Source organism: Metopolophium dirhodum, chromosome 4 (genome assembly GCF_019925205.1).
Source record: "Metopolophium dirhodum isolate CAU chromosome 4, ASM1992520v1, whole genome shotgun sequence".
NCBI classification, from domain to species: Eukaryota; Metazoa; Arthropoda; class Insecta; order Hemiptera; family Aphididae; genus Metopolophium; species Metopolophium dirhodum.
In genome coordinates, this window is record NC_083563.1 from 5,895,511 (window position 1) to 5,967,599 (window position 72,089).

General features: G+C 30.0%; 9 protein-coding genes across 10 annotated transcripts in view; 7 read left to right on the plus strand and 2 right to left on the minus strand.

Annotated features, from left to right (window-relative positions):
- The first annotated feature begins 2,806 nt into the window (after nucleotides 1–2,806).
- LOC132942760 (52 kDa repressor of the inhibitor of the protein kinase-like) lies at nucleotides 2,807–4,520 on the plus strand. Its single transcript, XM_061011398.1, has 6 exons — nucleotides 2,807–3,171; nucleotides 3,249–3,390; nucleotides 3,466–3,624; nucleotides 3,698–3,893; nucleotides 3,975–4,306; nucleotides 4,407–4,520. The coding sequence occupies exons 2-6, from the start codon at nucleotides 3,352–3,354 to the stop codon at nucleotides 4,518–4,520; spliced, it is 840 nt and encodes a 279-aa protein (XP_060867381.1). The 5' UTR covers nucleotides 2,807–3,171; nucleotides 3,249–3,351.
- Nucleotides 4,521–11,334: 6,814 nt separating this feature from the next.
- Nucleotides 11,335–13,048, plus strand: LOC132942762 (52 kDa repressor of the inhibitor of the protein kinase-like). Its single transcript, XM_061011399.1, has 6 exons — nucleotides 11,335–11,699; nucleotides 11,777–11,918; nucleotides 11,994–12,152; nucleotides 12,226–12,421; nucleotides 12,503–12,834; nucleotides 12,935–13,048. The coding sequence occupies exons 2-6, from the start codon at nucleotides 11,880–11,882 to the stop codon at nucleotides 13,046–13,048; spliced, it is 840 nt and encodes a 279-aa protein (XP_060867382.1). The 5' UTR covers nucleotides 11,335–11,699; nucleotides 11,777–11,879.
- Nucleotides 13,049–19,869: 6,821 nt separating this feature from the next.
- Nucleotides 19,870–21,583, plus strand: LOC132942763 (52 kDa repressor of the inhibitor of the protein kinase-like). Its single transcript, XM_061011400.1, has 6 exons — nucleotides 19,870–20,234; nucleotides 20,312–20,453; nucleotides 20,529–20,687; nucleotides 20,761–20,956; nucleotides 21,038–21,369; nucleotides 21,470–21,583. The coding sequence occupies exons 2-6, from the start codon at nucleotides 20,415–20,417 to the stop codon at nucleotides 21,581–21,583; spliced, it is 840 nt and encodes a 279-aa protein (XP_060867383.1). The 5' UTR covers nucleotides 19,870–20,234; nucleotides 20,312–20,414.
- A 6,814-nt stretch (nucleotides 21,584–28,397) lies between these two features.
- LOC132942764 (52 kDa repressor of the inhibitor of the protein kinase-like) lies at nucleotides 28,398–30,111 on the plus strand. The gene is made up of 6 exons (XM_061011401.1): nucleotides 28,398–28,762; nucleotides 28,840–28,981; nucleotides 29,057–29,215; nucleotides 29,289–29,484; nucleotides 29,566–29,897; nucleotides 29,998–30,111. Exons 2-6 carry the CDS (start codon nucleotides 28,943–28,945, stop codon nucleotides 30,109–30,111), a joined length of 840 nt encoding a protein of 279 aa, XP_060867384.1. The 5' UTR covers nucleotides 28,398–28,762; nucleotides 28,840–28,942.
- Nucleotides 30,112–36,932: 6,821 nt separating this feature from the next.
- LOC132942765 (52 kDa repressor of the inhibitor of the protein kinase-like) lies at nucleotides 36,933–38,646 on the plus strand. The gene is made up of 6 exons (XM_061011403.1): nucleotides 36,933–37,297; nucleotides 37,375–37,516; nucleotides 37,592–37,750; nucleotides 37,824–38,019; nucleotides 38,101–38,432; nucleotides 38,533–38,646. Exons 2-6 carry the CDS (start codon nucleotides 37,478–37,480, stop codon nucleotides 38,644–38,646), a joined length of 840 nt encoding a protein of 279 aa, XP_060867386.1. The 5' UTR covers nucleotides 36,933–37,297; nucleotides 37,375–37,477.
- A 1,231-nt stretch (nucleotides 38,647–39,877) lies between these two features.
- Nucleotides 39,878–52,491, minus strand: LOC132943366 (DNA polymerase theta-like). 2 transcript variants are annotated; one of them, XM_061012333.1, is made up of 26 exons: nucleotides 52,154–52,491; nucleotides 51,519–51,630; nucleotides 51,278–51,393; nucleotides 51,078–51,202; nucleotides 50,890–51,018; nucleotides 50,608–50,812; nucleotides 50,400–50,532; nucleotides 50,170–50,325; nucleotides 49,408–49,620; nucleotides 49,119–49,340; nucleotides 48,846–49,054; nucleotides 48,609–48,779; nucleotides 47,711–47,861; nucleotides 47,409–47,652; nucleotides 47,227–47,353; nucleotides 45,428–46,341; nucleotides 44,631–44,941; nucleotides 44,370–44,560; nucleotides 44,120–44,252; nucleotides 43,855–44,036; nucleotides 43,702–43,794; nucleotides 43,470–43,641; nucleotides 41,740–41,891; nucleotides 41,398–41,662; nucleotides 41,158–41,315; nucleotides 39,878–41,055 (listed from the first exon to the last, which is right to left on the minus strand). In XM_061012333.1, the coding sequence occupies exons 1-26, from the start codon at nucleotides 52,208–52,210 to the stop codon at nucleotides 40,930–40,932; spliced, it is 5,067 nt and encodes a 1,688-aa protein (XP_060868316.1). In that variant the 5' UTR covers nucleotides 52,211–52,491; the 3' UTR covers nucleotides 39,878–40,929. The 2 variants fall into 2 exon arrangements, 1 of the variants encoding a protein (XP_060868316.1); XR_009664341.1 differs by lacking the exons at nucleotides 39,878–41,055; nucleotides 41,158–41,315; nucleotides 41,398–41,662; nucleotides 41,740–41,891 and having other exon boundaries at nucleotides 43,627–43,641; nucleotides 43,702–43,808.
- A 6,018-nt stretch (nucleotides 52,492–58,509) lies between these two features.
- LOC132942916 (heat shock 70 kDa protein cognate 4-like) lies at nucleotides 58,510–62,389 on the plus strand. Its single transcript, XM_061011630.1, has 4 exons — nucleotides 58,510–58,668; nucleotides 59,845–60,121; nucleotides 60,453–60,601; nucleotides 60,668–62,389. The coding sequence occupies exons 2-4, from the start codon at nucleotides 59,914–59,916 to the stop codon at nucleotides 62,273–62,275; spliced, it is 1,965 nt and encodes a 654-aa protein (XP_060867613.1). The 5' UTR covers nucleotides 58,510–58,668; nucleotides 59,845–59,913; the 3' UTR covers nucleotides 62,276–62,389.
- A 3,880-nt stretch (nucleotides 62,390–66,269) lies between these two features.
- On the plus strand, nucleotides 66,270–69,251 carry LOC132943415 (serine/threonine-protein kinase ICK-like). The gene is made up of 4 exons (XM_061012400.1): nucleotides 66,270–66,671; nucleotides 67,502–67,556; nucleotides 67,636–67,803; nucleotides 68,606–69,251. The coding sequence occupies exons 1-4, from the start codon at nucleotides 66,571–66,573 to the stop codon at nucleotides 68,990–68,992; spliced, it is 711 nt and encodes a 236-aa protein (XP_060868383.1). The 5' UTR covers nucleotides 66,270–66,570; the 3' UTR covers nucleotides 68,993–69,251.
- A 1,964-nt stretch (nucleotides 69,252–71,215) lies between these two features.
- Nucleotides 71,216–72,089, minus strand: part of LOC132942768 (uncharacterized) — a 5,292-nt gene continuing 4,418 nt past the window's right edge. The window contains exon 1 of the mRNA XM_061011407.1: nucleotides 71,216–72,089. This exon is cut by the window's right edge and continues 4,418 nt beyond it. Coding sequence (XP_060867390.1) covers nucleotides 71,216–72,089 — 874 coding nt within the window.

The window sequence follows — 72,089 nt, forward strand, 5'->3', positions numbered from 1 at the left end:
TAAAATGTGTGTTCATATAATTTCTTAAATACCTATTTTTTCCGTGTAATGTCTTATTGTTTATTTTAATTGATCTAATGTGTTAAGACTCTAAGTTTAAGTATACAAGTAATGTACAACTTGAAATTGTTTTCTGCCACATATTTAAAATGGCCTAAGCGGCAACATTTGCTCGAAATGTGGCACCGCTTTCGCCATATACTGTAGTACGCACCCCCACATGATATGTATAATAATAATTAATAATATTATATAATGGAAGTCACGTTCTCGAAATGCTCCGACGTCCAGTCTCGACCAACGGCGACGCCGCAGCGGATCTATAATGATATAAAGACGAAAACTCACGAGGACCATATATTATGGCGTCGTCAAACGATAGTTTCGGAATGATGGTTCGAGCACCCGACCGTCCAAACCGTATGTCTATTTCAAGTACCTAACTGTAGGTTATACCTGGTATACCTGCTACCTGCTGTACCTATGTATTAATATTAATATAATTCTACGACGACGACGCATTGGTACCTACATTATTCGATTTCGCGCGGTATTTTATGCGTTTCACGCTCGCTAATAAAATATGCGTCTACGACACTTGGATAGCATAACATTATACGGGTTCGTGGCATCGAATATTTATTTTAAGTCTAAAAGGTAAATTTAAGCCGCAAATGAAAACAAATTTACTTTAAACATCGGCTCAATCGGCGAAATCCGTAACGTGTGTGTGTTCCCGGTTCCGCACTTCCGCGCCGTCGACGTGGGTATACGATACTGAACTGAACTGAAAATATTGTAATTTATTACAAATAAAACCGTACGGAACAAAATAATATGTTTTTTGTTTGTGTCCGTTTTGCCTATTAAAATTTTCAAACCGTCAATCCACTCTGCCATCTGCAACGATTTTGACAATTGCCATAGAATATAATATATTATTATGATGGATATTATATTACGTCAGTATAATATGAATCCACGGATATAAATGTATTATAACTTTATATAATATCAAAGAAGTCCGTGTTTACAATTTGTTCGTTGAAATGTAATAATATGACGATAACCAAAATAGCTTATAATTTTTAGTTTAATATTATAATAATAATATAAGATATTATTTCAATTATCATTAAGATGGTGTACCTTTGGATATTTGGATATTAGAAGCACGTACAAGCATATTTTTATAAAAACAAATTATTTTTCTATGAATCATTAAATAATAATAATATGTTATGATAAATAAATATAATTTCGGCTTTTTAAAATTTTAGCATAAAGCCATAAGGTATACAGTGAATACATCAAATTTACAGTAGCCAGTAGATACCGACTATACCAACTTACTTTAGTGTCTATACTCTATAGTAACTAGTTTGCAAAATTCCTAGTCAAACATTTTCTCCAAATATACTGCCGAGAACGAAATTAATAATTATTATTTAATATATTTATTAGTTAATTACCTGCAATCAGGTAAATTTACAGGTCAACAATATGTAGATATTACATATGACAATAAAATCTTGTTGTTTTTCAAACTCATAGGTATCATAGGTAGGTATATAATATATATTTAGAATTTTATTATTTTTTTGTGTTAAGCTTAAGATGACGCCTCACCCGCATATGTGGTCTATTATATTTTGATTTTAAAGCGAATTATGAGTATTTTAAAATTAAAAACGCAATAAAAATTAGTAAGGATTAGGTATGTTAGGTACCAAGCCTCTGCCCCCGTTTCCAGCAAAGTCTACACGCCGATAACTATGATTATATATTAGGTATATACCTACCCAGTGGATTATCCAGTACCCCCGAAAATTGTTAAATAATAACAACATTTTCATTAATAAAATTTATCAAAAATTAATATTTAACCCCTCCCCACGAAAAAAATGCTGGATAGTACGCCACTGTACCTACTATATACCTATATCATTGGTTCCTGCTGCACACGCACACACGATATAGGGTACTCAATGGTCGAAATGGCTCAAGATAAGTGAAGCTAGGGATGCCTTACAATTCAGATTTCCTGATATCATCATAACATTCTTCTATTCTTCATCTAACAAAAAAGTAGAGGGATGCCATCCCTCCATCCCCCCCACACTTCGAGCACTGGGGGTACTGAAATATTTATCGCTATAGAATATTCTAATAAACCGAATGTTATAAATTATAATATTACTTACCTATGTCTTACACTAAAGATTATCAACACGTCGTAGTAATTTATTTGTCTGTGCCATAAGACTATCCGAATGTAAATATTCGTATATTCACCATATTATTCAGGAGATATCATAAAATATTTAATATAGGTACCTACCTACCTACCTACCTACAGTGGCGTAGTTATGGGGGGTGATGATGGGGATAGATCCCCCCCCCAGAGCCTTTTTTTTTTTAAATGTTTAATGTATTGACATATAAAATATATATTATAATAATATAATATAATATATTATAATTACGGATTTAATCCACCATGTCCTTATCTTGGCTCTCAAATTATATATTTCGCCTATCATATTATCATTCATGATACATTCATACCATGAACTAAGATAATCTATCTTAGTTCATGATTCATACAATCATAGTACGTGAAACGCAACACCATAGATTAACCAAGTGTTTTTCCTACAAATACAAATTTCTATTTATAGACATCTGTGGTTTTTTCGATACGTAATAATTGTGATGATAAACTGATAACCACTGACGCAAAACGACCGTTGTTTGATGTGACGAGTGACGACGTCTTTTACTACACACGTAATATTATAGTTAATAGTTTTACATAGTTTTCTAATTGTTGACGCCTCTGTGACTGTTTATGTTAAAATTTATATTTCCATAACTGGTGCAGTGATGCTACACGCCTACACATTTAGTATTTTAGTATGAATATCACTAATGAGCATGAGATTAACAAAAGAAAGAATACTATTCTTTCTTTTTTTGTAAAAAAATCAAAAGCTGACGAAGTAAACGAAGATGAGGTAAGATCAGTGTTACATTTAAAAATTAACTTTTAGTAATATTATTTATATAAGTTATAATTATATCAATTTGTTCTATTTAATTGAATCCACTGAGTTAACTTCAATTGAGGATAGTGATGGTCGTGGTCTCCCATCTCAAGTTCCAATTCATGTAAGTTTAGTTATTAATTTATTATACATTTTATAATATGCTTATAGCTTATTGCCTTATGTGTATTTATATAAAAGATTGAAGAACCCTTGAACATACAGCAATATCACAAAAATGATGTAGGTTTATTCATACAAAGAAATTCAATTTACTACAGATGCAAATTTACTACTTAAAGCTATGGATTCTGAGTTTATAGTGTCAGTCTATGTTGTTAAGGTATTTTTTTTTTTTATAAATATTGAAATTAAAACAAGTATCTATAGGTAAAAATGTAATTTCTTATGTATTTAGCTGTTGTTTTCATTTGGTCTTCCTTTATGTAAGCAATTACAAAAAGAAAGGATTGATTTAAAGGAAGCAGTTGACCTGACAAAAGACATTGTTTCAGAATTGAAATCTATGAGAAGCGAATATGATAACGAGTTCAACAAAATATTCCTACAAGCAAAGGTTAAAAAAATTACACAAATATATGTTAAGTATATACTAGTTATTTATATAAACATTTAAAAAAAAAAAATAGGCAATGGCTGTTAAAATGGATATTGAGTTGACAGTCAAACGGTTAAATAAAAGACAAACAAATCGAGCAAATCCATTGTCTGATCAAAAAATGGATGCGGAAACTTACTACAAAATAACTGTTTTTATACCATATGTTGATTATTTCATAACTGAATTGGAAAATAGATTTTTGGCACACTCAGACATTTTCAAAGGTAGTTTAATAATATAATATTATATAGTAATATTAACAAATATTATTTATTAGTGTATTTGAAATTGTTTTACATTTTTAGGGTTTGAGAGTTTATTTTCTTCCAATGTAATTTTGACTGAAGTTGAAGAAACTTCATTTAAGAAATTGGTTGAATTTTACCAACCAGATGTGGAAAACTTAGATATTTTACTGGTTGAGCTAAAGTTGTGGAGGCACAAACTAAGCAGATCATCTTATACTGTATCAAAATCAGCTCTTCAAGCGCTTATTGAATGTGATGCTAATCTATTTCCTAATATATTTATATTAATCAAAATTTTATGTACATTGTCTGTATCCACTACAACACCTGAGCGGATGTTTTCATCCCTAAAAAGAATAAAAACATATTTAAGAAATACCATGTCTGAAGTAAGACTAAAAATCATTAACTTTTTATTCATTGTCATAAAACGATTGTCATTACATTTTCATAATAATTAATTAATAATCCTTATTTGTTATTAAACAGGATCGATTGAATGGATTAACTATGTTGGCTGTCCACAAAAACGTACACATTGACACAGAGGAGATAATAAACGAGTTAGCCAAAAAACCTAGGATATTGGATTTTATTTTATAAATTATAAAATTTATGGAAATAAAATTTTTGTATTAATGTAACTGTGTATAGAATTATGTTTAAAAAAAAAACCTGTTAGGGAGGTGTGGGGGGCTTTGGCCTCCACTTTACGTTTATTCAATTAATTAAATATCCCCCCCCCAGAACCAAATCATAACTATGCCACTGCCTACCTGTCTATAGACTCGTCTCATTGAAATGGAAAGCGTGTTGTTTGATTATTATTGTTTGTTTTCATTAATTTGGGGGCAACTGCAATGATAATATTATTATCATCATTCATCAGTCATCATTCACTAGAGACGTATCATTATTTTCACGGCTCGGGGCTTATTCTCTCTCCTCCCTTTATTATTATAAATGTCAATCACGATTAATATTGTATAGGTACCTACAATGCCATATCGCCATGTTAGGTACTATATTAGGTATAAAGTGAAATAGACAAACTGAAAAAAAAAAATTCAACTTATGGAAAAGTAAACATATTTTATTAAAAACGAATTTAATCACAGCCACGGTCTTGTAAGACCATGATCTCAGCCCTCAGGTTACAAAGATCTAATCGGTGCATAAGAACAAGATAAAAAAGGTTTTCCAACAAGTTTACAATATTTGTTAACAATTATAAACGCAAAATAAATGTACCGCTCAGGGCGATCGCATCCAAGCCCTCTAAATACTTCTCCATTCCCATTTCTCAGCGTATAATACGAGTAGTTACTTACTTATGCATACAGCCTTACAAGTTACAGGATGATTTTCCATTCGTCTTAAAAACAACGCTGTGATATAGTCGCGTTATACAGCCACACAGGGTGATACACTAAGCATGATCACTCGCATTATTTCGTTCAATTTATTTTTTATTCAAATACTGATATTCGGATTTTTTAAATATACTTAAACACCGTATTTCCAAATTCTTGAGACTTTTGTACTAGGTACTTAAAAAGTGCCCTATGATACACATACTTCTGTAACCTAAAATATAAGAAGACCCTCTTTTCACCATAAATTATTCAGTGCATATTATATTATTTAATGTTGACATAGGTAGGTTACATAATTCAAAATTTTAACAAGTAGGTACCTAGCCAGTAGGTACTTTCCAACTTTTTCAGTTATTTAATTGTTTATAGCTTATAATATTAAGTAATAAGGATAATAGCCTTTATAAATGGTTTTGCAAAAATATAAAATACTTGTTATATTGAATCTAGTAGGTATTTACACATTTATACTTGGATCATTTTTACAAATTATAAATGTTGTTATTACGTCTTATATTTGCAAATCTTTTTGCGTTCTCTTCTTACTAATGTAAATTTTAGATTCTGAGCGGTACGATGAGTGTATTGATTTTACAATGATGTGAGTATTTTTTTTTGTTTTTTTTATTTTTTTATTTATTTTTTTATTTTTTTATTTATTTTTTTATTTTTGTGTCTGTCATCACCTTTTAGGACAGTAAAAGTGCTTGGATTTTCTTCAACAGTAGGAAAGTGAATCTAGTTGGTACTTTGAGGGGTCAAAAATAAAAATTTCTTAATAGTTTTCAAACGTCACGTGAAAAACAAAAGAAAAATTAAGGAATAACGGGAATTTTTACGTAAAATCTATTTTCAAGAAAATTGGTTTTTGGTGAAACTCTAAAACAAATGACCGTAGGTACATGAAATTTTGACTGAACGTTTATATTAGCATTTTCTATACACCATAACATTTTCCAAATATTTTGACTTATTTTGAGCTGTTTACGGACATTTTCAGTTTCCATTTTTTTAGTTTTTTTTCTATAAACATATTTTCTAAAAAAGCTTGAAAATTTAATAGAAGGCTCCTAGGTTATTGTTTCAAAGGCAGATGAAAAAAATTAAAAATCCTTAATCACAGTTTTTATTTATAAGCATTTAAAGTTCAAATATTGACAAAAAACGGAAAAATCGCGATAATTAGCAAATTATTTTGAGTTGAGAATTCATAAAAAATTTTCTTTTTAAATCTAAGATTTGAAAATGTAATACAAGATTATCCATAAATTTGTTTACCTTTATTAAAAAAAAAATGTCTACAAGAAAGTAAAATTAAATTTTTATGAGCGTTTGAAATTCATATTTTTACAACATTTGATATTCACTCGATATCTCATGTAACGATTTTCTTATTTTGTAATTAAAAAACGTATGACTGTAGATACTTGAAAATTTCACTGAATGTTTGTATTAGCATTTTCTATACACGGTAAAATTTTGAAAATAATTTGACTCTTTTTGAGCTGTTTACGGACATTGTCAGTTTTCAATTTTTTTAGTTTTTTTTTCTATAAATATCAATAAAATTTTATTTGTTGGGTAAAAAAAGTGTAAACATTTAATATAAAGCTCCTGATATATCGATCTAATAGCAGTTGAAAAATATTAAAAATACATAGGTACAATTTTTTTTTATAAGCATTTAAAGTTCAAATGTTGACAACATTTATCAAATTTATAATTTATTAATTATTTTGTAGTTAAAAATGTATAAAATGTTTAAATTTTATGGCTAAGGATTGAAAATTTAAAACAAGGCTCCACGTAAATAAGTTATAATATATAAATTACTTTATTCACAATAATACCATCAAATATACTTGGTAATATCATAGGCTGACTGACCGTTTTCGCTCAGAATCGTTTTTCTTATACAATGATATTATCTCATTGAATTCAAATTTAACACCATCCATTACAGTGACCCACTTGTAACCTACTGTACAGCAGAGCGACATCCACTTATCCAAATTTTTTAATTTGACAGTCATTTTTTTTAGAGCATTTTAGGATTTTTGAAGGATTTTTAAAGTTTTTAAATCCAGAATTAGAATTTGAAATTGTATTTAAATATTTTTACATGGTTTTTCATATAAATTGAACAAACTATAATTATATAGATACAGGTAAATAAATATATAATCTAAACCTACCTATATAAATAAAAAATAATAGGGTATGATGGAAATTATTGTTTTTCCAGATTTTTTTTAGTGTGTTATTAAAAATTTTTAGTGCATAAAAGCATTTATTTAGGGCATTAAAATCCCAGGCCTTAGTATTGTGTAATTTACAAAAACAATAATTACTAACAAGTAACAAAATTAACAGTCTTAATTTATTTTGTGTTTATACTAAGAAGGTACCTTTTGGTAACTTTTAGGTGGTTAAAAATCAGAAGTTGTAAGTTATAAGTCGTTATCGGTTTTATCTGTAATAATAGTTACCTAACCATTGACCATTGTCCATTATTAATTATCATTTTAATATGTATTATACGTGTTATACACTTAAATGTTTTAACGTATACCACTATTTAAATTGAAAAGTCGTTATAAAACTAAGGTCGTTATTATGAGTGGATATACGGCGGTTACCCTGTAACCAACTTAAGGTGGTATTGCATAGCAAGTCGAGGGATATTTTCGATTTTTTTGTCCGAGCGCAGCGCAGCGAGCGAGTATAACGATTGTGAATCAACGGAAAAACTAAGAAAAGTGGTGGTAGTGAATAAACGGAAAAGGTCCGCTTGGGCTAGTACAGTAGTACCTACCTACATAATACAACTAGGTAACCTATTTGTTTTATAGTAGTGCAAAATAATGTTATTATTATTATTATTTTGAATGAAAATTATTTATTTCGTAATGATAAGTTATTTTTTATTGAAGTCAATGTATTAATAATAAAAATACTTCTCTTTTAAACAACCGTTGTCTTCATAATCAAAAATATTTTAACGAAAGCACCACCTAACCACAAAATAGATACAAAATATAAAATCGACAATATTATCATTCCTAGAACAATTAAAACTATCACACAAATACACAATGATCTTACTCATGCGTATATAGGACCTATTACCTATATATATTTAACTAGCTGCCCATATATATTCGAAATGGGAATTTTCACGTTTCTTATTCATTTACCTAATTATTGTCGTATCTTACAACTTAAGCTAAATATCTAAAATGTGTGTTCATATAATTTCTTAAATACCTATTTTTTCCGTGTAATGTCTTATTGTTTATTTTAATTGATCTAATGTGTTAAGACTCTAAGTTTAAGTATACAAGTAATGTACAACTTGAAATTGTTTTCTGCCACATATTTAAAATGGCCTAAGCGGCAACATTTGCTCGAAATGTGGCACCGCTTTCGCCATATACTGTAGTACGCACCCCCACATGATATGTATAATAATAATTAATAATATTATATAATGGAAGTCACGTTCTCGAAATGCTCCGACGTCCAGTCTCGACCAACGGCGACGCCGCAGCGGATCTATAATGATATAAAGACGAAAACTCACGAGGACCATATATTATGGCGTCGTCAAACGATAGTTTCGGAATGATGGTTCGAGCACCCGACCGTCCAAACCGTATGTCTATTTCAAGTACCTAACTGTAGGTTATACCTGGTATACCTGCTACCTGCTGTACCTATGTATTAATATTAATATAATTCTACGACGACGACGCATTGGTACCTACATTATTCGATTTCGCGCGGTATTTTATGCGTTTCACGCTCGCTAATAAAATATGCGTCTACGACACTTGGATAGCATAACATTATACGGGTTCGTGGCATCGAATATTTATTTTAAGTCTAAAAGGTAAATTTAAGCCGCAAATGAAAACAAATTTACTTTAAACATCGGCTCAATCGGCGAAATCCGTAACGTGTGTGTGTTCCCGGTTCCGCACTTCCGCGCCGTCGACGTGGGTATACGATACTGAACTGAACTGAAAATATTGTAATTTATTACAAATAAAACCGTACGGAACAAAATAATATGTTTTTTGTTTGTGTCCGTTTTGCCTATTAAAATTTTCAAACCGTCAATCCACTCTGCCATCTGCAACGATTTTGACAATTGCCATAGAATATAATATATTATTATGATGGATATTATATTACGTCAGTATAATATGAATCCACGGATATAAATGTATTATAACTTTATATAATATCAAAGAAGTCCGTGTTTACAATTTGTTCGTTGAAATGTAATAATATGACGATAACCAAAATAGCTTATAATTTTTAGTTTAATATTATAATAATAATATAAGATATTATTTCAATTATCATTAAGATGGTGTACCTTTGGATATTTGGATATTAGAAGCACGTACAAGCATATTTTTATAAAAACAAATTATTTTTCTATGAATCATTAAATAATAATAATATGTTATGATAAATAAATATAATTTCGGCTTTTTAAAATTTTAGCATAAAGCCATAAGGTATACAGTGAATACATCAAATTTACAGTAGCCAGTAGATACCGACTATACCAACTTACTTTAGTGTCTATACTCTATAGTAACTAGTTTGCAAAATTCCTAGTCAAACATTTTCTCCAAATATACTGCCGAGAACGAAATTAATAATTATTATTTAATATATTTATTAGTTAATTACCTGCAATCAGGTAAATTTACAGGTCAACAATATGTAGATATTACATATGACAATAAAATCTTGTTGTTTTTCAAACTCATAGGTATCATAGGTAGGTATATAATATATATTTAGAATTTTATTATTTTTTTGTGTTAAGCTTAAGATGACGCCTCACCCGCATATGTGGTCTATTATATTTTGATTTTAAAGCGAATTATGAGTATTTTAAAATTAAAAACGCAATAAAAATTAGTAAGGATTAGGTATGTTAGGTACCAAGCCTCTGCCCCCGTTTCCAGCAAAGTCTACACGCCGATAACTATGATTATATATTAGGTATATACCTACCCAGTGGATTATCCAGTACCCCCGAAAATTGTTAAATAATAACAACATTTTCATTAATAAAATTTATCAAAAATTAATATTTAACCCCTCCCCACGAAAAAAATGCTGGATAGTACGCCACTGTACCTACTATATACCTATATCATTGGTTCCTGCTGCACACGCACACACGATATAGGGTACTCAATGGTCGAAATGGCTCAAGATAAGTGAAGCTAGGGATGCCTTACAATTCAGATTTCCTGATATCATCATAACATTCTTCTATTCTTCATCTAACAAAAAAGTAGAGGGATGCCATCCCTCCATCCCCCCCACACTTCGAGCACTGGGGGTACTGAAATATTTATCGCTATAGAATATTCTAATAAACCGAATGTTATAAATTATAATATTACTTACCTATGTCTTACACTAAAGATTATCAACACGTCGTAGTAATTTATTTGTCTGTGCCATAAGACTATCCGAATGTAAATATTCGTATATTCACCATATTATTCAGGAGATATCATAAAATATTTAATATAGGTACCTACCTACCTACCTACCTACAGTGGCGTAGTTATGGGGGGTGATGATGGGGATAGATCCCCCCCCCAGAGCCTTTTTTTTTTTAAATGTTTAATGTATTGACATATAAAATATATATTATAATAATATAATATAATATATTATAATTACGGATTTAATCCACCATGTCCTTATCTTGGCTCTCAAATTATATATTTCGCCTATCATATTATCATTCATGATACATTCATACCATGAACTAAGATAATCTATCTTAGTTCATGATTCATACAATCATAGTACGTGAAACGCAACACCATAGATTAACCAAGTGTTTTTCCTACAAATACAAATTTCTATTTATAGACATCTGTGGTTTTTTCGATACGTAATAATTGTGATGATAAACTGATAACCACTGACGCAAAACGACCGTTGTTTGATGTGACGAGTGACGACGTCTTTTACTACACACGTAATATTATAGTTAATAGTTTTACATAGTTTTCTAATTGTTGACGCCTCTGTGACTGTTTATGTTAAAATTTATATTTCCATAACTGGTGCAGTGATGCTACACGCCTACACATTTAGTATTTTAGTATGAATATCACTAATGAGCATGAGATTAACAAAAGAAAGAATACTATTCTTTCTTTTTTTGTAAAAAAATCAAAAGCTGACGAAGTAAACGAAGATGAGGTAAGATCAGTGTTACATTTAAAAATTAACTTTTAGTAATATTATTTATATAAGTTATAATTATATCAATTTGTTCTATTTAATTGAATCCACTGAGTTAACTTCAATTGAGGATAGTGATGGTCGTGGTCTCCCATCTCAAGTTCCAATTCATGTAAGTTTAGTTATTAATTTATTATACATTTTATAATATGCTTATAGCTTATTGCCTTATGTGTATTTATATAAAAGATTGAAGAACCCTTGAACATACAGCAATATCACAAAAATGATGTAGGTTTATTCATACAAAGAAATTCAATTTACTACAGATGCAAATTTACTACTTAAAGCTATGGATTCTGAGTTTATAGTGTCAGTCTATGTTGTTAAGGTATTTTTTTTTTTTATAAATATTGAAATTAAAACAAGTATCTATAGGTAAAAATGTAATTTCTTATGTATTTAGCTGTTGTTTTCATTTGGTCTTCCTTTATGTAAGCAATTACAAAAAGAAAGGATTGATTTAAAGGAAGCAGTTGACCTGACAAAAGACATTGTTTCAGAATTGAAATCTATGAGAAGCGAATATGATAACGAGTTCAACAAAATATTCCTACAAGCAAAGGTTAAAAAAATTACACAAATATATGTTAAGTATATACTAGTTATTTATATAAACATTTAAAAAAAAAAAATAGGCAATGGCTGTTAAAATGGATATTGAGTTGACAGTCAAACGGTTAAATAAAAGACAAACAAATCGAGCAAATCCATTGTCTGATCAAAAAATGGATGCGGAAACTTACTACAAAATAACTGTTTTTATACCATATGTTGATTATTTCATAACTGAATTGGAAAATAGATTTTTGGCACACTCAGACATTTTCAAAGGTAGTTTAATAATATAATATTATATAGTAATATTAACAAATATTATTTATTAGTGTATTTGAAATTGTTTTACATTTTTAGGGTTTGAGAGTTTATTTTCTTCCAATGTAATTTTGACTGAAGTTGAAGAAACTTCATTTAAGAAATTGGTTGAATTTTACCAACCAGATGTGGAAAACTTAGATATTTTACTGGTTGAGCTAAAGTTGTGGAGGCACAAACTAAGCAGATCATCTTATACTGTATCAAAATCAGCTCTTCAAGCGCTTATTGAATGTGATGCTAATCTATTTCCTAATATATTTATATTAATCAAAATTTTATGTACATTGTCTGTATCCACTACAACACCTGAGCGGATGTTTTCATCCCTAAAAAGAATAAAAACATATTTAAGAAATACCATGTCTGAAGTAAGACTAAAAATCATTAACTTTTTATTCATTGTCATAAAACGATTGTCATTACATTTTCATAATAATTAATTAATAATCCTTATTTGTTATTAAACAGGATCGATTGAATGGATTAACTATGTTGGCTGTCCACAAAAACGTACACATTGACACAGAGGAGATAATAAACGAGTTAGCCAAAAAACCTAGGATATTGGATTTTATTTTATAAATTATAAAATTTATGGAAATAAAATTTTTGTATTAATGTAACTGTGTATAGAATTATGTTTAAAAAAAAAACCTGTTAGGGAGGTGTGGGGGGCTTTGGCCTCCACTTTACGTTTATTCAATTAATTAAATATCCCCCCCCCAGAACCAAATCATAACTATGCCACTGCCTACCTGTCTATAGACTCGTCTCATTGAAATGGAAAGCGTGTTGTTTGATTATTATTGTTTGTTTTCATTAATTTGGGGGCAACTGCAATGATAATATTATTATCATCATTCATCAGTCATCATTCACTAGAGACGTATCATTATTTTCACGGCTCGGGGCTTATTCTCTCTCCTCCCTTTATTATTATAAATGTCAATCACGATTAATATTGTATAGGTACCTACAATGCCATATCGCCATGTTAGGTACTATATTAGGTATAAAGTGAAATAGACAAACTGAAAAAAAAAAATTCAACTTATGGAAAAGTAAACATATTTTATTAAAAACGAATTTAATCACAGCCACGGTCTTGTAAGACCATGATCTCAGCCCTCAGGTTACAAAGATCTAATCGGTGCATAAGAACAAGATAAAAAAGGTTTTCCAACAAGTTTACAATATTTGTTAACAATTATAAACGCAAAATAAATGTACCGCTCAGGGCGATCGCATCCAAGCCCTCTAAATACTTCTCCATTCCCATTTCTCAGCGTATAATACGAGTAGTTACTTACTTATGCATACAGCCTTACAAGTTACAGGATGATTTTCCATTCGTCTTAAAAACAACGCTGTGATATAGTCGCGTTATACAGCCACACAGGGTGATACACTAAGCATGATCACTCGCATTATTTCGTTCAATTTATTTTTTATTCAAATACTGATATTCGGATTTTTTAAATATACTTAAACACCGTATTTCCAAATTCTTGAGACTTTTGTACTAGGTACTTAAAAAGTGCCCTATGATACACATACTTCTGTAACCTAAAATATAAGAAGACCCTCTTTTCACCATAAATTATTCAGTGCATATTATATTATTTAATGTTGACATAGGTAGGTTACATAATTCAAAATTTTAACAAGTAGGTACCTAGCCAGTAGGTACTTTCCAACTTTTTCAGTTATTTAATTGTTTATAGCTTATAATATTAAGTAATAAGGATAATAGCCTTTATAAATGGTTTTGCAAAAATATAAAATACTTGTTATATTGAATCTAGTAGGTATTTACACATTTATACTTGGATCATTTTTACAAATTATAAATGTTGTTATTACGTCTTATATTTGCAAATCTTTTTGCGTTCTCTTCTTACTAATGTAAATTTTAGATTCTGAGCGGTACGATGAGTGTATTGATTTTACAATGATGTGAGTATTTTTTTTTGTTTTTTTTATTTTTTTATTTATTTTTTTATTTTTTTATTTATTTTTTTATTTTTGTGTCTGTCATCACCTTTTAGGACAGTAAAAGTGCTTGGATTTTCTTCAACAGTAGGAAAGTGAATCTAGTTGGTACTTTGAGGGGTCAAAAATAAAAATTTCTTAATAGTTTTCAAACGTCACGTGAAAAACAAAAGAAAAATTAAGGAATAACGGGAATTTTTACGTAAAATCTATTTTCAAGAAAATTGGTTTTTGGTGAAACTCTAAAACAAATGACCGTAGGTACATGAAATTTTGACTGAACGTTTATATTAGCATTTTCTATACACCATAACATTTTCCAAATATTTTGACTTATTTTGAGCTGTTTACGGACATTTTCAGTTTCCATTTTTTTAGTTTTTTTTCTATAAACATATTTTCTAAAAAAGCTTGAAAATTTAATAGAAGGCTCCTAGGTTATTGTTTCAAAGGCAGATGAAAAAAATTAAAAATCCTTAATCACAGTTTTTATTTATAAGCATTTAAAGTTCAAATATTGACAAAAAACGGAAAAATCGCGATAATTAGCAAATTATTTTGAGTTGAGAATTCATAAAAAATTTTCTTTTTAAATCTAAGATTTGAAAATGTAATACAAGATTATCCATAAATTTGTTTACCTTTATTAAAAAAAAAATGTCTACAAGAAAGTAAAATTAAATTTTTATGAGCGTTTGAAATTCATATTTTTACAACATTTGATATTCACTCGATATCTCATGTAACGATTTTCTTATTTTGTAATTAAAAAACGTATGACTGTAGATACTTGAAAATTTCACTGAATGTTTGTATTAGCATTTTCTATACACGGTAAAATTTTGAAAATAATTTGACTCTTTTTGAGCTGTTTACGGACATTGTCAGTTTTCAATTTTTTTAGTTTTTTTTTCTATAAATATCAATAAAATTTTATTTGTTGGGTAAAAAAAGTGTAAACATTTAATATAAAGCTCCTGATATATCGATCTAATAGCAGTTGAAAAATATTAAAAATACATAGGTACAATTTTTTTTTATAAGCATTTAAAGTTCAAATGTTGACAACATTTATCAAATTTATAATTTATTAATTATTTTGTAGTTAAAAATGTATAAAATGTTTAAATTTTATGGCTAAGGATTGAAAATTTAAAACAAGGCTCCACGTAAATAAGTTATAATATATAAATTACTTTATTCACAATAATACCATCAAATATACTTGGTAATATCATAGGCTGACTGACCGTTTTCGCTCAGAATCGTTTTTCTTATACAATGATATTATCTCATTGAATTCAAATTTAACACCATCCATTACAGTGACCCACTTGTAACCTACTGTACAGCAGAGCGACATCCACTTATCCAAATTTTTTAATTTGACAGTCATTTTTTTTAGAGCATTTTAGGATTTTTGAAGGATTTTTAAAGTTTTTAAATCCAGAATTAGAATTTGAAACTGTATTTAAATATTTTTACATGCTTGCTTTTACATGGTTTTTCATATAAATTGAACAAACTATAATTATATAGATACAGGTAAATAAATATATAATCTAAACCTACCTATATAAAAAATAATAGGGTATGATGGAAATTATTGTTTTTCCAGATTTTTTTTAGTGTGTTATTCAAAATTTTTAGTGCATAAAAGCATTTATTTAGGGCATTGAAATCCCAGGCCTTAGTATTGTGTAATTTACAAAAACAATAATTATTAACAAGTAACAAAATTAACAGTTTTAATTTATTTTGTGTTTATACTAAGAAGGTACCTTTTGGTAACTTTTAGGCGGTTAAAAATCAGAAGTTGTAAGTTATAAGTTGTTATCGGTTTTATCTGTAATAATAGTTACCTAACCATTGACCATTGTCCATTATTAATTATCATTTTAATACGTATTATACGTGTTATACACTTTAACGTTTTAACGTATACCACTATTTAAATTGAAAAGTCGTTATAAAATTAAGGTCGTTATTATGAGTGGTATACGGCGGTTACCCTGTAACCAACTTAAGGTGGTGTTGCATAGCAAGTCGAGGGATATTTTCGATTTTTTTGTCCGAGCGCAGCGCAGCGACCGAGTATAACGATTGTGAATCAACGGAAAAACTAAGAAAAGTGGTGGTAGTGAATAAACGGAAAAGGTCCGCTTGGGCTAGTACAGTAGTACCTACCTACATAATACAACTAGGTAACCTATTTGTTTTATAGTAGTGCAAAATAATGTTATTATTATTATTATTTTGAATGAAAATTATTTATTTCGTAATGATAAGTTATTTTTTATTGAAGTCAATGTATTAATAATAAAAATACTTCTCTTTTAAACAACCGTTGTCTTCATAATCAAAAATATTTTAACGAAAGCACCACCTAACCACAAAATAGATACAAAATATAAAATCGACAATATTATCATTCCTAGAACAATTAAAACTATCACACAAATACACAATGATCTTACTCATGCGTATATAGGACCTATTACCTATATATATTTAACTAGCTGCCCATATATATTCGAAATGGGAATTTTCACGTTTCTTATTCATTTACCTAATTATTGTCGTATCTTACAACTTAAGCTAAATATCTAAAATGTGTGTTCATATAATTTCTTAAATACCTATTTTTTCCGTGTAATGTCTTATTGTTTATTTTAATTGATCTAATGTGTTAAGACTCTAAGTTTAGGTATACAAGTAATGTACAACTTGAAATTGTTTTCTGCCACATATTTAAAATGGCCTAAGCAGCAACATTTGCTCGAAATGTGGCACCGCTTTCGCCATATACTGTGTTACGCACCCACATGATATGTATAATAATAATTAATAATATTATATAATGGAAGTCACGTTCTCGAAATGCTCCGACGTCCAGTCTCGACCAACGGCGACGCCGCAGCGGATCTATAATGATATAAAGACGAAAACTCACGAGGACCATATATTATGGCGTCGTCAAACGATAGTTTCGGAATGATGGTTCGAGCACCCGACCGTCCAAACCGTATGTCTATTTCAAGTACCTAACTGTAGGTTATACCTGGTATACCTGCTACCTGCTGTACCTATGTATTAATATTAATATAATTCTACGACGACGACGCATTGGTACCTACATTATTCGATTTCGCGCGGTATTTTATGCGTTTCACGCTCGCTAATAAAATATGCGTCTACGACACTTGGATAGCATAACATTATACGGGTTCGTGGCATCGAATATTTATTTTAAGTCTAAAAGGTAAATTTAAGCCGCAAATGAAAACAAATTTACTTTAAACATCGGCTCAATCGGCGAAATCCGTAACGTGTGTGTGTTCCCGGTTCCGCACTTCCGCGCCGTCGACGTGGGTATACGATACTGAACTGAACTGAAAATATTGTAATTTATTACAAATAAAACCGTACGGAACAAAATAATATGTTTTTTGTTTGTGTCCGTTTTGCCTATTAAAATTTTCAAACCGTCAATCCACTCTGCCATCTGCAACGATTTTGACAATTGCCATAGAATATAATATATTATTATGATGGATATTATATTACGTCAGTATAATATGAATCCACGGATATAAATGTATTATAACTTTATATAATATCAAAGAAGTCCGTGTTTACAATTTGTTCGTTGAAATGTAATAATATGACGATAACCAAAATAGCTTATAATTTTTAGTTTAATATTATAATAATAATATAAGATATTATTTCAATTATCATTAAGATGGTGTACCTTTGGATATTTGGATATTAGAAGCACGTACAAGCATATTTTTATAAAAACAAATTATTTTTCTATGAATCATTAAATAATAATAATATGTTATGATAAATAAATATAATTTCGGCTTTTTAAAATTTTAGCATAAAGCCATAAGGTATACAGTGAATACATCAAATTTACAGTAGCCAGTAGATACCGACTATACCAACTTACTTTAGTGTCTATACTCTATAGTAACTAGTTTGCAAAATTCCTAGTCAAACATTTTCTCCAAATATACTGCCGAGAACGAAATTAATAATTATTATTTAATATATTTATTAGTTAATTACCTGCAATCAGGTAAATTTACAGGTCAACAATATGTAGATATTACATATGACAATAAAATCTTGTTGTTTTTCAAACTCATAGGTATCATAGGTAGGTATATAATATATATTTAGAATTTTATTATTTTTTTGTGTTAAGCTTAAGATGACGCCTCACCCGCATATGTGGTCTATTATATTTTGATTTTAAAGCGAATTATGAGTATTTTAAAATTAAAAACGCAATAAAAATTAGTAAGGATTAGGTATGTTAGGTACCAAGCCTCTGCCCCCGTTTCCAGCAAAGTCTACACGCCGATAACTATGATTATATATTAGGTATATACCTACCCAGTGGATTATCCAGTACCCCCGAAAATTGTTAAATAATAACAACATTTTCATTAATAAAATTTATCAAAAATTAATATTTAACCCCTCCCCACGAAAAAAATGCTGGATAGTACGCCACTGTACCTACTATATACCTATATCATTGGTTCCTGCTGCACACGCACACACGATATAGGGTACTCAATGGTCGAAATGGCTCAAGATAAGTGAAGCTAGGGATGCCTTACAATTCAGATTTCCTGATATCATCATAACATTCTTCTATTCTTCATCTAACAAAAAAGTAGAGGGATGCCATCCCTCCATCCCCCCCACACTTCGAGCACTGGGGGTACTGAAATATTTATCGCTATAGAATATTCTAATAAACCGAATGTTATAAATTATAATATTACTTACCTATGTCTTACACTAAAGATTATCAACACGTCGTAGTAATTTATTTGTCTGTGCCATAAGACTATCCGAATGTAAATATTCGTATATTCACCATATTATTCAGGAGATATCATAAAATATTTAATATAGGTACCTACCTACCTACCTACCTACAGTGGCGTAGTTATGGGGGGTGATGATGGGGATAGATCCCCCCCCCAGAGCCTTTTTTTTTTTAAATGTTTAATGTATTGACATATAAAATATATATTATAATAATATAATATAATATATTATAATTACGGATTTAATCCACCATGTCCTTATCTTGGCTCTCAAATTATATATTTCGCCTATCATATTATCATTCATGATACATTCATACCATGAACTAAGATAATCTATCTTAGTTCATGATTCATACAATCATAGTACGTGAAACGCAACACCATAGATTAACCAAGTGTTTTTCCTACAAATACAAATTTCTATTTATAGACATCTGTGGTTTTTTCGATACGTAATAATTGTGATGATAAACTGATAACCACTGACGCAAAACGACCGTTGTTTGATGTGACGAGTGACGACGTCTTTTACTACACACGTAATATTATAGTTAATAGTTTTACATAGTTTTCTAATTGTTGACGCCTCTGTGACTGTTTATGTTAAAATTTATATTTCCATAACTGGTGCAGTGATGCTACACGCCTACACATTTAGTATTTTAGTATGAATATCACTAATGAGCATGAGATTAACAAAAGAAAGAATACTATTCTTTCTTTTTTTGTAAAAAAATCAAAAGCTGACGAAGTAAACGAAGATGAGGTAAGATCAGTGTTACATTTAAAAATTAACTTTTAGTAATATTATTTATATAAGTTATAATTATATCAATTTGTTCTATTTAATTGAATCCACTGAGTTAACTTCAATTGAGGATAGTGATGGTCGTGGTCTCCCATCTCAAGTTCCAATTCATGTAAGTTTAGTTATTAATTTATTATACATTTTATAATATGCTTATAGCTTATTGCCTTATGTGTATTTATATAAAAGATTGAAGAACCCTTGAACATACAGCAATATCACAAAAATGATGTAGGTTTATTCATACAAAGAAATTCAATTTACTACAGATGCAAATTTACTACTTAAAGCTATGGATTCTGAGTTTATAGTGTCAGTCTATGTTGTTAAGGTATTTTTTTTTTTTATAAATATTGAAATTAAAACAAGTATCTATAGGTAAAAATGTAATTTCTTATGTATTTAGCTGTTGTTTTCATTTGGTCTTCCTTTATGTAAGCAATTACAAAAAGAAAGGATTGATTTAAAGGAAGCAGTTGACCTGACAAAAGACATTGTTTCAGAATTGAAATCTATGAGAAGCGAATATGATAACGAGTTCAACAAAATATTCCTACAAGCAAAGGTTAAAAAAATTACACAAATATATGTTAAGTATATACTAGTTATTTATATAAACATTTAAAAAAAAAAAATAGGCAATGGCTGTTAAAATGGATATTGAGTTGACAGTCAAACGGTTAAATAAAAGACAAACAAATCGAGCAAATCCATTGTCTGATCAAAAAATGGATGCGGAAACTTACTACAAAATAACTGTTTTTATACCATATGTTGATTATTTCATAACTGAATTGGAAAATAGATTTTTGGCACACTCAGACATTTTCAAAGGTAGTTTAATAATATAATATTATATAGTAATATTAACAAATATTATTTATTAGTGTATTTGAAATTGTTTTACATTTTTAGGGTTTGAGAGTTTATTTTCTTCCAATGTAATTTTGACTGAAGTTGAAGAAACTTCATTTAAGAAATTGGTTGAATTTTACCAACCAGATGTGGAAAACTTAGATATTTTACTGGTTGAGCTAAAGTTGTGGAGGCACAAACTAAGCAGATCATCTTATACTGTATCAAAATCAGCTCTTCAAGCGCTTATTGAATGTGATGCTAATCTATTTCCTAATATATTTATATTAATCAAAATTTTATGTACATTGTCTGTATCCACTACAACACCTGAGCGGATGTTTTCATCCCTAAAAAGAATAAAAACATATTTAAGAAATACCATGTCTGAAGTAAGACTAAAAATCATTAACTTTTTATTCATTGTCATAAAACGATTGTCATTACATTTTCATAATAATTAATTAATAATCCTTATTTGTTATTAAACAGGATCGATTGAATGGATTAACTATGTTGGCTGTCCACAAAAACGTACACATTGACACAGAGGAGATAATAAACGAGTTAGCCAAAAAACCTAGGATATTGGATTTTATTTTATAAATTATAAAATTTATGGAAATAAAATTTTTGTATTAATGTAACTGTGTATAGAATTATGTTTAAAAAAAAAACCTGTTAGGGAGGTGTGGGGGGCTTTGGCCTCCACTTTACGTTTATTCAATTAATTAAATATCCCCCCCCCAGAACCAAATCATAACTATGCCACTGCCTACCTGTCTATAGACTCGTCTCATTGAAATGGAAAGCGTGTTGTTTGATTATTATTGTTTGTTTTCATTAATTTGGGGGCAACTGCAATGATAATATTATTATCATCATTCATCAGTCATCATTCACTAGAGACGTATCATTATTTTCACGGCTCGGGGCTTATTCTCTCTCCTCCCTTTATTATTATAAATGTCAATCACGATTAATATTGTATAGGTACCTACAATGCCATATCGCCATGTTAGGTACTATATTAGGTATAAAGTGAAATAGACAAACTGAAAAAAAAAAATTCAACTTATGGAAAAGTAAACATATTTTATTAAAAACGAATTTAATCACAGCCACGGTCTTGTAAGACCATGATCTCAGCCCTCAGGTTACAAAGATCTAATCGGTGCATAAGAACAAGATAAAAAAGGTTTTCCAACAAGTTTACAATATTTGTTAACAATTATAAACGCAAAATAAATGTACCGCTCAGGGCGATCGCATCCAAGCCCTCTAAATACTTCTCCATTCCCATTTCTCAGCGTATAATACGAGTAGTTACTTACTTATGCATACAGCCTTACAAGTTACAGGATGATTTTCCATTCGTCTTAAAAACAACGCTGTGATATAGTCGCGTTATACAGCCACACAGGGTGATACACTAAGCATGATCACTCGCATTATTTCGTTCAATTTATTTTTTATTCAAATACTGATATTCGGATTTTTTAAATATACTTAAACACCGTATTTCCAAATTCTTGAGACTTTTGTACTAGGTACTTAAAAAGTGCCCTATGATACACATACTTCTGTAACCTAAAATATAAGAAGACCCTCTTTTCACCATAAATTATTCAGTGCATATTATATTATTTAATGTTGACATAGGTAGGTTACATAATTCAAAATTTTAACAAGTAGGTACCTAGCCAGTAGGTACTTTCCAACTTTTTCAGTTATTTAATTGTTTATAGCTTATAATATTAAGTAATAAGGATAATAGCCTTTATAAATGGTTTTGCAAAAATATAAAATACTTGTTATATTGAATCTAGTAGGTATTTACACATTTATACTTGGATCATTTTTACAAATTATAAATGTTGTTATTACGTCTTATATTTGCAAATCTTTTTGCGTTCTCTTCTTACTAATGTAAATTTTAGATTCTGAGCGGTACGATGAGTGTATTGATTTTACAATGATGTGAGTATTTTTTTTTGTTTTTTTTATTTTTTTATTTATTTTTTTATTTTTTTATTTATTTTTTTATTTTTGTGTCTGTCATCACCTTTTAGGACAGTAAAAGTGCTTGGATTTTCTTCAACAGTAGGAAAGTGAATCTAGTTGGTACTTTGAGGGGTCAAAAATAAAAATTTCTTAATAGTTTTCAAACGTCACGTGAAAAACAAAAGAAAAATTAAGGAATAACGGGAATTTTTACGTAAAATCTATTTTCAAGAAAATTGGTTTTTGGTGAAACTCTAAAACAAATGACCGTAGGTACATGAAATTTTGACTGAACGTTTATATTAGCATTTTCTATACACCATAACATTTTCCAAATATTTTGACTTATTTTGAGCTGTTTACGGACATTTTCAGTTTCCATTTTTTTAGTTTTTTTTCTATAAACATATTTTCTAAAAAAGCTTGAAAATTTAATAGAAGGCTCCTAGGTTATTGTTTCAAAGGCAGATGAAAAAAATTAAAAATCCTTAATCACAGTTTTTATTTATAAGCATTTAAAGTTCAAATATTGACAAAAAACGGAAAAATCGCGATAATTAGCAAATTATTTTGAGTTGAGAATTCATAAAAAATTTTCTTTTTAAATCTAAGATTTGAAAATGTAATACAAGATTATCCATAAATTTGTTTACCTTTATTAAAAAAAAAATGTCTACAAGAAAGTAAAATTAAATTTTTATGAGCGTTTGAAATTCATATTTTTACAACATTTGATATTCACTCGATATCTCATGTAACGATTTTCTTATTTTGTAATTAAAAAACGTATGACTGTAGATACTTGAAAATTTCACTGAATGTTTGTATTAGCATTTTCTATACACGGTAAAATTTTGAAAATAATTTGACTCTTTTTGAGCTGTTTACGGACATTGTCAGTTTTCAATTTTTTTAGTTTTTTTTTCTATAAATATCAATAAAATTTTATTTGTTGGGTAAAAAAAGTGTAAACATTTAATATAAAGCTCCTGATATATCGATCTAATAGCAGTTGAAAAATATTAAAAATACATAGGTACAATTTTTTTTTATAAGCATTTAAAGTTCAAATGTTGACAACATTTATCAAATTTATAATTTATTAATTATTTTGTAGTTAAAAATGTATAAAATGTTTAAATTTTATGGCTAAGGATTGAAAATTTAAAACAAGGCTCCACGTAAATAAGTTATAATATATAAATTACTTTATTCACAATAATACCATCAAATATACTTGGTAATATCATAGGCTGACTGACCGTTTTCGCTCAGAATCGTTTTTCTTATACAATGATATTATCTCATTGAATTCAAATTTAACACCATCCATTACAGTGACCCACTTGTAACCTACTGTACAGCAGAGCGACATCCACTTATCCAAATTTTTTAATTTGACAGTCATTTTTTTTAGAGCATTTTAGGATTTTTGAAGGATTTTTAAAGTTTTTAAATCCAGAATTAGAATTTGAAATTGTATTTAAATATTTTTACATGGTTTTTCATATAAATTGAACAAACTATAATTATATAGATACAGGTAAATAAATATATAATCTAAACCTACCTATATAAATAAAAAATAATAGGGTATGATGGAAATTATTGTTTTTCCAGATTTTTTTTAGTGTGTTATTAAAAATTTTTAGTGCATAAAAGCATTTATTTAGGGCATTAAAATCCCAGGCCTTAGTATTGTGTAATTTACAAAAACAATAATTACTAACAAGTAACAAAATTAACAGTCTTAATTTATTTTGTGTTTATACTAAGAAGGTACCTTTTGGTAACTTTTAGGTGGTTAAAAATCAGAAGTTGTAAGTTATAAGTCGTTATCGGTTTTATCTGTAATAATAGTTACCTAACCATTGACCATTGTCCATTATTAATTATCATTTTAATATGTATTATACGTGTTATACACTTAAATGTTTTAACGTATACCACTATTTAAATTGAAAAGTCGTTATAAAACTAAGGTCGTTATTATGAGTGGATATACGGCGGTTACCCTGTAACCAACTTAAGGTGGTATTGCATAGCAAGTCGAGGGATATTTTCGATTTTTTTGTCCGAGCGCAGCGCAGCGAGCGAGTATAACGATTGTGAATCAACGGAAAAACTAAGAAAAGTGGTGGTAGTGAATAAACGGAAAAGGTCCGCTTGGGCTAGTACAGTAGTACCTACCTACATAATACAACTAGGTAACCTATTTGTTTTATAGTAGTGCAAAATAATGTTATTATTATTATTATTTTGAATGAAAATTATTTATTTCGTAATGATAAGTTATTTTTTATTGAAGTCAATGTATTAATAATAAAAATACTTCTCTTTTAAACAACCGTTGTCTTCATAATCAAAAATATTTTAACGAAAGCACCACCTAACCACAAAATAGATACAAAATATAAAATCGACAATATTATCATTCCTAGAACAATTAAAACTATCACACAAATACACAATGATCTTACTCATGCGTATATAGGACCTATTACCTATATATATTTAACTAGCTGCCCATATATATTCGAAATGGGAATTTTCACGTTTCTTATTCATTTACCTAATTATTGTCGTATCTTACAACTTAAGCTAAATATCTAAAATGTGTGTTCATATAATTTCTTAAATACCTATTTTTTCCGTGTAATGTCTTATTGTTTATTTTAATTGATCTAATGTGTTAAGACTCTAAGTTTAAGTATACAAGTAATGTACAACTTGAAATTGTTTTCTGCCACATATTTAAAATGGCCTAAGCGGCAACATTTGCTCGAAATGTGGCACCGCTTTCGCCATATACTGTAGTACGCACCCCCACATGATATGTATAATAATAATTAATAATATTATATAATGGAAGTCACGTTCTCGAAATGCTCCGACGTCCAGTCTCGACCAACGGCGACGCCGCAGCGGATCTATAATGATATAAAGACGAAAACTCACGAGGACCATATATTATGGCGTCGTCAAACGATAGTTTCGGAATGATGGTTCGAGCACCCGACCGTCCAAACCGTATGTCTATTTCAAGTACCTAACTGTAGGTTATACCTGGTATACCTGCTACCTGCTGTACCTATGTATTAATATTAATATAATTCTACGACGACGACGCATTGGTACCTACATTATTCGATTTCGCGCGGTATTTTATGCGTTTCACGCTCGCTAATAAAATATGCGTCTACGACACTTGGATAGCATAACATTATACGGGTTCGTGGCATCGAATATTTATTTTAAGTCTAAAAGGTAAATTTAAGCCGCAAATGAAAACAAATTTACTTTAAACATCGGCTCAATCGGCGAAATCCGTAACGTGTGTGTGTTCCCGGTTCCGCACTTCCGCGCCGTCGACGTGGGTATACGATACTGAACTGAACTGAAAATATTGTAATTTATTACAAATAAAACCGTACGGAACAAAATAATATGTTTTTTGTTTGTGTCCGTTTTGCCTATTAAAATTTTCAAACCGTCAATCCACTCTGCCATCTGCAACGATTTTGACAATTGCCATAGAATATAATATATTATTATGATGGATATTATATTACGTCAGTATAATATGAATCCACGGATATAAATGTATTATAACTTTATATAATATCAAAGAAGTCCGTGTTTACAATTTGTTCGTTGAAATGTAATAATATGACGATAACCAAAATAGCTTATAATTTTTAGTTTAATATTATAATAATAATATAAGATATTATTTCAATTATCATTAAGATGGTGTACCTTTGGATATTTGGATATTAGAAGCACGTACAAGCATATTTTTATAAAAACAAATTATTTTTCTATGAATCATTAAATAATAATAATATGTTATGATAAATAAATATAATTTCGGCTTTTTAAAATTTTAGCATAAAGCCATAAGGTATACAGTGAATACATCAAATTTACAGTAGCCAGTAGATACCGACTATACCAACTTACTTTAGTGTCTATACTCTATAGTAACTAGTTTGCAAAATTCCTAGTCAAACATTTTCTCCAAATATACTGCCGAGAACGAAATTAATAATTATTATTTAATATATTTATTAGTTAATTACCTGCAATCAGGTAAATTTACAGGTCAACAATATGTAGATATTACATATGACAATAAAATCTTGTTGTTTTTCAAACTCATAGGTATCATAGGTAGGTATATAATATATATTTAGAATTTTATTATTTTTTTGTGTTAAGCTTAAGATGACGCCTCACCCGCATATGTGGTCTATTATATTTTGATTTTAAAGCGAATTATGAGTATTTTAAAATTAAAAACGCAATAAAAATTAGTAAGGATTAGGTATGTTAGGTACCAAGCCTCTGCCCCCGTTTCCAGCAAAGTCTACACGCCGATAACTATGATTATATATTAGGTATATACCTACCCAGTGGATTATCCAGTACCCCCGAAAATTGTTAAATAATAACAACATTTTCATTAATAAAATTTATCAAAAATTAATATTTAACCCCTCCCCACGAAAAAAATGCTGGATAGTACGCCACTGTACCTACTATATACCTATATCATTGGTTCCTGCTGCACACGCACACACGATATAGGGTACTCAATGGTCGAAATGGCTCAAGATAAGTGAAGCTAGGGATGCCTTACAATTCAGATTTCCTGATATCATCATAACATTCTTCTATTCTTCATCTAACAAAAAAGTAGAGGGATGCCATCCCTCCATCCCCCCCACACTTCGAGCACTGGGGGTACTGAAATATTTATCGCTATAGAATATTCTAATAAACCGAATGTTATAAATTATAATATTACTTACCTATGTCTTACACTAAAGATTATCAACACGTCGTAGTAATTTATTTGTCTGTGCCATAAGACTATCCGAATGTAAATATTCGTATATTCACCATATTATTCAGGAGATATCATAAAATATTTAATATAGGTACCTACCTACCTACCTACCTACAGTGGCGTAGTTATGGGGGGTGATGATGGGGATAGATCCCCCCCCCAGAGCCTTTTTTTTTTTAAATGTTTAATGTATTGACATATAAAATATATATTATAATAATATAATATAATATATTATAATTACGGATTTAATCCACCATGTCCTTATCTTGGCTCTCAAATTATATATTTCGCCTATCATATTATCATTCATGATACATTCATACCATGAACTAAGATAATCTATCTTAGTTCATGATTCATACAATCATAGTACGTGAAACGCAACACCATAGATTAACCAAGTGTTTTTCCTACAAATACAAATTTCTATTTATAGACATCTGTGGTTTTTTCGATACGTAATAATTGTGATGATAAACTGATAACCACTGACGCAAAACGACCGTTGTTTGATGTGACGAGTGACGACGTCTTTTACTACACACGTAATATTATAGTTAATAGTTTTACATAGTTTTCTAATTGTTGACGCCTCTGTGACTGTTTATGTTAAAATTTATATTTCCATAACTGGTGCAGTGATGCTACACGCCTACACATTTAGTATTTTAGTATGAATATCACTAATGAGCATGAGATTAACAAAAGAAAGAATACTATTCTTTCTTTTTTTGTAAAAAAATCAAAAGCTGACGAAGTAAACGAAGATGAGGTAAGATCAGTGTTACATTTAAAAATTAACTTTTAGTAATATTATTTATATAAGTTATAATTATATCAATTTGTTCTATTTAATTGAATCCACTGAGTTAACTTCAATTGAGGATAGTGATGGTCGTGGTCTCCCATCTCAAGTTCCAATTCATGTAAGTTTAGTTATTAATTTATTATACATTTTATAATATGCTTATAGCTTATTGCCTTATGTGTATTTATATAAAAGATTGAAGAACCCTTGAACATACAGCAATATCACAAAAATGATGTAGGTTTATTCATACAAAGAAATTCAATTTACTACAGATGCAAATTTACTACTTAAAGCTATGGATTCTGAGTTTATAGTGTCAGTCTATGTTGTTAAGGTATTTTTTTTTTTTATAAATATTGAAATTAAAACAAGTATCTATAGGTAAAAATGTAATTTCTTATGTATTTAGCTGTTGTTTTCATTTGGTCTTCCTTTATGTAAGCAATTACAAAAAGAAAGGATTGATTTAAAGGAAGCAGTTGACCTGACAAAAGACATTGTTTCAGAATTGAAATCTATGAGAAGCGAATATGATAACGAGTTCAACAAAATATTCCTACAAGCAAAGGTTAAAAAAATTACACAAATATATGTTAAGTATATACTAGTTATTTATATAAACATTTAAAAAAAAAAAATAGGCAATGGCTGTTAAAATGGATATTGAGTTGACAGTCAAACGGTTAAATAAAAGACAAACAAATCGAGCAAATCCATTGTCTGATCAAAAAATGGATGCGGAAACTTACTACAAAATAACTGTTTTTATACCATATGTTGATTATTTCATAACTGAATTGGAAAATAGATTTTTGGCACACTCAGACATTTTCAAAGGTAGTTTAATAATATAATATTATATAGTAATATTAACAAATATTATTTATTAGTGTATTTGAAATTGTTTTACATTTTTAGGGTTTGAGAGTTTATTTTCTTCCAATGTAATTTTGACTGAAGTTGAAGAAACTTCATTTAAGAAATTGGTTGAATTTTACCAACCAGATGTGGAAAACTTAGATATTTTACTGGTTGAGCTAAAGTTGTGGAGGCACAAACTAAGCAGATCATCTTATACTGTATCAAAATCAGCTCTTCAAGCGCTTATTGAATGTGATGCTAATCTATTTCCTAATATATTTATATTAATCAAAATTTTATGTACATTGTCTGTATCCACTACAACACCTGAGCGGATGTTTTCATCCCTAAAAAGAATAAAAACATATTTAAGAAATACCATGTCTGAAGTAAGACTAAAAATCATTAACTTTTTATTCATTGTCATAAAACGATTGTCATTACATTTTCATAATAATTAATTAATAATCCTTATTTGTTATTAAACAGGATCGATTGAATGGATTAACTATGTTGGCTGTCCACAAAAACGTACACATTGACACAGAGGAGATAATAAACGAGTTAGCCAAAAAACCTAGGATATTGGATTTTATTTTATAAATTATAAAATTTATGGAAATAAAATTTTTGTATTAATGTAACTGTGTATAGAATTATGTTTAAAAAAAAAACCTGTTAGGGAGGTGTGGGGGGCTTTGGCCTCCACTTTACGTTTATTCAATTAATTAAATATCCCCCCCCCAGAACCAAATCATAACTATGCCACTGCCTACCTGTCTATAGACTCGTCTCATTGAAATGGAAAGCGTGTTGTTTGATTATTATTGTTTGTTTTCATTAATTTGGGGGCAACTGCAATGATAATATTATTATCATCATTCATCAGTCATCATTCACTAGAGACGTATCATTATTTTCACGGCTCGGGGCTTATTCTCTCTCCTCCCTTTATTATTATAAATGTCAATCACGATTAATATTGTATAGGTACCTACAATGCCATATCGCCATGTTAGGTACTATATTAGGTATAAAGTGAAATAGACAAACTGAAAAAAAAAAATTCAACTTATGGAAAAGTAAACATATTTTATTAAAAACGAATTTAATCACAGCCACGGTCTTGTAAGACCATGATCTCAGCCCTCAGGTTACAAAGATCTAATCGGTGCATAAGAACAAGATAAAAAAGGTTTTCCAACAAGTTTACAATATTTGTTAACAATTATAAACGCAAAATAAATGTACCGCTCAGGGCGATCGCATCCAAGCCCTCTAAATACTTCTCCATTCCCATTTCTCAGCGTATAATACGAGTAGTTACTTACTTATGCATACAGCCTTACAAGTTACAGGATGATTTTCCATTCGTCTTAAAAACAACGCTGTGATATAGTCGCGTTATACAGCCACACAGGGTGATACACTAAGCATGATCACTCGCATTATTTCGTTCAATTTATTTTTTATTCAAATACTGATATTCGGATTTTTTAAATATACTTAAACACCGTATTTCCAAATTCTTGAGACTTTTGTACTAGGTACTTAAAAAGTGCCCTATGATACACATACTTCTGTAACCTAAAATATAAGAAGACCCTCTTTTCACCATAAATTATTCAGTGCATATTATATTATTTAATGTTGACATAGGTAGGTTACATAATTCAAAATTTTAACAAGTAGGTACCTAGCCAGTAGGTACTTTCCAACTTTTTCAGTTATTTAATTGTTTATAGCTTATAATATTAAGTAATAAGGATAATAGCCTTTATAAATGGTTTTGCAAAAATATAAAATACTTGTTATATTGAATCTAGTAGGTATTTACACATTTATACTTGGATCATTTTTACAAATTATAAATGTTGTTATTACGTCTTATATTTGCAAATCTTTTTGCGTTCTCTTCTTACTAATGTAAATTTTAGATTCTGAGCGGTACGATGAGTGTATTGATTTTACAATGATGTGAGTATTTTTTTTTGTTTTTTTTATTTTTTTATTTATTTTTTTATTTTTTTATTTATTTTTTTATTTTTGTGTCTGTCATCACCTTTTAGGACAGTAAAAGTGCTTGGATTTTCTTCAACAGTAGGAAAGTGAATCTAGTTGGTACTTTGAGGGGTCAAAAATAAAAATTTCTTAATAGTTTTCAAACGTCACGTGAAAAACAAAAGAAAAATTAAGGAATAACGGGAATTTTTACGTAAAATCTATTTTCAAGAAAATTGGTTTTTGGTGAAACTCTAAAACAAATGACCGTAGGTACATGAAATTTTGACTGAACGTTTATATTAGCATTTTCTATACACCATAACATTTTCCAAATATTTTGACTTATTTTGAGCTGTTTACGGACATTTTCAGTTTCCATTTTTTTAGTTTTTTTTCTATAAACATATTTTCTAAAAAAGCTTGAAAATTTAATAGAAGGCTCCTAGGTTATTGTTTCAAAGGCAGATGAAAAAAATTAAAAATCCTTAATCACAGTTTTTATTTATAAGCATTTAAAGTTCAAATATTGACAAAAAACGGAAAAATCGCGATAATTAGCAAATTATTTTGAGTTGAGAATTCATAAAAAATTTTCTTTTTAAATCTAAGATTTGAAAATGTAATACAAGATTATCCATAAATTTGTTTACCTTTATTAAAAAAAAAATGTCTACAAGAAAGTAAAATTAAATTTTTATGAGCGTTTGAAATTCATATTTTTACAACATTTGATATTCACTCGATATCTCATGTAACGATTTTCTTATTTTGTAATTAAAAAACGTATGACTGTAGATACTTGAAAATTTCACTGAATGTTTGTATTAGCATTTTCTATACACGGTAAAATTTTGAAAATAATTTGACTCTTTTTGAGCTGTTTACGGACATTGTCAGTTTTCAATTTTTTTAGTTTTTTTTTCTATAAATATCAATAAAATTTTATTTGTTGGGTAAAAAAAGTGTAAACATTTAATATAAAGCTCCTGATATATCGATCTAATAGCAGTTGAAAAATATTAAAAATACATAGGTACAATTTTTTTTTATAAGCATTTAAAGTTCAAATGTTGACAACATTTATCAAATTTATAATTTATTAATTATTTTGTAGTTAAAAATGTATAAAATGTTTAAATTTTATGGCTAAGGATTGAAAATTTAAAACAAGGCTCCACGTAAATAAGTTATAATATATAAATTACTTTATTCACAATAATACCATCAAATATACTTGGTAATATCATAGGCTGACTGACCGTTTTCGCTCAGAATCGTTTTTCTTATACAATGATATTATCTCATTGAATTCAAATTTAACACCATCCATTACAGTGACCCACTTGTAACCTACTGTACAGCAGAGCGACATCCACTTATCCAAATTTTTTAATTTGACAGTCATTTTTTTTAGAGCATTTTAGGATTTTTGAAGGATTTTTAAAGTTTTTAAATCCAGAATTAGAATTTGAAACTGTATTTAAATATTTTTACATGCTTGCTTTTACATGGTTTTTCATATAAATTGAACAAACTATAATTATATAGATACAGGTAAATAAATATATAATCTAAACCTACCTATATAAAAAATAATAGGGTATGATGGAAATTATTGTTTTTCCAGATTTTTTTTAGTGTGTTATTCAAAATTTTTAGTGCATAAAAGCATTTATTTAGGGCATTGAAATCCCAGGCCTTAGTATTGTGTAATTTACAAAAACAATAATTATTAACAAGTAACAAAATTAACAGTTTTAATTTATTTTGTGTTTATACTAAGAAGGTACCTTTTGGTAACTTTTAGGCGGTTAAAAATCAGAAGTTGTAAGTTATAAGTTGTTATCGGTTTTATCTGTAATAATAGTTACCTAACCATTGACCATTGTCCATTATTAATTATCATTTTAATACGTATTATACGTGTTATACACTTTAACGTTTTAACGTATACCACTATTTAAATTGAAAAGTCGTTATAAAATTAAGGTCGTTATTATGAGTGGTATACGGCGGTTACCCTGTAACCAACTTAAGGTGGTGTTGCATAGCAAGTCGAGGGATATTTTCGATTTTTTTGTCCGAGCGCAGCGCAGCGACCGAGTATAACGATTGTGAATCAACGGAAAAACTAAGAAAAGTGGTGGTAGTGAATAAACGGAAAAGGTCCGCTTGGGCTAGTACAGTAGTACCTACCTACATAATACAACTAGGTAACCTATTTGTTTTATAGTAGTGCAAAATAATGTTATTATTATTATTATTTTGAATGAAAATTATTTATTTCGTAATGATAAGTTATTTTTTATTGAAGTCAATGTATTAATAATAAAAATACTTCTCTTTTAAACAACCGTTGTCTTCATAATCAAAAATATTTTAACGAAAGCACCACCTAACCACAAAATAGATACAAAATATAAAATCGACAATATTATCATTCCTAGAACAATTAAAACTATCACACAAATACACAATGATCTTACTCATGCGTATATAGGACCTATTACCTATATATATTTAACTAGCTGCCCATATATATTCGAAATGGGAATTTTCACGTTTCTTATTCATTTACCTAATTATTGTCGTATCTTACAACTTAAGCTAAATATCTAAAATGTGTGTTCATATAATTTCTTAAATACCTATTTTTTCCGTGTAATGTCTTATTGTTTATTTTAATTGATCTAATGTGTTAAGACTCTAAGTTTAGGTATACAAGTAATGTACAACTTGAAATTGTTTTCTGCCACATATTTAAAATGGCCTAAGCAGCAACATTTGCTCGAAATGTGGCACCGCTTTCGCCATATACTGTGTTACGCACCCACATGATATGTATAATAATAATTAATAATATTATATAATGGAAGTCACGTTCTCGAAATGCTCCGACGTCCAGTCTCGACCAACGGCGACGCCGCAGCGGATCTATAATGATATAAAGACGAAAACTCACGAGGACCATATATTATGGCGTCGTCAAACGATAGTTTCGGAATGATGGTTCGAGCACCCGACCGTCCAAACCGTATGTCTATTTCAAGTACCTAACTGTAGGTTATACCTGGTATACCTGCTACCTGCTGTACCTATGTATTAATATTAATATAATTCTACGACGACGACGCATTGGTACCTACATTATTCGATTTCGCGCGGTATTTTATGCGTTTCACGCTCGCTAATAAAATATGCGTCTACGACACTTGGATAGCATAACATTATACGGGTTCGTGGCATCGAATATTTATTTTAAGTCTAAAAGGTAAATTTAAGCCGCAAATGAAAACAAATTTACTTTAAACATCGGCTCAATCGGCGAAATCCGTAACGTGTGTGTGTTCCCGGTTCCGCACTTCCGCGCCGTCGACGTGGGTATACGATACTGAACTGAACTGAAAATATTGTAATTTATTACAAATAAAACCGTACGGAACAAAATAATATGTTTTTTGTTTGTGTCCGTTTTGCCTATTAAAATTTTCAAACCGTCAATCCACTCTGCCATCTGCAACGATTTTGACAATTGCCATAGAATATAATATATTATTATGATGGATATTATATTACGTCAGTATAATATGAATCCACGGATATAAATGTATTATAACTTTATATAATATCAAAGAAGTCCGTGTTTACAATTTGTTCGTTGAAATGTAATAATATGACGATAACCAAAATAGCTTATAATTTTTAGTTTAATATTATAATAATAATATAAGATATTATTTCAATTATCATTAAGATGGTGTACCTTTGGATATTTGGATATTAGAAGCACGTACAAGCATATTTTTATAAAAACAAATTATTTTTCTATGAATCATTAAATAATAATAATATGTTATGATAAATAAATATAATTTCGGCTTTTTAAAATTTTAGCATAAAGCCATAAGGTATACAGTGAATACATCAAATTTACAGTAGCCAGTAGATACCGACTATACCAACTTACTTTAGTGTCTATACTCTATAGTAACTAGTTTGCAAAATTCCTAGTCAAACATTTTCTCCAAATATACTGCCGAGAACGAAATTAATAATTATTATTTAATATATTTATTAGTTAATTACCTGCAATCAGGTAAATTTACAGGTCAACAATATGTAGATATTACATATGACAATAAAATCTTGTTGTTTTTCAAACTCATAGGTATCATAGGTAGGTATATAATATATATTTAGAATTTTATTATTTTTTTGTGTTAAGCTTAAGATGACGCCTCACCCGCATATGTGGTCTATTATATTTTGATTTTAAAGCGAATTATGAGTATTTTAAAATTAAAAACGCAATAAAAATTAGTAAGGATTAGGTATGTTAGGTACCAAGCCTCTGCCCCCGTTTCCAGCAAAGTCTACACGCCGATAACTATGATTATATATTAGGTATATACCTACCCAGTGGATTATCCAGTACCCCCGAAAATTGTTAAATAATAACAACATTTTCATTAATAAAATTTATCAAAAATTAATATTTAACCCCTCCCCACGAAAAAAATGCTGGATAGTACGCCACTGTACCTACTATATACCTATATCATTGGTTCCTGCTGCACACGCACACACGATATAGGGTACTCAATGGTCGAAATGGCTCAAGATAAGTGAAGCTAGGGATGCCTTACAATTCAGATTTCCTGATATCATCATAACATTCTTCTATTCTTCATCTAACAAAAAAGTAGAGGGATGCCATCCCTCCATCCCCCCCACACTTCGAGCACTGGGGGTACTGAAATATTTATCGCTATAGAATATTCTAATAAACCGAATGTTATAAATTATAATATTACTTACCTATGTCTTACACTAAAGATTATCAACACGTCGTAGTAATTTATTTGTCTGTGCCATAAGACTATCCGAATGTAAATATTCGTATATTCACCATATTATTCAGGAGATATCATAAAATATTTAATATAGGTACCTACCTACCTACCTACCTACAGTGGCGTAGTTATGGGGGGTGATGATGGGGATAGATCCCCCCCCCAGAGCCTTTTTTTTTTTAAATGTTTAATGTATTGACATATAAAATATATATTATAATAATATAATATAATATATTATAATTACGGATTTAATCCACCATGTCCTTATCTTGGCTCTCAAATTATATATTTCGCCTATCATATTATCATTCATGATACATTCATACCATGAACTAAGATAATCTATCTTAGTTCATGATTCATACAATCATAGTACGTGAAACGCAACACCATAGATTAACCAAGTGTTTTTCCTACAAATACAAATTTCTATTTATAGACATCTGTGGTTTTTTCGATACGTAATAATTGTGATGATAAACTGATAACCACTGACGCAAAACGACCGTTGTTTGATGTGACGAGTGACGACGTCTTTTACTACACACGTAATATTATAGTTAATAGTTTTACATAGTTTTCTAATTGTTGACGCCTCTGTGACTGTTTATGTTAAAATTTATATTTCCATAACTGGTGCAGTGATGCTACACGCCTACACATTTAGTATTTTAGTATGAATATCACTAATGAGCATGAGATTAACAAAAGAAAGAATACTATTCTTTCTTTTTTTGTAAAAAAATCAAAAGCTGACGAAGTAAACGAAGATGAGGTAAGATCAGTGTTACATTTAAAAATTAACTTTTAGTAATATTATTTATATAAGTTATAATTATATCAATTTGTTCTATTTAATTGAATCCACTGAGTTAACTTCAATTGAGGATAGTGATGGTCGTGGTCTCCCATCTCAAGTTCCAATTCATGTAAGTTTAGTTATTAATTTATTATACATTTTATAATATGCTTATAGCTTATTGCCTTATGTGTATTTATATAAAAGATTGAAGAACCCTTGAACATACAGCAATATCACAAAAATGATGTAGGTTTATTCATACAAAGAAATTCAATTTACTACAGATGCAAATTTACTACTTAAAGCTATGGATTCTGAGTTTATAGTGTCAGTCTATGTTGTTAAGGTATTTTTTTTTTTTATAAATATTGAAATTAAAACAAGTATCTATAGGTAAAAATGTAATTTCTTATGTATTTAGCTGTTGTTTTCATTTGGTCTTCCTTTATGTAAGCAATTACAAAAAGAAAGGATTGATTTAAAGGAAGCAGTTGACCTGACAAAAGACATTGTTTCAGAATTGAAATCTATGAGAAGCGAATATGATAACGAGTTCAACAAAATATTCCTACAAGCAAAGGTTAAAAAAATTACACAAATATATGTTAAGTATATACTAGTTATTTATATAAACATTTAAAAAAAAAAAATAGGCAATGGCTGTTAAAATGGATATTGAGTTGACAGTCAAACGGTTAAATAAAAGACAAACAAATCGAGCAAATCCATTGTCTGATCAAAAAATGGATGCGGAAACTTACTACAAAATAACTGTTTTTATACCATATGTTGATTATTTCATAACTGAATTGGAAAATAGATTTTTGGCACACTCAGACATTTTCAAAGGTAGTTTAATAATATAATATTATATAGTAATATTAACAAATATTATTTATTAGTGTATTTGAAATTGTTTTACATTTTTAGGGTTTGAGAGTTTATTTTCTTCCAATGTAATTTTGACTGAAGTTGAAGAAACTTCATTTAAGAAATTGGTTGAATTTTACCAACCAGATGTGGAAAACTTAGATATTTTACTGGTTGAGCTAAAGTTGTGGAGGCACAAACTAAGCAGATCATCTTATACTGTATCAAAATCAGCTCTTCAAGCGCTTATTGAATGTGATGCTAATCTATTTCCTAATATATTTATATTAATCAAAATTTTATGTACATTGTCTGTATCCACTACAACACCTGAGCGGATGTTTTCATCCCTAAAAAGAATAAAAACATATTTAAGAAATACCATGTCTGAAGTAAGACTAAAAATCATTAACTTTTTATTCATTGTCATAAAACGATTGTCATTACATTTTCATAATAATTAATTAATAATCCTTATTTGTTATTAAACAGGATCGATTGAATGGATTAACTATGTTGGCTGTCCACAAAAACGTACACATTGACACAGAGGAGATAATAAACGAGTTAGCCAAAAAACCTAGGATATTGGATTTTATTTTATAAATTATAAAATTTATGGAAATAAAATTTTTGTATTAATGTAACTGTGTATAGAATTATGTTTAAAAAAAAAACCTGTTAGGGAGGTGTGGGGGGCTTTGGCCTCCACTTTACGTTTATTCAATTAATTAAATATCCCCCCCCCCAGAACCAAATCATAACTATGCCACTGCCTACCTGTCTATAGACTCGTCTCATTGAAATGGAAAGCGTGTTGTTTGATTATTATTGTTTGTTTTCATTAATTTGGGGGCAACTGCAATGATAATATTATTATCATCATTCATCAGTCATCATTCACTAGAGACGTATCATTATTTTCACGGCTCGGGGCTTATTCTCTCTCCTCCCTTTATTATTATAAATGTCAATCACGATTAATATTGTATAGGTACCTACAATGCCATATCGCCATGTTAGGTACTATATTAGGTATAAAGTGAAATAGACAAACTGAAAAAAAAAAATTCAACTTATGGAAAAGTAAACATATTTTATTAAAAACGAATTTAATCACAGCCACGGTCTTGTAAGACCATGATCTCAGCCCTCAGGTTACAAAGATCTAATCGGTGCATAAGAACAAGATAAAAAAGGTTTTCCAACAAGTTTACAATATTTGTTAACAATTATAAACGCAAAATAAATGTACCGCTCAGGGCGATCGCATCCAAGCCCTCTAAATACTTCTCCATTCCCATTTCTCAGCGTATAATACGAGTAGTTACTTACTTATGCATACAGCCTTACAAGTTACAGGATGATTTTCCATTCGTCTTAAAAACAACGCTGTGATATAGTCGCGTTATACAGCCACACAGGGTGATACACTAAGCATGATCACTCGCATTATTTCGTTCAATTTATTTTTTATTCAAATACTGATATTCGGATTTTTTAAATATACTTAAACACCGTATTTCCAAATTCTTGAGACTTTTGTACTAGGTACTTAAAAAGTGCCCTATGATACACATACTTCTGTAACCTAAAATATAAGAAGACCCTCTTTTCACCATAAATTATTCAGTGCATATTATATTATTTAATGTTGACATAGGTAGGTTACATAATTCAAAATTTTAACAAGTAGGTACCTAGCCAGTAGGTACTTTCCAACTTTTTCAGTTATTTAATTGTTTATAGCTTATAATATTAAGTAATAAGGATAATAGCCTTTATAAATGGTTTTGCAAAAATATAAAATACTTGTTATATTGAATCTAGTAGGTATTTACACATTTATACTTGGATCATTTTTACAAATTATAAATGTTGTTATTACGTCTTATATTTGCAAATCTTTTTGCGTTCTCTTCTTACTAATGTAAATTTTAGATTCTGAGCGGTACGATGAGTGTATTGATTTTACAATGATGTGAGTATTTTTATTTGTATCTGCAGTGTACAATAATAAGTAGTCGAAATAATGCTTCGATTTTCAACTTCAGTATCTTGTTCAATGGTACATTGGGGAGGTCAACATTTAAAATTACCAGTAGTTTTCAAAAGCACCGGGAAAACCAAATAAAAAATTAAGGAAAATAGGGAATAACCTAACCTAACCTAACCTAACCCGAAATCGAAAAAAATATTTTTGGTTTCAAGCCCTGGTCGGAACCAACGCTGTAGTCAGCTCGGCTACTCCGTCCTCCCAAAAAAATATTGTTAAATTAAAATACTAATAATAATTTAATAAAATAAAATCTATACACAATATTTAATATTCTAAAATAAGTATTACATAAGTTATATACTTTACATCCCGATTAAAATATTAAAAAATATTTTAAAAACCCTATGAATATTATCATTTAAATAAAATTGTATTAAAAATAATACACAGATAATACAATCTTTCAAAAGAATAAGATTTTTTAAAGACTAGTTAACATTAACACACAATAATGATTTTGGCTAATTCAATAATATAAAAATCAATTGTAACTAAATATTTGATAAAAAAAATTGTTTTTAAATATAAAAATAAATATTATTTAATAATAATTAAATCAGTCCAACTAAAAAGTGTTTCGATGATTTAAAAGCATGCAAAATATGACACTAATTTAAACATAAATTACACAGTGAAAGTAATAAAAATGATAAAATAACTAAAATAAGTTAACAAAATCAATGTGTTAAAAAAAATTATTTCCGAGATAATTAAATTTTTAGACTAATAGACATAATATATATTTATTTTTTTTTATCGAATAAAAACAAATAAATAAATATTTGTGTTAGTTAAAATAGTTGACAATAATAAACTGTAAAATGAGATCATTATTTTAAATCACCCCATGAAGAACCCTTTCTCAATTTTACTGGCAAAGGTACGCATAAATTAACTGCAGTTTCCATTGTTTTAATAATTGTTGAACAAGCTTCATCAAGAATTGTATTTTCAACCTGAAAACGTTACAGAATAGTTCAATAACTTAATAGTTGAATACATTTATAAAACAAGAGAAGTATTATTAATACAATGTGAAATGTGAATATAATACTAACATCAAAAATTAGTTCATCGTGCAAATGCATAACTAAATGTACACGTGTATTGAGAACACCTTGGTTGATAATTTTATCAACTTTAATCATTGCCATTTTTGTAACGTCGGCAGCACTTCCTTGAATAATTGTATTAATTGCTTGACGTTCCACTTGAGCTAATAATAACGTATCATAACAATAATGATAAAATATATTTTATTATTTTGCAAATACAAGACTAAAAGAATAAAAACATACATTTGATCTTTGATACTTCACTGTTTATATCTGGGAAATGTCTGATTCGTCCACTCAATGTCTTCACCAACCCCATTGACCTGCACTGTAATACACATTCATTAAAATATTTGTTGACACCAGGAAATGTTCTTTTGAATTCTGATATTAGTTTATGAGCTTCATCTTGTGTAATATTCAAAGTTTCACTTAGAGTTACTGCACCCATGCCGTACAACATACCATAGCAAACTTGTTTGGTTTTTTGCCTAAGTTCATCACATACCTGAACACACAAAATAAGAATATATATATAACACGTAACATATAATGTAAGAAATACAAATATACATTTACACAAACCTCAATCTCTGGTATATTATGCCATTTAGAAGATAAATTTATAAAAACATCACCGGGAGATGTGAGAGCTGATAACAATATTGAGTCTTTAGATAAATGAGCGAGTACGCGTAGTTCAATTTGACAAAAATCTACGGATACCAAAGTTTGATCTATAACATTTAAATTCCAAAATTAATTTTGTTGTTTTAATATTTTTAATATGTGCAACATTAATTACGATTTGTATAGATTAATATATAAATTAATTAATGACAAATGGAAACAGCATTTTCACTAATTTTCACAACTTTTTTTTCAACACTGTATATTATCTAGTGGTAGTTTTGGGCCAAACATTTAATTTTCAACAAAACCAATAATAATGTGAAGAAATTTATTATATGAGTTAAAAAAAAAAATAAATAGATATAATAATATATCTTGCGATTAATTATGTACTGCAGTGGGGATCATAAGCATGCGCACAGGGGGGGCCGAAGGAGCCGTGGCCCACCCTGCGACACCTACCGAAATTTGTATACATAGTAATACATGATCTAAACATCACGATTTTTGATTTTTTAAATCATAAAACATTAAATAGGTAGGTGAAAAATAACATTAATAGTTGATACCCAATGATAATTTTATATAATAATAAATTAAATGTCTTTAAAAATAAAATTGATAACATATTACCATTACAGATTGCGGAATTGTATTTAAGACTGTGTTGACAATTAAAATATTTCTTATTTAATTTTTGAAAAATATGTATCTGTTTTTTATCATATGAATGATTTATGCCTTAAATAGTGGGTGATTATGAGTAGGTAAATTAAAGTATGTAACATTTTAATTGTTTCTTTCATTGGAGTTCAGGTTTCTTAATCTTTATTGACTTAGCATGTCTGTGCACGCCTATGGTGGGGATTAACCAATTTTTCTTAAGGCATGCCAAGAATTTTAAAGTTTCCTCTAAGACTTTAGTTTATAGAACTAAATTGATATTTGTAATGTACTAATGTATAATGTTAACTTAGTGTTCGTGCAATAAATATGGTAATATTTAATATTATTTCTATTACTAAACGATGTAGGTAACAAAGAGGATACGGCGATACATGTCCATGTCTGATTATCAACGTATTTAATTAACAATAAGCAATAGGAAATGAAGAAATATCCATTTATATTTTATTTTACACGTATTAAATTTTTGGATAAATGTATAAATTAATTATTTTTTAATTTTACAATTTTTATTTAATACTTTTGCGGTCGGTGGTTGAGCACTCCTGATGACCTGATATCATTAATTTTTATAAGATATTTTATAAAAAAAAACATAACTAACAAGATAGTTCATTAGACTAAAATTGGAATATAGATTATTGTATTGTATAATAATTGGTTACTGTTCACTATTAATAATATTGAAATAATTTATTGTATCCTTAATAAAAACATATCAAAATAAGTATAAACTAAATGAGTCAGGAACCTAATAAATAAATTATTAGAAAATCTCAAAAACAACATAATATAATCAATTTTCCAATTATACCAAATTTGTTATGCACACAACATAATTAGCAGCTACCATTAATACAAAGCATAGGTTGAGCAAAAAAGTTGATAATTTTAATCGTGCTACGCTTGTTGTGTGAGTTTCTATGTGAAAGTTACTTATTAACAATTTATAATAAAAATAATTAATATCCAATAATAATATCAATGAAACTGACCTGACTTTGGCACAAACGCTGATCTCAAACTTAGAATATCATTCTCAATGACATAGTCTTTAGGTATATTTTGTAAATTGGGTTCATGCATACTTATTCTACCTGTATTCGAATATGTATTGCTGTCACAATGAACACGATCATTCTGTATTGTTAAATACATATTGATATGCTACAAAATGAAAAATTAATAAGTAACTGCTTTCAAAATATTTAAGTTTACTATACTTACAGTGTTTCTAAGACAGCTTAATTTTCGCCAATTTTTGACCAATTCAACCAGTATATGTGAAGAACTATCAGTTAACTTCAATTTTTTTTTTACCTAGTCAATAAAATCTAAATATTGAAATCTATTGTTAAAGAAAATAACTTTTACACTTACTTTGGCCCATTCTAATGTGGATTGCATGTTAAACCTGGTTCCAGATTGTTCAAAACCTTGTTCAGAAATGTTGGCCATTAGCTTATTTACTGTATCATTTAACTCTACCAAATGTTCTTTGTTTAGACCAAAACCATACAGTTCCATTTTTGCCAAAATAATTTGTATAGGCATCTCTATATCTAATAGTTAATTAATAAATAATTATTATTGCAAAAATAAAAAATATTTTCTGATGTGAACTTCTTGATGTAAATAATTTTACCTTTGAATGTTTTGTAAATATATATTTGTTTAAGTTGCTGTCTTAAAGTTGACATTAATTTAAGAGTGATAAATGCATTAAAAACTGCATCATTAGTTTGTATTTTTCCTTGAAAGTTTAAATTCCATTGAACCTAACAGAATTTTTTGATTAATAGAATTCAATTATGAATATATTTATAGATAAACAGAACAATTTTAATTAATAAAAATAATAAATAGTATATGAATATATAGTGTATACAAATTACCAAGTTATTTAATGAATTTTTTGGTTGACCGTTTATTAGCCAATCAGCTACAAAAGGGTCTCTGAATTTGCAAACAGGTTTAATATTGCAACATTGAGAGATAATTTTGTAATTTAATTTAGCATCAGTTATGTTGACAGTTAAATTTTTATTGGACAACAGCTTTTTCAATAGACTTACACCAGATGGACCTATTATAAAAAAAAAATAAAGGCATTTTTATGGTTAAATAAGATTATTTAACAATAAAAAGAAACATACCAGTCTTATTGAAATCTACATAATGTACAACAGTTTGTTTGTACCACGTAATAGCAAATGCTTTTAATACTTGGTTATTAAATTTGAATAATTTTGTATTTTTATTATTTTCTAAACTTCGTCTTACAATTCTAGCACCAATTTTCTGTTCTATGTTAATTTCTGTACATACATTCAAAGCTAATGATATTTCTTTTCTGCGCTTAATATCTGGAAAGTAATCTCGGGCAAACAAATCAATATTTTCCACAAGTTTAGTTTTATATGCCCATGTATCAAATTTTGAAGCATCAGGTTTAATTGGAGACTCTCTAAAAAAATAAGAAATAGATAAATAGACGTATAAAGATTTAGAAAATTGAATAACTAGTCACTAGTCATAGATGTAACTTGTAGGGAGGGGGGGAGGTAAGTCCACTCATTTTATAGTATTAAACTTAATTTTTTAAAATACCTATTATGATTAATATTAACCCAAAAAAAGGAAAATATTTAATACAATTGTATTATATTTGTATGAGGACTATGTTATGCTATGATGGTTAACTTTTGATGATCATTTAAGATGAATCATTTGGCGTCAATAAAAAATGAACAATATAAACGTGAAATCATTAAAAATTATCATCTACATTGAACAATGAACAAAGTTGAGTAGTGATCAACTTTTGTTCATTTAGAGTGAATTGTGAAAATGTGGCATCGTAATATCTTATTTTGCTATCAAAAAATGTCTGAACTCCAGCCTCCCAACTAAAAGGCCTGGTTACACCCACGGATCTAGCACATAATCATACTTGTGAGGAGATGGTCCACTGGATGAAGTGTCTTGGGAACCTGCAATCATGTCTTCAGTGTCGGATATAGTTAAATCTTTACACGTCATGACAACAACATTACTTTTCTTTGGCGATATTATCGTATTTGACATTGAATTAAAAGAATCTTGAAATGCCAATTGCATTACACTTTCACTCATTTCTTTAGATATTATGTTCATAGTTGTATTCGTTTTGCCATTTCCATTCAGTAGTTGATCAAGTTGTGTGTCAATCCTTATTGAATCTGGAAACATTGTGCTTTCAAAAGAATTACTTATCTCAGGAGGTTTACAGAGACTTGTTGAGGGTTCATAAATTTTTTTATATTTTGGTTGAGGTTCTATAAAAATATCATTTAAACAACCATTTTCTGTTTGATAGTCTTCTTCTCTTTTTCGTTTTTTGGACCCAAAATCTCTTTGACTCATTTCCAAAATAATTTCTCCTCCGATATTACAATCCCATTTCTCTTCTAGTTCTTTAGGTGTTTTGATGTTAATTAACTCGGCTAAATATGAATCACTTATTGATTTGTTACTAAGATTACCTGAGTTATATTTTTGACTAACGTTTACAGTAATACTAAATTTAGTATGTTCAAAAGACCCTTCAAAAAGATCCAAACTTTCTCGCTTATAATCTTTATTAGTTACTTCTTCTATTTTAGCATTTTCACAATCAGATTCAGCAAATAATTCAACACTTTTTGATGAACTTGATAAATTTTGAACAGAAACATTTACCAAAGATTTCATTGATTTGTTGCTTTCTTGACTATTTTCAATGACAGTAACATCTCTTGACGTAGGACGTATCTTCACAGTCGTATCTAAATCTTCTTCTTCATTATTACCTTCGACCCAACTTGCTGATTTAAGACCAAGTTCTCTCTATAATATAAAAAAAACTAATTAATTAATAAATAATGTTAATATATATTATAAAACATATATTAAAAATTAATATTGTTTAACAATTTATTCAGTAAAAACCAAAGAGGATCGAGCCACACTCACATATCTTTTCTTTATCTTACAGGAGAGTAACAACAAATTTATATTCAGCCTTTCTTATATGGCTTCATTAGCTTTAACACTTTTATTTTAAAGCTTGTTATAATAATATTATTTATATAAAATATCGCAATTTCAAAATATTCATAACTCACTTAAAAAACTAAAATACAAAAAAAAACAGCTTCACCAAACCTAGTATTTTGTAATAATAGTAAATTCAGTATTCACTCTAATATTTAAACTAACAAACTAAATTAAAATGGCCGAATGTTAATTTTTTAGGTTACGCACTATAGTGTATACTGTATAATATGTATAATATAATATGTTGTACATCTGAACCAAGAACAATTAAACTTCAATGTATTAAATTATAATTATGTAATTCTACAATGTTGTCAATATCAATTGCACATACGTTTCTATCGATTCCACCTCACCTCAACTATTTGTTTGATGTCTTGCTAATAGATGGAGAGAGTATGTAACAATAACAACTGGATTTATTTTGTTTATTTATTTGAACTTTGGACATGACTATCTATACTCAAATACTTTTAAAAAGTACTTTTTTACAAGACTGACTACGCACTTTTAAGACTTATGTACACTGTACAGCATATTATACTGGTGAATTACTGAGACATCCTCTAAAGCCTAAATATTTCATTGAAGTTATATTTCTATTAATGGTTCAAATCATAAAACCAAAATGTACGTGTAAACATTTTATTTAGTACACTATACATTGAATCTTACTTTTAAAAGATGCCTTGCTTCATTTATGATAAATATAGCAGCTTCTTTTTCATTAAGAGCAAAACGTCCAGCCAACCAAATGTTCTTTCGTTTGTCCTCATCATTGGTATTATTATTATTTGTATTACTAAAAATGAATTTTAAGTTTTAAATGTAGTCATAAGCTATTTAATTATGCTTACCTTTGATATGGAATCGCCTTGGTAAGGGTACGCTGCACTAATCGCAAATCGGCTAATGCTAGTTCAGGAATGTTTTGTATTCCTGCATTATACAATGTTCGGGCAGTGATAGAGTTCAAACAGTCCAATCGTAATAACTCAACAAGTTGTCTCTGTACACCAAACTGTAGTCTTTCAGAAAACTGTGATATTAATAATTCTAAGGATGACCAACCAAGTCTTTTACAGAACTGTGTTACCATGCCTAAACAGAATAAAATAAAATAAAACCTACAAAATTAAAACATTATAATAAATCTTACCTGCAAAAGTAGAAGATGATTGCTGGAGACTTTGCAGAAGACCTTTAGATGTACCATACTTTGAAACTACAGTATTAATGGGAATTTCATTTATTAAATCGTGTAGTAAGAGTGTTGTATAAAATCTTCTATGAACAGCTAATTTATGTTTCTAAATACAAAAACAATCAGTTAATTATTTTTCAAAAATTTAAAAATTAAACTAGTATGCCAGTTTAAATTTTATGTTAACTATGCTCTATTCTCGTTAAGAAGGAACCTTGACTGCTGATTTTGTACGCAGGAGCGTGGATTATCTACACAGATAGTTCACTCAGTGGGGGAGGAGGGGAAATAAGTGTTGTATGACCACCAACCAAAATAAATTGGTTGCCGTCTAGGTTCCTTCTTAACGTGATTGGAGTATAGGTTAGTACAACATTTTTGTATGACACATACTGCAAACTTAGGGTAGGTTTCAAAAATGTCCTGTAGCGACTTACTAAACTGTTAACCGCTAACAGTTCTAATAAAAGTGGGTGTTACTTGAACGCCCAATTGTGCTAATGGTTCTGTAAATTATTGATTACCGGACCTGTTAACTACAGATCGGATTTTGGTTCGGTAATTTACAGATCAATAAAATATCATTGATGTTATCAATGTTATTGGTGGTTTAATTTATTTGGTAATTGCGGTTATCAATAATTTAATATTTCTTTATGCAACACTAGCTTAGTTTAACACAAATATTAACTTTATAGAATGAATAAATTACAGGGCCGGTAATAAATGTACAGACTGTTCTTTATGCAACCCGCCCTTAAAATATTTGAACAACTTTTTAGTTTTTGTCAACTACATCACAAATACATTTGATTGTTCACAATTTTCTCTAAAAATTAAATGAATAACATACATCTGAAGATGTACTAAAACTGGTTCCAGTCATAGCCTTAACAATGAATCCCTCTTCAATACCGATCATGTCTCCAACTTTGCGCATAGAATGTGGTAACTTTTCCCACACATGAAGAACTCTAAACCAATCCAAATGTCCAATTTGATCACTTACTGAATACGGTGTAATCTAAAGTACGATATATTGATTTTTATTTACAACTATATAAAAATGTATATAAATAATCCATCTTACCAAATAAAGTAAATGAAGTTCAGAGTCAAGGACAAAATTTTGCCTTGCTCTATCTAACTCTTTGATCAGTTTTAGACCAATTTCAGGTGTAACAGATGCTGCAAGACACGCTTGACCTAGATTGGTGGGAGATAATTTATTGTCATTTTCTCGTACAAATTGATGTTCGATTAATAATTTTAGACACTCATTAATTGGAGATTCATTCACTAAAAAAATATTCAACATCAAACTTCTAAGTAAAGACATTTAATTATTATGATGAATTCTTACAGTTTTCACCATTTGATATATAAAGTAATGTACACTTAATATACTCAAAAGCTTCTTCTGTAGTACAAACAACGCAACCGGCAACCACTTCCAACAGTGCTCGTTTTAAACAGCTAGAAAAATCTCCAACGCCTAAACAACTTTTAATTGGAGGAAGGTTTTGAGTAGCTATTTCTTCACCCATTCGCCGTTCATTCTCATTACATATTAAATAACTTTCTCCTAAAATAAAAATAAAAATAAAATATTTAAAACTACAAAAAAATTAACAAACCCGAAAATAACAAACCAGCAGTATCAACACCCATACGACCAGCGCGTCCAATCATCTGTCGATACTGTAAAATATCAATAGGAAATCCATGGCAATGTGGTGATCTTACTATCACTCTACGTGCAGGCAAATTTACACCAGAGGATAAAGTTGATGTGGCAATTAATACTCTAACTATATTTTGCTTGAATGCACCTTCGATTATGTCCCTTTCGTCCATTGTAAGACCTAAATGAAATTATGAATATATTAAAACTTACTATGCAAGTTCATCATTTTTCACTTACCTAAATATTAATAGTAAATAAAAAATTAATTATAGTACAATAACAGTCAAGTTTGAAGAAAATGTTATTTTGTTTTACTACGATTTCAAGTCCAAAAATGTAAAATACATTCACACTTCACAGACCAACCACTGTCTGAACATATTATTATTAACTTAAAAAAGCAGTAAATACAAATTTTGTAAAAACTGTTTAAGAGGAAGTCATGTGACCCCCATGTGTTGTCTCCATCTTACAAATGTACAACATAGAAAAAAATGTTTAGCGCGGGACATTTTTACTCCTAATGTATTTATAGTAGAATTACCAAAATTCCACAACACATAGGGGGACATTATCTGTGTTGTAGTGTTTTTATCAATTGGTTAACAAAAATACATGAGTGTTGTCCCGCACTAAACTGTTATTATTGCTATGATGTACATTTGTAAGACAGAGACAATACATGTGGGTGTGATGTCTTTTCAAGGAAAATATAATAAAATATCACCTGCATGATGAAAAGCAACACCAAATGATATGGTTTTACTTAAATCAGTTTCAAGACCAACGGGACACCTCCTAAGCTGCTCCAATACATCTCCTAGACTTTCTCCATTTAATTGATTCCGTAAATCAATTCCAACTTTTGATTTATTATCTCCACCTGTAATTAATACAAATTATAAGATAATATTTTATTTTTACCATCATTTTTCAAGTATTAAAAAAAAAAAATACCTAAATGTTTAATTTCAGACGCAATTTCAAGAGCTAAAGATTCACACCATTTTTTTGTAAAACAGAATATTAATATTGAATACCCTTGAAGAATTGTATCAATACACAAATATTTTACATCATCTGGATCATTCTAAAGAAAAAATCATAAATATTTGTATAAAATATAGTATGATTAAACTACAATTTTTAATTTATTGTTCATTACTTTAATCGCAACACTGGGTTCAATTGTATGACTTAAAGAAAGATTGTTGGCATTATACACATTTTTACCAATTTTTAAATATTCCTTTAAAGGAACTGGACGAAAATCTGTGTGATATAATGTAGCATCTAACCATTTTGCAAGAATGTCTAAATTTGGCAATGTAGCAGACATACCAACAATTTGAATCGATAAATTACTTCTACTGTAATCAAATATTTTAAAGAAAAAATATACATAGATAAATAAACAAACAAAATATGATTTTAATAAGTAACTTACATTTTAGACATGTACTTGATTTTTGTTAGCAATAATTCTAGTAGGTAGCCTCTATTTGAATCACCTAGCATATGTAGTTCATCTACAACTATACAACCGACATCTTGCAGTCCATCTTCCTCTATTAGGCTAAAATCAAAATCATTATCGTTGATTTTATAAACATTAATTTTTACTATAAAGCTTACCGATTTATTATGCCATTGGCTTTTTCAATAGTAGCAATAGCAACATTTACAGAACGTAAACCACCAGTCGGAGTATAACTGCCCATAAATCCAGCAACTCTTTTGTTTGTTCCTTCAAATAGTTCCTATATTAAATAATTAATCATTATTGACTATTAATTTAATACAAATGTTAAAATAATTCAATAAAAAAATTTTACTTGAAAATATAACATTTTTTCTCGTACAACTGATACAAATGGAAGGATTATTAAAACTTTTTTATCTCTTTCAAGTACTGTCTGCATTGTTAATAATTCGGCAACCATAGTTTTTCCTAAAACAATTGTTAATAAAATCTATTTTATAAAAGTTATAAACTACTACCAAAATATAATAAAATAAAAAGAATAGCCTTAAGCTTAGAAAAAAAGTGAAATATTAAATGAATAAAATTTTAACCAGCTGACGTAGGTGCCGAGTACACCAGATTTCTTCCGTCCAAAACCCCGTCACTAGTTAGACATTCCACTTGCCAAGGAAACATTGACACAATACCTCGTTTTTTATAGTTCTAAAATAAATAAAATATTATGTTATACTCTGCTTATGATCAGAGACAACGATTCAAATATGATTAAAAGGATGCCACTGGTGTGTGTGTTGTTTCCGTCTTAAAAATGTGGGTAAAATTAATATACACTATACAATATAGAAAATTGAAGTTCAAAAGAACCAATTTTGGGTTGTTAGTTTTAATATAAGAGTGATTTTACATGTTATGAAACATAGGTAAGAACATTATCTGTGTTAGTACATCTGGTTTTTATAGATATTTCAATTTTCAAGTTAGGTAGTTATGCAAGATATTCAATATAATAATGCTCATATAATGCTTAAAAGATAAAATATCATAAAAAAATCTTACGTAGAAACAATAATGTTCTTACTTTTAAATTCGAAAATAATTCACTAAAATGTTAAAGCTAATAACAAAAAATTGGTTCAACCGAACGTAATAATTTGTCTATGATGTACATTTCGACATTTCTAAAACATATGCTGGTGTGGCGTCCTCTTAAGTATAAAATATTTACTTCTACGATTTGGTCAGGCAAACCCCATGAATCAATATTGCACAAATCGTCAGTCATTATAAGTTGTGTGTTAAATTATATAAAATTGATTATGAAATACAGTAACGTGTAAATAAAATGAAACTGGTAAGGACTAATTAATCATAATTCGCTGTGAAAGAGACGGAGCCACAGGCATTATTAATTTTTATTGATATTTTTTAATTGTTTCAGACGACGACACTACGATAGTACTATTGTACTACCTACGACCTACGTAGTAAGTAACTAAGTAGTAAGTACATTGTACATTTAGTAAAATATGTAATTTATTTCTTATATACTAATGTTATTGTTTACTTTTGTTGACACACTTAATTATCAAATATGCCACAACGAATGATAAGGGAAATGTTAAAAAATCAAAATACAGATAAGACTGACATTTTGGCGGAATTTATAATTTTTGACACCATGAAATAATCGAAAATCAAAATTCGTTAGATTAGAATTCACGGTGAATTTGGTTAATTTGGTGATTTGGTAACCGTCACTTATACTGCAGTTACACCACAGCTCCACAAATTCCGACGATAGTGAAGTTATCCCCACCAACTCGTCCAATCGACTCCAAACCGGTGTCAATATTTTGCAAATTAATTGCAAATAATTGCAAATTGGGTTTTGACATATTCGCAAAATTGAAACAGACGCCGCAAAAAGAAATTTTCGTTTGGTGGAGCTAAATTCACTCAGTCCCACCAACTCTCCGATAGACTTAAAACTCGTGTCAATATCTTGCAAATTAATTGCAAATAATTTCAAATTGATTTTTAGAATTTGCAAATCAAAATTGTAATTTTGGGGAATTTTTTGCCAAATTTAGTCAGCCCCACCAACTCGTCCGATCGACTTCAAACTGGTGTCAATATTTTTCAAATTAATTGCAAATAATTGCAAATTTGGTTTTGGTATGAATAATATGTTTAAATTGATTTAGACCGGTTTGCAACACCACCCGTACTCCCGAAAATATGGTTTCCCGATGTACGTGCCAAGGTATCGCCTATATAATTGCGATACCCAATTTGCAATTAATTTGCAAAATATTGACACCGGTTTGGAGTCGATTGGACGAGTTGGTGGGGATAACTTCACTATCGTCAAATTCCGACGAGAATTGCGGAAAAAAAACACCCCACTAGGAAAGAAAATTCCCAGTAGCATTATACTGGGGATTAACTAACTTAATTGGAAATACACATAAGCGTGCGCAAACCTCTGAATCAGGTATGGCTTAATTCAATCTGATCACCCACCCCGGCATACAATAAAAAAATTATAAAAATTTTCACTACAAACTTTTAAGTGACCCTTTTGTTGGTGACTGGAAAATGTAAACAATTAGTTTCCATTATTTCACACATACAAAATTCGTCAATATTGATTTAAAATTTTAACCAAATATAATCTAACAAAACAATTCAAAAATGTTCAAAATATAATATTATATAATATTAACAGTATTGTTAATTAACATTAATATTTATTTATTATTATAAATAAAAGTTTATATCAGCGGAGTAGTGGACATACATTTCGTGGGGTAACCCCGTATCACTCCACTCCGCTCATCAAAACTTTAAATACTTATAACGCATAAACTACTCTCACTAAATTCGATTTTTTAATACTTGGAAAAATATTCGGCTTTGGAATATGAAATTAAAACTCCATGTAATCATTAAAAAATTTAAAAAAATTTAAAAATATAATTTTTTAATAACAAAGTGGTTTTTTAAGCGACTTAAAACTATGTAAAAAATATTTTCAAAAACAATTACACTTTTTGAAATAGTGAGTGTTCTATTTTAAATTATATAGTAAGATACATACACAAAAGTTTTTAGTATCTCGGGTAAACACAAACGGTTAAAAACTAAAAAGGCTATATATACCTACTTTTAGTCATATCTTCATAAGGTACCAACCCATCCAGGTATATACAAATCTCAGGTGGGGCTAAAGCCCAATCAGCACTACCCGTGCGCACGCCTATGGAAATACATATAAAAAAAAAAATATGCTAGTGCAGCATTTCAAATCCTGGGATTCCGCGGAGATCACTTCAGAGTTCCGCGAAACTCTCATTAAATTTGAAATGTCGAGGTCCTGTTTGTGTGTTATTTAAAATATTTTTTGAATTATTTACAGTATACATTATTATTATTTGAAATCATTATTATTTTTATTGCAAATAATCCTTACATACAATGACGCTAAAAATGACTATTAAAATTGAAACTATCAATTGAAACAAAGTAGGGGTTCTAATTGTCGAGCTGTAATAACTTATTGTTGAAAGCTAAATAAAAAAATCTAAAAAAGTAAAAAAAAAAGTAAAGTATATATCCCCAGATTCGACAATAAAAGTGGACATAAAAAAGGTTTCCACGGATAAAAATGTAAAAGAAACGCTGTGTTAGTGAAATAGTTAAGCGTAGGTGGTTTTTCAATAATTTTAAGATAAGATATGACCATTTTTAATTTGTAATATTTTAAATACCTACCCATATCTTGCTTGAAAAATTGGTATGGATAAATTTCTGACGCTTAACTGCTTGAGCACAGATAATATTCTTACCTAAAATTAGATAATATATATAGGTCAATTCACTAATTCAATCTAATATAGTAATATCACTATAAACAAGCGAATGAAAATTTGCCATGTCGTACGTGTGTAAGACGCGTGGAGACAACAAATGCATGAGTTATGTCCTCTTAAATAAGTTTAAAATATTATGTTGATTGATGTTATTCAAAAAAGTAATAAAAAAAAAAGGTGAGCAAGTCGATGTCGCTATCTGCTGTACAGTAGGTTACAAGTAGATAACTGTATAATGCATGCGGTATTACATTTGAATTCAATGATAGCTAATATCATTGTATACGAACAACGATTCTGAGCGGTGAGTTGACGGTTTGCCTATGTGGATATTTTATATTATATTAATTATATTGTTATTACTTATTAGTTATTAACTTATTATAATTAATACGGTTGCCGGTAAATTGAATTAATATTATAAAATTACAACAAAATAACTAAAATCGTTATTCTTGGTTATTTATGATATGTAATTACCTCCAAATTTGAACATAAAATTAAAATAACTATAAAAAAAACTGTGTTCTTATATTTTAGAGATTTTCTGGTTACAGAATGACCTACTTACGTGGACCCTTGTCGTAAGTTTTCAATCTTTTGCTACAAAAGTTGAACATTTTATAAGTTTTTAACTAAAAAATCATTTAAAAATTTAAAATTTGATAAATGTTGTCAAAAATCGAACTTTAAATGCTTATAAAAAAAATTATGTAGTTTGAATATTTTTCAACTGCTATGTTTTAAGAAATATATCAGGTGCATTGTATTCAATTTTGACGCTTTTGGCCTAACAAATAAAATTGTATTGATCTTTATAGAAAAAAAAACTAAATAAATTGATATTGGAAATTGTCCGTAAAGAGCTCAAAACAAGTCAAAATATTTTGAAAATTTTATCAAGTATAGGAATTTATAAAATAAACATGTGATATAAATCTCAAATGTCTACGGTTATTCGTTTTTGAATTACAACAAAATAAGAAAATCGTTACATAAGAGAAATCGAGTAAATATCCAATGTTGTAAAAATTTGAATTTCAAACGTTCATAAAAATTTAATTTGACTTTCTTATGGAATTTTTTTTTTTGATACAGGTATATATTTATAGTCGGTTGATAACCTTAGAAGGTATTACATTTTAAAATCTTAGATTTAAAAAGAAAATTTTTTAGGAATTTTTAACTCAAAATAATTTGCACATTATCGTGATTTTTACACCTTATGTTAAAATTTGAACTTTAAATGCTTACAAAAAAAAATTGTGACTGGATTTTTAATATTTTTTTGAAATGACCCTAAACAGTTCAAAACAAATCTAAATATTTTAAAAATTGCATCATGTACAGAAAATGCTAATATAAATAACCAGTAAAAATGTCAAGTCACTATTGTTTTAGAGTAACACCAAAAACCAAAATCGAGTTTGTCGAAAACCGTAAAAATTGAAAATTCCCAGTTTTCCTTAATTTTTATTTTGTTTTTCTTGCTTTTGAACACTAATGGGAATAAGGGAATATACCTCCCCAATGAATCAACTAATTAGATTCACTTTACCATCAAACAAGATACTGAAGTTCAAAATCGAAGCATTATCGACTGCTTATCGTTTACACGCAGACACAAATAAAAATAAACATCATTGTAAAATCAATATATTCATCGCTCCGCTCAGAATCTTAAACATACCTATACATTTTTAAAAATGTTCTTTTTTAACGACTACAATTAAACCATATTTTATCATTACGTATATTATTGTTTACCTAAACTCGGATTCGTGGCATAATTTTTTAGTATAAAACAATTTTTTTTAAATTATATGCAATAAATTTAATTTCTGCTATATAATTTATAAAATAATTCTTATAAATAATTTATGTTTAATTATTATTATTATTATAACCCTAGGTATCGCGACTGACTATATAGGTAATATCATATGGCTAAATATATTTAACCATAGGTAATATAATCACATATATATATATACTACCAATTACCATCACTTATATTATTTAAATACAATTATTATTATAAGCCTCAGTATCGTGACATACATTTTTTTATAATATATAATATATTTATAGTTATATAGTTTTTTTAGGGTATAAGACAATTTTTATAAAACAAACATTTTTAACATAGGTAATATACAATATTAATTTTATTTCTACCTACATTATGTATAATTTATAAAATAATTTTTATCTAGTCGATCCCCAATATAATGCTACATTGCTACCGCAGGGGATTTTTTTCCAATACCACGGATACACCATAGGTACACCTCACGCGCTCACGTATAATATATTTATTACGTCGTTTCCATCTACAAATCAAATAACAAGGAACAACCCATGGTAGAAATAACTTAATAGTTTATTTCCAATTTCCATCATGTAACAACCTAGATATAGTACTAGGAAATAAAAGCCCTAAAATAAAAATACAGTATTAAAAAGTTCTCTGACAAATTAGCTTCAAATACTTTAAATGTAAAACATGTTTGCTTTAATTAGTTAAAGTTACATTAGAATAACAACGTATATAGGTATAATAAAAAATATATAAATATACATTTGAAATACTCGGAATTTACCACCGTTTTCTATTTGTCCATACAAAATTAACGCACTGCACTACTGCAGTGTGACTGTGTAGAAAGAGGTCTATTATTATAATATAAGCCACAGCCCACAAGTCGAACGTTAATCGTTTTTCACTTGAGAGTTGAGGTGACTGACTTCCTTTAAGACACTCAACGAACACGGTTTTCGGAATTATGCTTTTCGACTTTCATAAAAGCACAGACTGGACCGTATCATCTACCAGTCCCGTTAAATTACCTATTTCCACGGGCGTGAGAGAACATTTCTATAGATACTCAAACTCGACTTTCAAACGTCTTCGAAAGAGACCGCCAAAAGGCCAAGCCTTATCAAAAATCCTTATATTATATTATGATCCAAGACCGACCAACAGGCGCGACTTTTATAATTCAAACAAACGACTATAGAGTACTAGCTAGACCTCCAAAATCGGTACCCATTCATAGCCTGCTGTCACGGGGGTCGTGGGGGTCTCAGAAATATGAGCCATAAAGACTCCCAATAAAAGCAAATTTCCTTAATTATTATTTACTAGGGTGCCTTTTTCCCTAGATGTCTACTGCTTAGATAATACACTTATATTTAAAATATAAATTATATTATACGGATATCAACGGCATAAAAAGTGTATCTTGAATTGTGTGCATTGCGCGGTGAATCTTTCGGGATTTTAATATTTTATCCCACCGCGGAAATCCTAAATCGTCCACCCATATTAATATAATACATTCCGTTGATTGGCGTTGACGTCAATGGTCAATCGCGGTTTGCCAACAATGCAAACAGTACAAACCACCAAGAAGTCCAAGGTTCAACCGCCAAGCCGTCAAGGCCAAACGGCTAACACACACGAGTACACGATACATTGGGAACACGTCTGGAAAACGCGAACGTGACGGAGATGCCCGCGGTTGATCGTGGGGCCGCGGGGGGTCGGCATTCGGTATAACCGTCGAAACCCCCGGAAAGGCGGAAACTGCGGTCGGGTTTTTTCTTCCATGAAACGTCTAGAATGTTCTAGAGCCGTCGACCCCCACCACTTACTTGTCCAACCCTTCGCCCCGCCGTCAGCCCGGTAATCGGTATACGGCAATACGGTCCGCTTGCTACGACGGCGAACGGATTCATTTACGTCAACTACCGTCTCCCCACCACCCGGCAAACACAAGTCATAACCACTGAAAGCGCTACGGCAACGCACTCGTCTGTCGGCATCTTCCATTTTGTTCCTGGACTCTACACGGGATACTAGTCTGTGAGTATGATTTGTTGTTGTTTTATTCATTATTTTTGTTCCATCTTGTTTCGTTGAAATGTCCCCGACCACGAAATCTATTCAATTTTCACCATCAGAACAACACTTCCCCGCGGTTACACAATTAGTTTCCAAAACCAAGACATTCGCATTGTTTTTTTCGGCCCGACAATATCGTCCTCCCCGTCGTATTATTGTGGAGCACCTCGCACGATGTACGCTTTTAAGGTTATATGCGAACATTAGTTATAAGTGGTTCCGTCGTTTTTGATTTGTCGAATATCGATTCGTTTTATCAAATCTCCCGTTGCCATTTGTCGTGTAATATAATATGATTGTCGTTTTCTTTCTCGCCGTCCGTCTTTTTGTCGTTTCTTTGTTCGGCGGTGTGCCGCCTGTTCGCGCCATTAACCGCATAACCGAACTGTTCACAACTCGTGTTTTTCACGACTCCGTATATTATTTTGTTTTTTATGCTCGACTTGAGCATTTGTTTCCGTTTTATGACCATTGCATATTATATTGGTATTTAGTATCAATTATCGTTAAACCTTAGTCCGTTACCTGTTGGGCCAAGGCCGTATTGTAACGCATCACTTAGTTCAATAAAACGATTTTCCGTCATATTCCAATGTCGAGAACTGACTAAGCATTAGTGAGCAATAAGTAATCGAATATTAATTGTTTGATTAGGAATATGGTGACAATAGAGATAATTCAGTAAATTGTTCTTACAATCATCCAATCTTTATTTATATTTATACCAAAACGATTATATTATTAATTTATAAATTAATATTTTTATTGAATTGTTCCCTGCTATGACTCGTTATTTTAATGAGATTGTCATTAATTCTTTTAATTATAACAAATACAACAGATACCTGTAAACTATGTAATACATTATACATTTTAACTAACTGCATGATGCAGTTATTTATATTATTTTAAGTAGTATAAATAGGCAGTTTTAAAGTAGGAGTTTCATCTTGTCTTGACACAATATAGTGCAATCTCTTGGTAAAGAATAAATATTTGTATTGTAAATCATACTATAAATAGTAATGATTTTTAATTTTGTATGTCCTTGTTATACTGAATATGGATAGCATAATTCCAATGTTAAACTATCGATACAGTTCTTATATAATAAATAAGTATTTTTTTTTTATATAGGACTTCTTGTCAAACTACAAGACTTATTTCATATATTCCTTACTATAAAAATACTACATACCAAGAAAAATGGCTGCCAAAACTCCTGCTGTTGGTATTGATTTGGGTACAACTTACTCTTGTGTCGGTGTTTTCCAACACGGCAAAGTAGAGATAATTGCTAATGACCAAGGAAACCGTACCACACCCAGTTATGTTGGTTTCACCGATACTGAACGTCTCATTGGAGATGCTGCCAAAAATCAGGTCGCCATGAACCCCAACAACACAATCTTTGGTAAGTATTAAGCTTAGATCATATACTATAGATAGATTCACAGCATAATCAATACAAAAAAGACGTTGCTGATATCAGCGACAAGTCACCAAATTAGGTGGTCGATAAGCATGCGCAATGCGACGTCTCATATTTATCCACAGATACCTATTGTACCTATGAATAATTATGCGAGGAATTGCGCTTGCGCACTTTGATCACCTAATTTGGTGCCTTCTCGCTATATTGGCAACAAAATTATACGCTGTAGCTACATCTATAGTATATGATCTAAGGTATTAAGCTACTAATATTGTTAATGACTGTTAATAACTTTTTTTTAACATTATAGATGCCAAGCGTTTGATTGGAAGACGTTTCGAAGATGCTACTGTACAAGCCGATATGAAACATTGGCCTTTTGAAGTAGTCAGTGATGGTGGTAAACCTAAAATCAGAATTTCCTACAAAGGAGAAAACAAAATCTTCTCCCCTGAAGAGGTACTATTAAATAAAATTTAAGAAAAATGATAACAAATAATAATTTTTTTTTAATTTTGTTTTTAGGTATCGTCTATGGTTTTGACCAAGATGAAGGAAACCGCTGAAGCTTACCTAGGAAAAACAGTAACAAATGCTGTTATCACAGTACCTGCATATTTCAACGATTCCCAACGTCAAGCTACCAAAGATTCTGGTACCATTGCTGGTTTAAACGTAATGCGTATCATCAATGAGCCTACAGCTGCTGCCATTGCATATGGTTTAGACAAGAAAACATCTGGTGAACGCAACGTTCTGATCTTTGATCTGGGTGGTGGTACTTTTGATGTATCCATCTTGACCATTGAAGATGGAATATTTGAAGTCAAGTCAACTGCTGGTGACACTCACTTGGGAGGTGAAGATTTTGACAACAGAATGGTCAATCACTTTGTACAAGAGTTCAAACGCAAGTACAAGAAGGATGTAACTACCAACAAGAGAGCCCTGAGGCGTTTGAGGACTGCCTGCGAACGTGCAAAGCGTACTCTTTCCTCATCCACCCAAGCTAGCATTGAAATTGATTCTTTGTTCGAAGGTGTCGACTTCTACACTTCAATCACTCGTGCTCGTTTTGAAGAATTGAATGCTGATCTTTTCCGCAGCACCATGGAGCCAGTAGAAAAATCTCTCCGTGATGCTAAAATGGACAAATCTGCCATCAATGACATTGTATTGGTTGGAGGTTCTACCCGTATTCCCAAAGTACAGAAATTATTACAAGACTTCTTCAACGGCAAAGAATTAAACAAGTCTATCAACCCTGATGAAGCTGTTGCCTATGGTGCAGCAGTACAAGCTGCCATTTTACACGGAGACAAATCTGAAGAAGTCCAAGACTTATTGTTGCTCGATGTTACTCCTCTGTCTTTGGGTATTGAGACTGCTGGTGGTGTGATGACCGCTCTCATCAAGCGTAACACAACCATCCCAACCAAACAAACCCAAACTTTCACCACTTACTCTGACAACCAACCTGGAGTCTTGATCCAAGTGTATGAAGGAGAACGTGCTATGACAAAGGACAACAACTTGTTAGGAAAATTCGAGTTGACTTCCATTCCTCCCGCACCACGTGGAGTCCCCCAGATCGAAGTCACCTTCGACATCGACGCCAATGGTATCTTGAACGTTAGTGCTATTGAAAAATCTACCAACAAAGAAAATAAAATCACCATCACCAATGATAAGGGACGTTTAAGCAAGGAAGATATTGAACGCATGGTCAATGATGCTGAAAAATATAAGAATGAAGATGAACAACAAAAAAATATCATTGCCGCTAAGAATGGTTTGGAATCCTACTGTTTCAACATGAAGAGCACAATGGAAGATGAAAAAATCAAAGAAAAGATCCCAGAATCTGACAAGAACACAATTTTGGAAAAAGTTAACGAAACAATCAAATGGTTGGATGCTAACCAACTGGCTGAAAAGGAAGAATATGAACACAAACAAAAAGAATTGGAAGGCATTTGCAACCCAATTATCACCAAATTGTATGCTGGTGCTGGTGGTGGTATGCCAGGTGGTCCCGGTGGTATGCCTGGATTCCCAGGAGCTGCTGGTGCTGGTGGTGCTGCCCCAGGTGCTGGCTCAGGAGCCGGTCCAACTATTGAAGAAGTCGATTAAACTTAATTGCAATTCATCACATTCCTACATCGTTTAAACACCAACAGATAACTTGTTTTTTTTTTTTCTGATGCATTTACTTTCTATGATCAATAATAAAAACATTTATCAACATTTCATTGACTTATTTTTAACTAATTTTATTTTAAAGTTAATTGTTTACAAAAGTGTAGTTGTTAAATACTTGAAAATTATTTTCCGTATGAAGGTCTAAATTGAGCTTTGGCTAAATTGTCAACATCCCTCGTTTGATTTAATAATATATTTCAGGTAGTTAACTGTTTTAATGATCAAACTATCAGATGGTTGAAATAATGATAAATGAATAATTTTGAAGAGGATTATCAATAATCCAATAGAGTAAATAACAGGTTTTTACAGAATTTAAATTATCGTAAAATCTTTTAATTGCCCAAAAATGCATTGTTAATTAAACCCATCACTTGTGACTTACTATTGTGTAATGATAATAAATTATAAATATACAACCAAAATACATTTTGTATTCAAAATAAACTAATAACCAATTGAATTAAAATTAATCAATTAATTTCTTACAATACATCATTATAATCTATAGGATTATGATTATTTTTTAGTGTTGTCATGTGTTAAGCATTAAAATGGTTTTTTTTTTAAAGTAGTCAAATTCTGTAAACCTTTTTATTGAACTTATACAATTGTACTATAACTACTTGCTATAATTGCCTCATCGAAAAAATAGTTTAAATCATTAATTTGGAATTCCTTTAATGGTAACACTTTCATGAAGTGAACCTTGGCCTTGGCATTCTCAGCTTGTCATTTCCACTAATGTATTAACATAATTTAGTTGAGATAGGTAATTAATATGTTATGTCGTCAGTACTCGTTACTGATGTAGTGTCGTTGGATGGAATAAATTTAGGGGACAACAAAATAATTTAACAGCATTACCTAAAGTATTTAGTTTTTGAAACTTAAAATATCAAACGCGCAAAGCTAATGATAAATTAGCGTTAATGAAAGTTGCCAATAATGATCCAAAACTACAAAAACTTAGTTTTTTAGTCATTGAGAGACTGGTAGTGTTGGAGTCGTTTGCTGAACAATTTCTCAATAAAATGCTATGGCTTGGGGCAAGAAAGGCCAATGTCACATTTGGATGAATTTGAGATAGTTAGTCAGATAAGATAAGATGATATAATAAGATGTCATTAAAATTTGTTTATGTTATTTGTGTGAAAACGATTAATGTTAATTGATGCAGTGTGACCCAATTAGATTTGACATTGGCCACTAATGTAAAGCATAAGCTATATAGAAATTAGAAATAGAATTATTAAAATTACATACCAATAAATAACATAACAATAAGTAATTATAGTTGTACTCCAACATAAATAAAAATTTATAAAATATATATAAAAATGTTATAAATAATTTTTTTTATAAATAAATTACATATTTTGTTTTAAACTCGATTAAATTATGTTTTAAACATGTTTAAAACCGTTTGAAAAATCATTTTAGGAAAACATGTTTTAAACAAACAAAACGTCATGTTTTAAACGATTAAAACAGTTTTTAATAAACCCTGCGTCACATTATGATTTATAATGCAGTCGGATATTATTATTAGGTAAGACGTAGGTATTATTTAGTAATAATAAAAAAATTAAGTTGTTTTGTTATTAAAAATCCACCACTGAACATAATTAATCAATGACATAGGTATTAGTTAATTTTTTTATTTGTTGAGTACTTGGTAATAAGACATTCCTATCCTATGCGGCTATCTACGAATATGTACACTCTTACAGAACGGTTTTAATTTTTTTTTTTAGCTATTTTAACATGATAATAAATAATAATTATACATAGCTAATAGTTTATACATGACTAAGTTATTATTTTGGCTTAATGCCGCGTGCAGCGCCCATAACAAATTTTGATTTTCTTAATGTACCTACTATAGAGCTCTGCACGGTCTGGTCTAGACCGGTCCAAACCGGACCGGGCCGGACCATGGTTCGGTCTTTGTGTATTGAAATTTAATGTGGTTCGGTCCGGTTCGGTCTCTTCGTTTATAAAAAAAAAAAAAATGGTCCAGTCCGGTCCGCCATCAAATTTATATTAGTCCAATATTGTCCGCTCTATAGTGATCTGCATTTGGAACGACGATTTAATATTAAAATTTTACATATAATTTATATTACGTTAAAAAATAAAAATCATAATAAAATAATCGTTCGGTCTGATGACTTCATTTTTATTTTATCGGGCCGATCCAGTCCTGGTCTCTGTTAAAAAGGAACAGTCCGGTTCGGTCTATAAGAAAACGGACCGTGCAAAGCTCTAGTACCTACTTATGCATTTCATTATTTTGAAGTCAGAATTTGGCGGTCAGACTTAGTTATAGGTAGGTATCTAACTTAAATTTATAGTATTTTCATATACACCCGGCGTGGTCACTTGCTTGCTGTGGTCACTCGGACAATTAAAATCGAAAACATTGGGATCCCTCGGTTTGTTATGTAAAACCACCTTGAATGACTTCAAAACTAACTGTTCACTGTCATTTTCAGCATGCTCAACTACATAGGTATGTTAAATCAAACAAATTGAAAACATACAAAGTATGTCCAGTAAAACATAAATATACCTACCACTGGTTTCACCATCATTTTTAACTTGTTAAAACACATAAAAAAAAATTCAAAATTCGTTATAGGCGACGGGCGCGACAGTCAAGTACGGTGTGTTGTGCGTATGCGTGTAAATACGTTAAATCCCAAAATTTGGAAGAATATAACTTCCAAAATAATGATTTCCACAATTTATTTTTGCACCGTCAAACTTAACTTGTCGAAGTACGTATGTTTCAAAAAAAAAAAAAATGCAATGCGTAGGTATCTGAAGTGAATTTACGCCATATTAAATAGTGTTGTTTTTAAAGTTAAAATATTAGGCACATTCATTTTGAGGACGACTATAAAAAATCTTGCCATCAATATATTTAAAGAGTATACAGAATACGAGACCTTAACTTAGCACCTCCATAATAAAATCCTAGATCCGCCACTGCACCTACCTAAACACAACAGTTAAAGGTCCAATCAACAATTGCTTAAAAGTCGACATAGATCCAATATCGTCAACATTGGTAGGTACCTATTCGTCTTTATACGTGTATAGTGTATAGTAGGTATATAAAAAATATGTCTGGAATTAAGAAAGCAAATCATAAAAGCTTTTACTAGTAGGTAAATATACTCATACCAAAATGTAGGTAGGTAATCTAAAATATTAAGATTCGAATGATAATAATAGCTATACGCCTATAGCCTATAGGTAACATAGGTATATTTTAATATTTACTATATTATGTTTTTTAATCAAACAAATCTCATCAACGCTATTAGTTTTGGCGCTGCTCAGATATGTTTACCTACCCCATGCAAGTGTAAATAAATAATAGTAATTATAGTACGTGTACCGTATCCGTATATTGCTAGGTGGAATAAGTCAAATCACCTACCTACCTACAACAGACTATTTTTTTTTTAATAGCATTATTATGGTACCTACCTATTACTCATAGTACTATACAAACATATAATTAGTATATAGGTAATGTGTAACGGTTGTATATTATATATATTTATGGGTCACAGTCCATTTGTATACCTACCTATTAAATATAATATATTATTGTGTTATCACGATGGACTCCGCAGTCATATTTATTAGGTAGGTAGGTACCTATATGATGTTTTTTTTTCGATTTTAATTTAACTCGCATTATATACATAGGTATAGGTATATTGATTGTCTAGTCAAAACAGTCAAATATATATATATGTATGTTGTGTGGCCCACGTGAACTTTCAGACAAGGTCTTGTGATTGTACAAAACGCCTGAAATGTATCCTAGCAACGGTATATTTATATTGATGCAGGTGGTTGGTTTTGAGTGTTCGGCTTTGTATAATAATAGGTATAGGTACCTAGCTATACGTTCTGCGTTCCCCGTACAATGTGGTGTCTTCGTGCCGCAGAGTGCAGATCAATATATCGTACGAATCTACCTAATAATATTCTGTTGTGTCGCATACAATGTTAACTTTACGCTAATCGCTTACAATATAACATAATATACTGTAAGATAGGTACCTACACGCTGTCTAAGAACGTGCCTATGCTGGCGTATATTATAATATATAGGTAATACTGTCACCGACGCAAAGACATATCAACAGAACACTGCTATATTCACGCCACGTGTGTTCATGAAGAAATGACAATAAACCAACATGAACAGATACATGACTCTGAATCAGCTTGGAGACGGCACGTATGGATCAGTCGTGTTGGGACAAAACATCGATACAGGAGAAAAGGTGGCCATTAAGAGGTAAACGGAATTGCGCATACATAATATTATTATTAGTGTATTAAGTACACTATATTACCCATCATAAACATAAAACGAAATCAAAATTATAACATTCTTAAAAAAATTCAACTAAGAAAATAATTATAACAATTGGTATTATATAATTGTTATTTATACACAATAAGATAATAAAATATAAAAAATATCGTATTAATATTATTATGTTCGAGAAAGATTATAACATTTTTAGAATAAGCCGCATACAATTAATATGATAGGTATAGCTGAGGTACTACCTATCTCGTGTAAAATGAGCTAGTATTGTTATACCTATATGTGCTGCAATATGAGTACTCTTTTGTATAACATGTGATGTACTATTGTCTATTGTACTGAATACTGATGTATCGTAACATTATATGTATATTTAACCTCGTATCGTTACAACTTGAATACGTGTATCTGTAAGTTGTAACTCGTAGAGGTTTTTAAAATTGTATACCTACAGGTATGCAATTTTTGAGGGTAATACTATAGATACTCGCCCGTAGTTCAATGAATATGTTTTTGTCGAATTTTTTTTTTAGTATCATAATATTAATACTAACACAATTAAAACACTGGGTATCTACGGACGTTATCACAATAAATTAAACCATTTAGACAGCGCCAGCAGGTATTATACAAATACCTATTTCAGCTAGGTAGTAGCCATTATAGGTATAATAATATAGGTAATATACTTGAATAGGTACCTATAATATAATAATTATGGTATACCGTATATACATGGCTAAATGTCTTAAGACCCCATGTGTTGTGTTTTAAAATACATTTAATTCTTACAGAATGAAAAGAAAATATTATTCTTGGGATGAAGCAATGAATTTGAGAGAAGTTAAGGTAGGTACACTCTATATTATATACTAATATACTTCATGCAAAATTCTGAATTTTATCAAATGTTAAAATATTTTTGCAGTCTTTGAAAAAATTAAATCATGCTAATTTAATAAAGCTGAGAGAAGTCATAAGAGAAAACGATACACTCTACTTTGTATTCGAATATATGAAAGAAAATCTTTATCAGCTTATGCGGAGTCAGAGTAAATTTTTTCCCGAACAGTCCATCAGAAATATACTTTATCAGGTAAAAATCGTATGATAAAAATATATAATATACATTATACGAAAATTTTAAGTATATAATACATATCATATCATATTATTAGTCAACTGTCGAGTCAGAATAACTCTAAAGTGGAAAAATAAGTTTTTGGTATAAATGCATTTTTTACCTAATTGTTGTATTTATAATTTATTCATTGTGGTAAACAGTAATATTTAGATAATAATTATCTAAATATTAGGGACAGGCGGACAGTATTCCAAACTTATTTGATTAAAATAATGTAATATCCTTTAACTTAAACTAAAAAAACCAACTTTTTACATTTATTGTAATCTATATTAAGGGTTTATCCATTATTATTTATTATTTTAGAACAATTTCCCCAATTAGTAAGTACTTTTAGCGATTTTTACACACATTACATTATTATTTATTTGGGGTTAAGTTAGCCAAACACAATCCTAGTTTGACTATATATAATACCGTCGATATAAAGACGTTTATGAGAGAAACTCGTGAGGGTTATGCAAATTTTTTTTCATCCAATTACTACTGTAGGTATCTATAATAGTTGGTACAGTTGGCATAGATATGTATATTTTGGTCTAATACTCATTAATAGTTTAAAGAAATTCCTCTAAAATAATCCATAAGCTTGGGTGTATCCTGCAGTCATACAGATTTTGTTCCCTTCCTTAAACTATACACGTACATCACGTATATAATAATAATATGTACCTATTATAATAATGAATAATATATATATATATATATATATGTATATGTATATTCCATTTCGCGTGTGTAATTTTGTTCAAAGATATTGCAAGGATTGGCGTTCATGCACAGGCACGGTTTCTTCCACCGGGACATGAAGCCGGAGAACCTACTGTGCTGCGGTCCCGAGCTTGTCAAAATCGCCGATTTTGGTTTGGCCAGGGAGACTCGGTCGCGCCCCCCGTACACCGACTACGTGTCCACCCGATGGTATCGGGCCCCCGAGGTGTTGTTGCATTCGATCAATTACAGCACGCCGATCGACTTGTGGGCCGTCGGCTGCATCATGGCCGAGCTGTACACGTTCAGACCGTTGTTTCCGGGCACGAGCGAGATCGATCAAATATTCAAAATATGCTCGGTCCTAGGCACGCCCGATAAGGTACTTACGTGTATATATGGGCTGCTGCTGCAGATGTTAGGCGTGTGACACCACACCAAATTACGCATCATTTATAGGTCTAGTCTGTATATTATTGTTATCTTCATTCTACTTGCAATATTTCCATATAGGTACCTATACTGCAGTTCTATAATGTCACGAATTCACAACGTTTGCTAGCATATATATATAGTACCTGTAGGCGGCTAGGCATATCACGTTGGAAAGATTACCTGATACTATTTAAAAGTTTAAAGGGTGTATTTTTAATTTATTTATTGCTTTATTATAATACGTTTCTGAGACGAAAAGATGTTCTCCATTTTAATAATATCATAGATTATAAGTCAAACGGATGTAGACAAAATAGATTTTTTATTATTGCGACCTATAGGTATTATAATATTGCTATATGCTATTCTATTATTATCTTTTTGAACTATTAAAACATCAACTCTACACTACATTATTATACATAATGTTGTCTCTATAGTAGTATATTGATTAGACATAAGAACCTATACGTATAACATTGTTACACTAAATACAAATTTAGACGAATAATGGAATATATTTTTAAAGGCTACAACTCATGTTGCTTATAGCATCTAAACATGAAGCATGCTGAATATAATCGTTATACCGGAATCTACCTACGTTAGGTTAGGTATATTATATATTCATTGATTATGACGTATTAAAAATGAGTGCTTGATTTGATTTGATGGAGGAAGGGACAAAGTACCTCAATAAAATTTTCGGATAGGTATTTTAGCCTAGTCATATTTCATCAAAGTAGGTTAGGTACTCTAATATTTATTTTCAGAAGTCGAGCACTGATTAACATAGTTACCTAACGTATTACGTATGATTTTTATAACATTAGTTTATTATAAAATATTATTGTACGGGCCGGGAGCCTATGACGATAATACGCGCACCCCGGACACCTTATAATCGCTCACCACTAACACCTAGGTCTTAAATATGCGAGCACTAGCTGGGTGTGTAATGGTGTAATAGTTCGAACAGCAGTGGTCGGGATCGCCGGGCAAATACTGTCGAACTACGTAATGCGTGTAGTGTAATTATGTGTATTATCTGTGTGTTAAGTGTGTATATATGTGGGTGTGTTTATAATAATTAATAATAAGGAAAAATGGTAACACAGTTGCTGGTATAAATGAGTTGCTGTATAATACAATAATAATAATAAATAACAAATAATAAATAAGGCAATAAATCACAGCAACACAATAATGGTGTAAAAAAATATAATATAATGAATCGCAGCCCTTATGGCTAAACGAGATACATGTATGCTATTATGGCCATTCTCACCCAAAACAGAATAAATTATATAAATTAGCCCTTCTGGCTCAACAGAGTTAAGGTTTAATATTATGTGCAGCTATGTGAGCTGTAGGTATATAAATTCGTTAAATAATATTACAATAATATGTAGTCCTTATGACAAATCAGAATAATGATAAATTAATAATACTATGCGGCCCTTCTGGTACAACAAATAATAATTATAATACGAAATGGGTAATAGTAAAAATAATAATAGTAATAAGAATAACTCACAATTTGTGGAGCGCAGACTGGCCAGCTGGTCTCATACTTCTGCTATAACAATAATGTATAAAAAAAGACAACACTGGCGATACGCACCGGGTAATGATAATAATAATAATAATAATAATATAACAAGAATTTTATATAATAATTCGTGGCGATTCGCGCCCACGATACAATACTATTTACTATTAAATAGCCGGCGATTCGCGCACACTCAATATATTATAATAATATGGCAATTTGCGCCGCGGAACTTAAAGTAAATTGAATTACAATATGTATAATAAATGGCCCTTATGGCGCACAATAATAAGATTATAATTAAATACTTGGCTATTCGAGCCTGCAACAAAAATCTGTAAATAACAATACTTTACCGTTTTAGTATAAAAAATATTATAATATTGCGGTACAAAAATGCATGCGTGGATACTGCTGCGAGAACGTTCGGTACGAGACAAAAATCGCGGCGGCCGTGTTAAATAATATTCGCGGAGCCAGCTCGTCGAAGTGCGATAACGCGGTGATAATAAAAATAATTATGTATAATAATACTGTAGGTACAATTACATAATAATTCACTGGACACGTTTGAATAATATATACAAAAATAAAACAATGATTACAGCGGTGATTGTGTGTGTGTGTGTGACCAGCTGTTCCCCCGTGGCCGATATCTTATTTCTGTTATGTTGCGGCGGCAACATTCTCCCCCGCGTTGAAAATTTGTTTTTCAACTACCTCTTCGTCTGCATCTATATTTATGTCCTTGTCTGTTGGTAGTCGGCATAGTTTGACTGTCGGACGCTTCAATTCTGCCCCGGATCCGAGGCGCATTGTTACTACTCTTATGATCCCGTCATTACCAGGATGCACGTTAACTACTCTTCCCAGTTTCCATTTTGTGGGTGGTGTGTTTTCATCCCTTATAATAGCAATATCACCAATTTTTAATGGAGTTTTATTACTACTCCATTTTCCTCTAATTTGTAACTGAGGTAAATATTCGCTAGACCATCTTCGCCAAAAATGTTGCATTAACGCCTGTACATACTTCCATCTTTTAAGACTATTCAATGGTTCCTGTCTCAGGTCGACCTCAGGAGGTAACGAGATAGGACTGCCTACAAGGAAATGAGCTGGGGTTAGTACCTCTAAGTCAGATGGGTCGCTGCTCATTGGGGTCAGCGGTCGTGAGTTAAGGCAAGCTTCTATCTGGCACAATAGTGTTGATAATTCACCAATAGTTAGCTTGGCATCACTCATCATACGGGTTAAATGGTGTTTTGCACTTTTAACCGCACTCTCCCATAGGCCACCGAAATGTGGTGCTGATGGTGGGTTAAATCTCCATTCAATACCTCTCTGGGCTATCTGTGGATGAGCAGCCATTACATGCATGTACAGCTCTCTTCTTGCTCCAACGAAATTTGTACCGTTATCGCTAAATATTGTTGAACATAAGCCTCTACGCGCCGTGAATCGACGCAACGATGCCAGGAAGGCTTGGCTCGATAGATCTTCCACCATCTCCAAATGAACTGCTCTTGTGGTAAAACAT

Bases quoted from the DNA above. Each gene is read 5' to 3' on its own strand.
- LOC132942760 (XM_061011398.1), top strand. From the start codon at position 3,352: ATGGATTCTGAGTTTATAGTGTCAGTCTATGTTGTTAAG. The intron at 3,391-3,465 runs GTATTTTTTTTT...TTATGTATTTAG, and splicing joins TGTCAGTCTATGTTGTTAAG to CTGTTGTTTTCATTTGGTCT. The intron at 3,625-3,697 runs GTTAAAAAAATT...AAAAAAAAATAG, and splicing joins AAATATTCCTACAAGCAAAG to GCAATGGCTGTTAAAATGGA.
- LOC132942762 (XM_061011399.1), top strand. From the start codon at position 11,880: ATGGATTCTGAGTTTATAGTGTCAGTCTATGTTGTTAAG. The intron at 12,422-12,502 runs GTAGTTTAATAA...TTACATTTTTAG, and splicing joins ACACTCAGACATTTTCAAAG to GGTTTGAGAGTTTATTTTCT. The intron at 12,835-12,934 runs GTAAGACTAAAA...GTTATTAAACAG, and splicing joins TAAGAAATACCATGTCTGAA to GATCGATTGAATGGATTAAC.
- LOC132942763 (XM_061011400.1), top strand. From the start codon at position 20,415: ATGGATTCTGAGTTTATAGTGTCAGTCTATGTTGTTAAG. The intron at 20,957-21,037 runs GTAGTTTAATAA...TTACATTTTTAG, and splicing joins ACACTCAGACATTTTCAAAG to GGTTTGAGAGTTTATTTTCT. The intron at 21,370-21,469 runs GTAAGACTAAAA...GTTATTAAACAG, and splicing joins TAAGAAATACCATGTCTGAA to GATCGATTGAATGGATTAAC.
- LOC132942764 (XM_061011401.1), top strand. From the start codon at position 28,943: ATGGATTCTGAGTTTATAGTGTCAGTCTATGTTGTTAAG. The intron at 28,982-29,056 runs GTATTTTTTTTT...TTATGTATTTAG, and splicing joins TGTCAGTCTATGTTGTTAAG to CTGTTGTTTTCATTTGGTCT. The intron at 29,898-29,997 runs GTAAGACTAAAA...GTTATTAAACAG, and splicing joins TAAGAAATACCATGTCTGAA to GATCGATTGAATGGATTAAC.
- LOC132942765 (XM_061011403.1), top strand. From the start codon at position 37,478: ATGGATTCTGAGTTTATAGTGTCAGTCTATGTTGTTAAG. The intron at 37,517-37,591 runs GTATTTTTTTTT...TTATGTATTTAG, and splicing joins TGTCAGTCTATGTTGTTAAG to CTGTTGTTTTCATTTGGTCT. The intron at 38,020-38,100 runs GTAGTTTAATAA...TTACATTTTTAG, and splicing joins ACACTCAGACATTTTCAAAG to GGTTTGAGAGTTTATTTTCT.
- LOC132943366 (XM_061012333.1), bottom strand. From the start codon at position 52,210: ATGACTGACGATTTGTGCAATATTGATTCATGGGGTTTGCCTGACCAA. The intron at 51,203-51,277 runs GTAAAATTTTTT...TATTTAATATAG, and splicing joins AAAAAATGTTATATTTTCAA to GAACTATTTGAAGGAACAAA. The intron at 47,653-47,710 runs GTAAGATTTATT...TATTCTGTTTAG, and splicing joins ATCATCTTCTACTTTTGCAG to GCATGGTAACACAGTTCTGT.
- LOC132942916 (XM_061011630.1), top strand. From the start codon at position 59,914: ATGGCTGCCAAAACTCCTGCTGTTGGTATTGATTTGGGTACAACTTAC. The intron at 60,122-60,452 runs GTAAGTATTAAG...TTAACATTATAG, and splicing joins CCCCAACAACACAATCTTTG to ATGCCAAGCGTTTGATTGGA. The intron at 60,602-60,667 runs GTACTATTAAAT...TTTTGTTTTTAG, and splicing joins AAATCTTCTCCCCTGAAGAG to GTATCGTCTATGGTTTTGAC.
- LOC132943415 (XM_061012400.1), top strand. From the start codon at position 66,571: ATGAACAGATACATGACTCTGAATCAGCTTGGAGACGGCACGTATGGA. The intron at 67,557-67,635 runs GTAGGTACACTC...ATATTTTTGCAG, and splicing joins TGAATTTGAGAGAAGTTAAG to TCTTTGAAAAAATTAAATCA. The intron at 67,804-68,605 runs GTAAAAATCGTA...TTTTGTTCAAAG, and splicing joins TCAGAAATATACTTTATCAG to ATATTGCAAGGATTGGCGTT.